Consider the following 72,089-nt stretch of genomic DNA (forward strand, 5'->3'; position numbering starts at 1 on the left):
CTGTCAGGTTTCTACTGAGGAAGACCCTGGTTTTCAGCCTGCCGAAGGCAGCAGAGGCTAAGCCAACACGGACCTGGATGTCATGGTCGATGTTACATGTGGGGGACAGGACGCTTCCGAGGTAAGTGAAGTGTGGAACGATGGTGAGCTGCTGGCCATCAATGTTGAAGACAGGCACTTCTGACTGGTGGGTAGAGTGTTGCATAATGACCTGGGTTTTTGATATGTTGACCTTGAGTCCTAAGGCACTGTATATGGATGAGACCACGTTAAGTGCACGTTGCAGAGAATCTGGCGTGTGGGCAAGGAGAGCACAATCGTCAGCATACTGAAGTTCAAGGATGGTTTGTTTTGTGGTTTTGGTGAAGGCCTGGAGGCGCCGGATGTTGAAGAGACTGCCGTCCAGCCGGAACTGTATGTGAATGCCGTCTGTGGGTCCCAGAGCTTTGTGGGAGAGGAGAGTGACTGCTGAGAGGAAGAGGTTGAAAATGACAGGGGCTAGGACACACCCTTGCCTGACCCCCACTTTCACGTTAAAAGAGGGGGATAGCTGGCCTCCGATGCGAACACAGGCTTGCATTCCTTCGTGCAGTTGTCTCAAGGTGTTGAGGAACTTTGGCGGGACCCCCAGCCTTCCCAGTAAGTCCCAAAGGAGATTCCGGTTGACGGTGTCAAACGCCTTGGACAGATCGATAAAGGCGATGTACAGATCCTGGTGGTGCTCCCGGCACTTTTCTTGTACCTGCCTGGCTACAAAGATCATGTCACTAGTGCTGCGATCTCTTCTGAACCCACACTGGGACTCAGGCAGGATGTTCTCGGAGATGTGAGCAACTAAGCGAGAGAGCATGACCCGGGCAAGTACCTTTCCAGCAACCGCAAGCAGGGAGATTCCTCTGCTGTTTCCAACGTCGGCTCTGTCACCTTTCCTCTTGTAGATGGTAATGATGGTAGCATCCTTCCATTCCTGGGGGATGGTTTCAGAGGACCAGATGATGTTCATCAGTTGGTGGAGCCGACGGGTGAGGAGGTAGCCACCATGCTTCAGGACCTCAGCTGGGATTCCGTCGGGGCCTGGGCTTTTGTTATTTTTCAGGCCCTTGATGGCTTTGTGTACCTCAGTGAAGCTAGGCGGGGAGTCCATATGTTCAACAGGGGGAATTGTTGGGAAATTGGCAAAAATGTCTTGGTCAGAGGGGTTTTCGGAGTTGAGAAGAGTGTTAAAGTGCTCAGCCCATCTATTTAGGATCTGGTGTGTGTCCTTGTAGAGGGTGACTCCGTCTGCCGATCTGACTGGGGTTATGTTTTTCCTCTGTGGACCATATATGGATTTGATGGCATCATAGAATCCATGGGAGTTGTTGGTGTCAGCATAAAGTTGGATCTCGCTGGCTTTCATGATCCACCAGTCATTTTCCATGGCTCTGAGGGTACGCTGGACTTCGGCTCTGATGGAGGAGAGTCGAGTCTTTAGTGTGATGGATTGTGGATTGGCCAGGTAAGCAGCGTGGGCTTTGTGTTTTGCCTGGAGGAGTTTATGGATATCCGGTGCACTGTTGTCAAACCAGTCTTGGTGTTTACGCCTGGTGAACCCTAGGGATTCCTCTGCTGCCTGTTGGATGGCAGTCCTTATGGTGTTCCAGCAGGTGTTGATGTCAGCGTCCAAGTGGGTATCAGGGATTGCAGACAAGTTTGCTGCAAGCTGTGCCCTAAGCTGGTCTACAGAGTGCCTGGATTTGAGTGCTTCACAATTGAGTCTTTTGTTTGGTGGTGTTTTCTTCAGTTGGGGACGGATTTCAATCTGAAATTTGGCTCTGATCATTCGGTGGTCAGTCCAGCAGTCCGCTCCACGCATGGCTCTGGAGATTAGCACCTCTTTCCTGTCTCTGCGACGGGTGATGATGTAGTCAAGGAGGTGCCAATGTTTGGAGCGAGGATGTTGCCAGGAGGTCTTGAATTTATCCTTGAGCTGGAACAGGGTGTTGGTGATGATCAACCGGTGTTCAGAGCAGAGTGAAAGGAGGCGTAGTCCATTATCATTTAGCCTACCAACGCCGTGCTGACCGAGTGTTCCTGTCCAGAGCCCACTGTCAGAGCCCACCCTCGCGTTAAAATCCCCGAGGAGTATGAGCTTGTCGGTGGGAGGTGTTCCATCTATGGCGGAGCTTAGGGAGGCATAGAATGTGTCTTTGCTCTCGGGGTCTGCATCCAGGGTTGGGGCATAGGCGCTGATAAGGGTGACATGGCGGTTGTTGGTGAGTGGTACACGCCACGTCATGAGCCTCTCACTAATACCCACTGGAGACTCTGGGATCTTGTGAAGCAGGTTTGTTCTGACAGCAAAACCCACTCCATGTAGGCGGCGGGAGCCTTCTGGAAGACCCTTCCAGAAGAAGGTGTAGCCTTCTCCCGCCTCCGTGATTGAGTCTTCCCCATGTAACCGGGTTTCGCTCAGGGCGGCTATGTCAATGCCGTATCTGTTCAGTTCATGTGCAACCAGTGCTGTTCTTCGCTGCGGGCGGCAGGAGAGATCACGCATATCCAAGAGTGTGCGGACGTTCCATGTCGCTACTGTGAGGGGTATTTTGGTTTTCTTATATATTTGTTTTCGACCGCAAGAAGGGATGGCCCGGCAGCTGCGGTAGGCTGCCCGGGCGGAGAGGAACAGACCATTTTTAGGCCACCTTTTCTAGGCCCTTCCCATTTCAGGGTGAGCAGAGTGGAGCTGCTCAGTCACGTGCGAAGCTGCCGGGGAGACACGCTGTTCCATCCCGTGCTACAACGACCATCACTCGCACGCCGCCTACGTGCAGGGTTGGGCTAGATACTGCCAGTCACATCCTTGACCTGTACCAGCCGCCCTTCCCCGTCGCCGCAGGACTTGAACAGGGATGGGGGAGAGGAGCGGGGGGGGGGGGGGGGGGGGGGGGTTGGGTGTAGGGGGAGCAAAGGCCTGCGCAGTGAGTTGATTAGAGTGGTGGTAGGGCTGCGCATTCCCTACTCACACTGTCTTGTCTTGGCCCCATGCGACGTCCTCCAGTGGCATGATGAGCTCATGACGACCTTCTGTCGCGTGGGGTTGCAGAGGACTGCCAGAACACCGGTCTGTTGGTGACTGCCTAATGCGGGTCTTCGCCACAGGTTTTTCTTTAGGGGTTTTCTCCCGTAGCCTATAACCAAAAGGTTAGCCAGTAGGCACTGGCCATGAGATCCCATGCTGTTTGGCCTGAGGCTGCAAAGCACACAGTTACCGGGGACTGCCACGAGGAGGCACAGCACAGGTCTTGGTGATGGAGAGGCTATGTACTGGCGAGGAAAGACTTACGCATTCTGCTTTTCCATCGCTTGGTTCTTAGTTAGCTAGCCAGCGGCAGTTCCTGGAAGCGAGAAGCAGCAAGCAGCAGGCATGCAACACAGCAAGCAGCAAACAAGCATGCAACTGTACTATCCGAGGGTGGCTGCACTAGACGCATCACATCACCCTGTGGGTCATACCCACTAGCCCCCACTAGCCCACTAGCCCCCACATCCAGTGTATGCAAGTACACACACACATGTGAAGTCTGCCTATATATACTGTGAGGACAAAGAAACAGTCCCTTCTTCCCTTCCTGCCCTTCTTCCCCTTCCTGCCTTTCTTGCCCCTTGCCTCCTTGCCTTGCCCTTCTTCTTCTTGTCCTTGTTCTGTTCCGGCCACACCATGTAGCAGCAAGGCTGACATGTGCTCCTGTGCTCTGTACTCTGTTTTTGTCCAATAAATCGACTTGAGGAACATTACTGGTCTGGACCTTTCAACTTCTTCTCCTTATTGTAATAAACTACAATTGGCGAACCAGCCTAATTTACAATACTTTGGCGAACCAGCCAGGACTCGTAAATGGTTTGGTCTTTTTCCAGCTAGGACGTGTAAATGGTTTGGTCTTCTTTAGACAACAGTGCTGGACACTGGAGTGTCTGTGACCGTTCCACACGAGAAGAACTTGAGAAGAGGAGTACAAGCTGTGATTTTCTTTTGGGAAGAAGATTTTTTGAAAGAACATCCGGACCAGATGCAGACCATCTTCCTACACAGATGCAGATCCACCAGAGGAGCAGGCTATGGAAAATTGACAAGAACTGATTTTCAACTGATCTACGATGGGACCTCACAGCACTAACCCTGTGATGACACTAGAACTCAGCCTCACAGCATCAAACCCTGTGACGACATGGAAGAAAATAAGTAAAAAGAGGGTTACAGGAAAACTTCAGAGTAGTATGGACAGAGGACAGCAGCATGTTGGCTTGCTAGCTGCACAGACAGCTGTAGCAAGGATGCAACCAGGGAACAGCACTCAGCACTGAGGGGCACAGATTGCCCCCACCCATTCTTTGCCTATGCCACAGGATCCATCTCTCCTCCGTGTGACTGGACTTTGAGTTTGTGGACTGGATGGAAGGTTTAACATGTTTCAATGTTTGTCTGTCTTTTCAACAGGTTGTTTGTTGATGTTATATGTTTGTTGATATTTAGCTGACTAAATTGACATGAGGAGTATTAGAGGAAAGTTGACATGTGGAAAAAAAAGAGTCAACAAGGTATTTGCCACGAATGTGAAGATTATTTGTTTTTATGGCCTAACCTCTGGCATTTTAACATTTCAATTGAGCGGGTCCGACAGAGGTTCGGAAGCTCTTGGCCTTGGAAAACAGAGATTTAAAGTACAAACAGATGTATTATCTTACATATCCTAAATTTGTAGATTGGGGAGAGTTTTTACACACAAACCAGCAGATCTATTATTCTGTAAGTGAGTGACGACGAAGCTGTATCAACTAGTGTTTTGTTGAATGAATGTATGTTGGTTCTATGTTTGTGATAATGGTGATTTAAACTGCGGAGTGTTTGGCTGCCGTTTTATTGCAGTGTTGTAAAGGATTTTGTTTCACTCTCTGGTCTCTTGTATTGAATGTGGAGTTTTTATTTTCGTTGTTGAGCTACTGGGAACTGTTGAGTTGCGGCCGAGGGCTGCTACTTATTCACTGAAAACTGTGGTTTTCCGTGAGATTGTGATGTTGTGAATATGTTTAACATTTTTTCCTAGAGTTTAAGGAACAGAGAGTCCTGCACACTGATTGGAAGGGGAATGCATTTTGATGCGACGTGAGCATCCTATGTATTTTCTGTGAATAAGATTTTCTGAGTGTTTTATATTTTAAGCTTGTTATATTTTTAAATAGGTTCAGTATTTTGCCTTCTGAAATCAGTCCAGCGTCATGTGACCCATGACATAGGCAACAGATGTAAGCCGATATTGTTTCTAAATACTGATATTCTTGCATGATTTGTGGAACAGTTTGTCTATTTTTATTTTGAAATTGAATGTGAATCACCTTATGACAATACTGTGTAATCTTAATGCCTGTTTTTATGTTTGTCTGATTGTGTCACAGTCATTTGTCTATCAAGGGGGGGCTATGAGATGATGTGGTGTGATGAGTTCTGTCTTTTTGAGGAGTATGTTTTTGAAGTATGGTTTTCTTACTTGGGTTTTGATTTTCTTCATTGTACCCTTGTTTACGAAGGACCAATAGGGCCCTCCGTAGGGGGGAATGTGGTAAATTGATACACATTTATGGACTTATAGAGCCCAATCTGAACACACACAGGGACTTAAGGTTGGATACTGAGTGGTCTACAGCACATTCCAGAGAACACTAGATGTCCAGTTCAAAGGATGCTTCCCAGAGGGCATCTGACCTTAGCTGACCTTTAGGGTCTTGGGGTGTTGTTCTTCTGCACAATGGACACACACACACACAAAGAGGAGATGTAGCACACACACCTAGCGACGTGCACATCCAGTGTATGCAAGTACACACACACATGTGAAGTCTGCCTATATATACTGTGAGGACAAAGAAACAGTCCCTTCTTCCCTTCTTGTCTCCCCTTCTTCCCCTCCTTCTTGCCCCTTGTTCTCCCCCTTCTTGCCTTGCCCTTCTTCTTCTTGCTCTGTTCTGTTCCGGCCACACCATGTAGCAGCAAGGCTGACATGTGCTCCTGTGCTCTGTACTCTGTTTTGTCCAATAAATCGACTTGAGGAACATTACTGGTCTGGACCTTTCAACTTCTTCTCCTTATTGTAATAGACTACAATTGGCGAACCAGCAATATACAATAACACTTATACAGACAGGACGGATAGGACACTTATACAGACAGGACGGATAGGACACGGATAGGACACTTATACAGACAGGATGGATAGGACAGTTATACAGACGGATAGGACACTTGTGTCATGTTACTATGACACAGTAACATGTTCTATTTTTTGTAAGAATTAGAACATAAGAATTAGAACATTCCCAACATTCCCAACACAAGTCTGCTGGCGGAGACTTGTGCTCCGAGGAGCACTTTTTCTAGTTTTAATTTAGTTTTAATTGAATTTGAATGTTGGTGACATTGGCACCCAAATACCCAAATATGGACGTCAGCTTAAACGCAAGGTATAATAAGGGCTGCCAAACAGGTTATTGGATTCAAGCTCCTGAGTGGCAATGTAACCATCAGCCTGAGAGTTTCTAGGTACTGATTAATATTGCATTTCTATTTAGCATTTTCTTGCATTCAGAGTGTTTGATTTTCACTAGGTGTTCAGTGAGGAGATCTAGTCTACGGACTGTAAATGACTAGCTCGCCAATCGCTAGCCAGCTAGACACAAAAAATTGTTAAATGAGATAAAAACAGCTAAATCAACTATGAGCTATTTTGAGCTATGTAAAGAACAACGCAAAGCTTCGTTGCAGGCCAAGGAGCAGAGATACAAAGCGCAGCTCAAGAGATCTTTGTCATCTGAGTTGTCTGAGGACTTGAATAGGTTGCTACAGGCGGAGCTGGAAGCTGATGTTTGTGTGTGTGGTGGGACCACTTCAATACGGGCCCACAGAGTGCTACTGTTGGCTAGAGCTCCGCACATCCTCAGAGGGGCTCACAAGGACCCCAATGAAGTCCACCTCCCAAAAAGCACAGATCTTGAAGACTTCCTCAGGCAAGTGTACACAGCAGAGCGGCGCATGATGTGCTCATCTGGTTCAATCCCAGACGCTGAGGAGTTGGAACCACACCGCAAAGTGTTTGTTCATGACCCGGCGGACCCCCTCAGTACCGCTGACTCAGACGGTGGTGTTTTGGAGCCGGCCTCGGGGCTCGGAGCAGACCTTTTGGACCTCTACCAGAGACGACAGCAGTGTGACATCACTATCCAGGTGGGGGATCAGGTCTTCCCCTGCCACAGAGCGATCCTTTGTGCGCGATCTCAGTACTTCCGAGACATGCTGACTGGGAGATGGAGGGAGAGCTCAGAACATTGCATCACACAAGGCTTGGGGCCAGAGGAGATGGACATCCTGCTCCTGTTTATGTATGGGGCCATTGTGGACCTGCCTCCCAGAGCCAACATCAGTCAGGTGGTGTTGGCTGCACACATGCTGGGTCTGGAGGGGTTAAATCGTGTGGTGGAGATGGTTCTGACCCGAGACTATTGCCGCTTTTTCCCCAAGAGGGCTGATGATGGGGTCCAAAAGACAATTCTAAAGTGTCTAACCATCAGCCACGCCTCCCTAGGCATTCAAAGCCTCCGAAGCTTCCACACATTGTGTAAGAGGTGGGTTGTTGAACATTATGTGAAGTGCTGGTCAGAAAGAAACTTCTCCCTCCTGCCACTTGAGCTCCAGAGAGAGTTTCTTACGGCCATAACTGAAACCATGACGGCGAATGACGCGGCAAACGTGCTCTGTGACACTGACCAACTGATTCACTCTCTCCCAGAGGTCCAGTGGGCCAAACAGGTGATCGGCCTGGCCACAGAGCTGCACGAGTATAGCATGAATGTCATCGTCAGCCAGCTCCCCATAGTCATTCACACCGACTCCTTTCAAAAACTACTCGGTAGAGAAAAGATGACCCGGGAGGCTTTCCTGTTGAAGAAGCTGTGCACCGCCATCAGAGAAGCCATGACTGTGGACAACTGCTGTGACCTCTTTTCTGCGGTGGACTTCCTGTACAGGGAGGAAATGAACCAATCTGTGCATCAATCGTTCAGCCAAGAGATTTGCACGCTACACAAGAGGCTGTGGGCCTTCTTGCTCCACTCTTGTTTTGCCATCCGCCGCACACAGGGATGGGAGAGGCTGCCCACAGAACTCACAGAGAAGATACTGGCAGATGCATTTGATAAAGGAGACGACAGAAGACTTTGCAAAAGGCCTGAATTCCCCAACTCACTGTCGAGGGCTGTAAAATGCCAGCCAGCTGCACCTGAGAGCCCCCCTCCGCACAGGATCCAGACGGTCTCCAATTCCACGACTTCTACCTCTCGCTTTTCTGTGGCATCCATGAAGTCTGATGGACTGGCGACATCTAATGAGCTAGGTGATGGTCAGGCATCCAAGACAAAAATTATGGAAAAAGCAACCCCAAAAGCAATGGTGGCATCCACAGCATCAACAGTTGTCAACGGTGCAGGAGCCGCAGGGGCCAGGCAGTACACAACGACTGCTAGCGGCACCAAGAACTCCTCTGGCATTAATGATCCAGAGAAAAGGCCTATCCCAAAACCCCTCCCCCAAGCTTCACATCCCCAAGCCAATAATGAAGCCTCCAAAAAGCACAGCAGCAGGAAAGTCAGATGGCCCCAGCCTCAGCCCGCCGCCTTGTCCACGTCGCCAGAGATCAGCACTGGAAGCCCACGCAACATCTGCCTTATGCCATCCCAGGGCCCAAGCCGAAACAGCAGACTAAGGTTGTGAACAAAGTTCCCGTGACAAAGCCCCAGAACACAGACACAACAGAGACCAACATCCTACCAATAAGCCAAGTATGAGATGTAAAGCGATCCCCTGCAGTGACTGCATCCAGAGAAGGCACGTTTCCTTTCCAGTGCTCAGAAAGGACCAGTGTTTTGTTGAGCTCAATTGTTTTGGTATCTGATCAAGTGATAGTAATAGGTACGTACGTATAAATAAGATATTATATTTATAAATATAATATCTATATTGTTTTGTTTTTTGACTAAAACTCAAAAAGAAAACTTGAGTTTGGCTGTGATTAATCTATTCTATGCAGTCTGCAACATGACTTTGATGAGTTTTAGACTTTCAAACTAGGAAGTGTAGGCTAAATCATAGGGAAATTAATGAATTTGCTAATACTAACATCGAAGGATAAAATAAATATGTATTGTAAATCCTTTGTGACTGACAAAGAGCTGTTTTCACATCAGATTCTGGTTAAATGCAGGCTGCCCACCTTCAGTTGGCAGCACTTCATGGATTTATAACTTAATAAAATGCAGGTTCAAGATTTTATGAATGTTACTTTAACAGGCAATAACAATACTCCTTTTAAAACATTTGGAAAGTCCTTTTTAGTGACATTGCTTTTGTTTTGGAAACATTGGCAGCAGTTTTATGTTAGCTTTTTTATTTTCTATTTTCCAAAGTCAATGGGTTTCTCTTTTCTCTTAAAATCACATGCCAGCCATTCCATTAGTATTAGTTGAATCCAGCATTAAAGTAAGTCATGAAACAGACTAATTGTAGATATTCATTAATAAGACGAACAAACAAACAAAACACAGAAACTGCCATTTATAAAACAACAGCCATTTGCTATAGCTTTACACAAACAGCTGCTGAAATGAGTCATCACAATTTCTGAGTGAAAGAGTGAAGCTGAGACTCTCAAAAGTATACGGCATAATGCTTTTGCTATCAGCATTTTCAACAAGTCCCCCATGGTGTATACAATGTAAACAAAATCATTTCAATTGTGAATGCCATGCAGTGCCAAAAGAAACATTTGGTAGCACTCTCTCTCTCTCACCATATGCTCTCCTTCTTCTCTTGAGTTTTACAGTTTTCCTGCTGGACTGCCGGTGTTTCAGGAGGTGAATGAAGCAGCATGGTGAGTTTTAATTAAGGCTGTGGGTTATGTCTTCGGCTCATTAATAACAGTGCAGCATTGCTTTGCTTCATGACCAGGAGACAGAATATGTTCCCCTTTGCATGGATTCTCATTAGAGACACTCCCGGGCCCTCATCAAAGGCCCCTCTCTCCCTCTCTCATACCCATACTCTCATTCTGTTCCCGCTCCCTCCTTCCATCATTTTGCCTCTTTCCCCAACACGCAGCTCGCTATAGCCGCGGGAAACACTTAACAAACACACCAGCAAAACATTCCCTCTGATTCTAACTTCTCACCGTTTTGCCACCGCCGCAGAAACATCACAGGAACTCTGTTCTTTTCTGAAGTTCCTTGTCCCGACAAATTCAGTTTTCAGTGATGGGATGTTTGATCTGTACTGTACTGCACAAAATGCACGATGTCTACATCCAGGGGTCCCTTTGCTTATGTTATGTCCTTTTTAACACTGTATAAAGATGGCTTAGAGGGACACAGAGACAGAGTTGTATTTATTCTCCATGGGTAATGCAGGCCTTGATGTATATGAAAGGAGAGCTTGCCTTGCATGTTTTGTGAACACTCCCACAGCATAAATGTATTACTGAATCATGGCAAGTTTGGAGACAATCAGAGTTGCAGGGGAAAACCTCATGTGACTTTTGATAACCTTTTAGTGATACAATCACCACTTACAAATGTAATGTAGTTAACGAATGTAGTTAGCCTACACTGTATAGGCTAAGGGAATTTGTTTACACGTCCACCAGCTTGAGACCTGTAGTCTACAGCAGACCCTGTCACTCCAGAGAAACACAATACTTCCTGGATAATGCCTTTTCTTCCCTCAGCGATCAAATGAAGTGTATCGATGCGAAGCGAGGCTACACCCCACACAAGAAATTGATTATTTTGTCCCCCAGAAGTTGAGACTTTCCAGTTCTCCAGTTTCACTGACACCAAAGGGCACGTCCTTAACAGAAATAACGAAAATAGTCGATCTACAACCTGACAACTCTATTATAACATGCCCAAAATAGACGCAAGATTGAAAGTGGTTAAGACATGGAGTAGACTATGAGCTTTTGTCTATTAATTATTAACCAGCTCAGTTGTGCTGGAGGGTTCCTCTACACTTTAGGGTTAAGCGGTTTCACTGACCAGCTCAGTGCTTTAGGGTGACTCTGCACAGCACCAGGGTTAAGCTCTTTTACTGACCAGAGAACAGCTCAGTGCTTTAGTGTGACATGCACAGCACCAGGGTTAAGCTGTTTCACTGACCAGAGAACAGCTCTGCCGGAGGGTTACTCTGTACAGCACATTCAACAAAGCTGTGTAATATACATAAGAAATATATAGACTGCTGCGTGCTGTGTGTGTGTGTGTGTGTGTGTGTGTGTGTGTGTGTGTGTGTGTGTGTGTGTGTGTGTGTGTGTGTGTGTGTGTGTGTATGTGTGTGTGTGTGTATGTATGTGTGTGTGCGTGCGTGCGTGCGTGCGTGCGAGACAGAGAGAGCACACACACTGAAATAAACATGAAGCTACTGCAGGAACTGGTTCCGTCACCTGCAAATTCATTATTTATTTGTGTCCCTCTTGGTTCCCATCTAAGAGAGGGGAGACATTGGAGAGGAGGAGGGATGGCCAACAGATTAATATCACTTGATCAATTTATAGATGAATAAACGGCATCAATGAATGAATGTCAGTGAAGACATCTACGTTCTGATCCAATTAGACTAACTATCACAGCTGAAGACTGCCAGACTGTACTCTCTGAGGTGTGTGTGTGTGTGTGTGTGTGTGTGCGTGTGTGCGTGTGTGCGTGCGTGCGTGTGTGCGTGCGTGCGTGCGTGCGTGCGTGCGTGCGTGCGTGCGTGTGCACGTGCATGCATTGGTTCCAATGCTTGTGTCCTGAGAACAATTGCAAGTGGGCCCCCGAATAATTGGCAAAACACAAAGATTTTAATTATATTATAACATTAATATTGAAAAGTGAGAATTTCGTAGGTTCCATTGATCCAAGGTGGAATTCAATCGATTGATTGATCATTCAAATAAACATGGGCTGAAAATGGTCTGAAATGATCTGCAACACACTTAGCATGGCTGTCGTGTTGAGTGGTCAGATGGGGGGGATGTGAATGCTTTTAATATTAACAAGTGGACCCTGTCCCAGAAAAGGTTGAGAACCACTGCTATAGAGTACATATTACCTGGAATATTATATACATTAAAGTACACTGTACAAAGGTCAATGCTTAACCTTTGTTCTGTCCCTTTGAGCTGGATGTGAGTTCCTGTTGTCCCTGTTAATAATGCATTTCTATATACAGTAGCTCCTTATGCTGGCATATTAATTATTCATGTTTCTCTGAACTAAAGTCACCAAAAGAAACCTTCCACATTCATGGAACTAACGTTATTTTCCTTAGATAACTTAATACCAGTCTAGAGTTTTCAACAGGCCTGAAAATGAAGGCCGGCCCGAACAGGGCCCGGCCCGAACAATTACCATAATTTTAGGCCTGAAAAACAGGAAAACACGAAGCACTGAGCTGATTGGACCTTCCGTTCCAGAGATAATGGCCAAAACATCTTGGAAACGTCCCCTTTTGGCAATTTTCGATGTTTGAGTGCTAGCCATTTTCGCCAGTTTATTTTTGGGGCGGTTGGCCGCCCCCTATAAGTGAGTTTTGGACACCGACCAAAAAATTTGTGTACCCCCTAACTAGGGGTGTCACGATTCACTTACCTCACGATTCGATACAAAATCGATTCCTAGGGTGCCGATTCGATTAAAATTGCGATTACTTGATATTCGATTCGATTCTGCGATTTATTGCGATTTTCTAGGGTGCCGATTCGATTAAAATTGCGATTCTGCGATTAATTGATATTCGATTCTGCGATTTATTGCGATTTTCTACCCCAAATCACTTTGCTTTAATTATACTAGAACATTTTAATATATAATATAAACCATGAAAAGTTGAATCATACACTTCAATGCAGCCAGATCAGGTCAGTCAGTCTTTCTGACATTGATTTCAGACAAAGTGCCAGTGAAAAAGGTACTAACTTATTAAAAAAAAAATATATATATATATATATATTTTTTTTTTTTAATAAAAAAATTTAATATTTTGAATCGATTTTTAAAATCGTGGCATTAAGAATCGCGATTCATTCATGAATCGATTTTTTTTGACAGGCCTACCCCTAACCCTTCCATTGTTAATGCAAATCGATACTTTTTTCATATCAGCCAATCACATTACAGCTAGTGTCATCACCACTAACTGTAATGTGATTGGCTGACTTTGCAAATTCAGGACTGTGATTGGCTAGCGAAACACATGACACATGTGCAGCCCTATGAATAGCAGTATGGACTTTAAAAAAAGTCATTTATTCTTTTTTTAAAGTGAGTCATGTTGTGATGACCACACACCGCCCACTTCACACTGGGTGTGATTTTTTAATAACACGGGCTAGGAAGGTCGGACAGCGACGAACGAAGCTGCATCCAACACATCCACTGCCATTTCTGTCGACCTTAGCGTGAAATTTATTTTTTGGGGGTAATAGATTTATTTTCCTTTTTCTTTTTTTTTCACTGAACCCGCGGCTCGGTAGGGTCAGGTTCGGGCAGAATTTGAGTACTCTAGTCACCTTATTCTCGGCCCTTCTCCGGGCAGCGCCATTGCCCTTTTCTGCTGCTTCATTCAATAGCTGTCCACTTCTTCCCTAGAAGGCTACAAGGTGTAATGCAGGTAATCAGTGTGTTGCCAGATTTAGCAAGAGAAACAAGCATCCAGGTCTATGAAAAAAAAGGGACTAGGCTAAGTTTTACCACTTTACAGCTACTGTAAAATAGCAGATCTACAAGCTAACAACGCTTCACATCATGACATGTTATGAGCTTGTAGATCTGATATTTTCCAAAAATATTGGGGGGAAAAGTGATATTTTTGAAACATTTTAACAACACAAATCTTGTATGGGGGTCCCTCCCTGGCACAAAATATTTTCAGATAGGGTTCTGCGGTTCTACAAATGCATATTAATCTGGGGGTCCTTCCTTGATATGCTTGTGGGGGCCAGCTGGAAACTTCCGTGTGCGTCACAGAAGGGGGCGTTCGGTAGGCCAATCAGAGGAAGGTGGGGGCGCGTCTTTTCCTGGAAAAGACGCACTGTGATTGGCCAATAGTCAACGCGCTGTGATTGGCCAGTAGTCAACGCGCTGTGATTGGCCAGTGCCCGTTCCCCCCGGAAATGGCGGCCACCATATCAAGCACGTCGCTCCAATGAACTGCAGAGGCCAATGAGGTATCTAGGTTTCTATATCTATGCTCCCCACCCCCCTACTCCCCTTCCTACTTCCTGGGCGTGGTCAGGTATGATATAATAATAATACCAGTCCATCCCGGGGAGGTGCACAGCCTTGGGTCTGAAGCATTTAAATCAAAGTCCTTTATAACTTTGCACCTTTGAGACTGATTGATTGATGTACTTTATTTAGTAAGACATGAGAACAGTACATGACAGTTGCAGCCTGCTGAAGGTGTATCTTTAGGGCAGTTTTGTGAGTAGGGTTTTACACTCCTTTACTCCTTTTGGTAGGGCATTCCACATCTTTGATGAATAGCATGAGAACGAGTTCATTCCCTTTGTTGAGCCAAATCTGGGTTGAACATGATTTGTGGAGCTGCCTCTGGTGTTATGATCATGGACTTGATTCACATTTTGGAAGTATTTTGACAAATACAGGGGGATCCTAATGTTGTGGTGTATCTTGAAGAGCAGGCCCATAGCAAGTTGCTGTACTCTGTCCTCAACCCTAAGCCATCCAATCCTAGCAAAATGAGCAGGGGTTAGATGGGTTTTGGGCCTTGAGGTGTTGTGATACCATGAAGTGCATGCATAATCATAATGACCTTGTATGAGGGCCCCTGCAAGAATCTTCAGAGTATTCTTACTGACTAGACGATCAATCCTCCACAAATAGCGTGTTGTTTGGTTGACCTTTTTGATCGTTCTTTCTGCGTTTTTGTTTTTGTGTTTTGGTTTGCCTCCAAGATGGAACCCAGGTAGGTAAGAGACAATTCTGTCTCTCTCCGCCGGCATAGTGTGTGTGTGTGTGTGTGTGTGTGTGTGTGTGTGTGTGTGTGTGTGTGTGTGTGCGTGCGTGCGTGCGTGCGTGCGTGCGTGCGTGCGTGCGTGCGTGCGCGCGCGCGTGTGTGTGTGTGTATAGCTCTGGCCCAACCTTCTGATTGGTCCCATGACCAACCAACCAGCAGGCTCCTTTTGCCTTGTTCCACCCTGGTTCCGCCCTGGTTGTTTATGCTCTGAGTATCCAGTTTTAGGCCACTGAAAAACACATGTTTTCAGTGGTAGTGGGTGGAGAGAGAGGAAAATGCTAATAAACATGCTTATATTTGGGAAAAGTGAAAAATGTACTGTTCAGATCGATTTGAATGACACATTGACAGACAGAGGTTTCCTTATTTTATAGTAGGATAGTATGATGTCCAATACTCCCCCCTCCAACCCACACCCCACCCCCCACATAATTGATTTGCCCACGCACTCATTACTGGTTGTATGTTATGTTGGTGATCAGTTTAAATTGGTATAGAGTAAATCATTTCATTCAGAGTGTCAGCTAAATGTCTAACATAAACGTGTAAATGTGTATAAACTGAGACCAGGAGTGGGACATTATCTTCATGTGCCCATGTGCTTTCATTGTTCCTTCAAGACACTTAACTCAAACCATTAACTGTGTTTTTATTCGTATTCTAAACCGATACTGACATTTTAACAAGGTGTTTTTATTGTGTTCCTTCACCTTGTTTAATCCTTACTCTCTCCTCTTCCTCCGCCAGGCTTTGATTGCTCCTTACCGTGCTTCTAGAATTACAAATGGCCTCTGACAAGATACTGGCAGGCATGTCAATGGCTGTTGAACAGGACCAAACTGAGCTTGATCAGTGGCTGTTTCATGCCTTTGCTGGCAGAATGTATGTGATGTTATCAGAGAGTGTAGCTCTCTCCAACAATCCAACAATGTGCTGAGTGACAGGAGAGGTTCAAGCATTAGTAAAAGCTACTCTACATGGACGCTGTCAGCTCACTTCTTCCACTCACATACGGTGCAAAACATAGCGTATATCTTGTAAAAACCAGAGTGTTGACTTTGACATCTTTATTAATAATCTAAATCTACAATTACACACAGTTATCAAAAGGATAATATGCAACAAAGCCTATTTAGAAGCTTATTTAGAATATGGTCCTTTAATAAGTATGTGTAAATTATGTATGAAAGTGTGTGTGTGTGTGTGTGTGTGTGTGTGTGTGTGTGTGTGTGTGTGTGTGTGTGTGTGTGTGTGTGTGTGTGTGTGTGTGTGTGTGTGTGTACACACACTATATATATATTTTAAACAGGGTATAACAAAAAGTACAGAGCGAACGCAGAATCAACTAGAAAAAGTGCTCCTTAGGCTTGATCACTTTACAAAAGAGCTCATATGCACCGATTTGCGTGAACATTTGTAGGAGTAATATAAAAAAAATGTTAAGCAAAAATCTGCCTCTTGGTGGCGCTATAATAGGGCAATGTTTAAAGGATGGTATTTGATCCTCAACATTGCCCTTTTCTGCTGCTTCATTCAATATCTGTCCACTTCTTCCCTAGAAGGTGTAATCAGTGTGTTGCCAGATTTAGCAAGAGAAACAAGCATCCAGCTCATATGCACCGATTTGCGTGAACATTTGTAGGAGTAATATAAAAAAAATGTTAAGCAAAAATCAGCCTCTTGGTGGCGCTATAATAAGGCAATGTTTAAAGGATGGTATTTGATCCTCAACATTGCCCTTTTCTGCTGCTTCATTCAATATCTGTCCACTTCTTCCCTAGAAGGCTACAAGGTGTAATGCAGGTAATCAGTGTGTTGCCAGATTTAGCAAGAGAAACAAGCATCCAGGTCTATGAAAAAAAAGGGACTAGGCTAAGTTTTACCACTTTACAGCTACTGTAAAATAGCAGATCTACAAGCTAACAACGCTTCACATCATGACACATAGTGCGAATGAGCGTCCAAAGTTTCATCCCAAAGCGGGCCACTCCTGCAAACTTTAAATGTCAATCTTAGCCAATCAGGATGGAATATGAAAAATGTAACAGATCCGGCTTCATCACAAGACTATAGAGATTATTTGTACCGATTTGCGTGAAATTTGGATAAAATCTCAAGTCGTAATATCCAAAAATGTCGGCCTCCTGGTGGCGCTATAAAAGGCAACTGTAAAAAATGCAGGGCAAAAGTGCTTCCTTGGCCTCTAGGGGAGTGCACATACAAAGTTTTACAAAGATCAGGCTCTGCACTCTCCCTGTTTGCATCCTACCTGACGGGTCGCTCCTACCAGGTGATGCTGAGAGGATCTGTGTCAGAACCACATAGGCTCACTACTGGGGTTCCCCAAGGCTCGGTTCTGGGTCCTCTTCTTTTCTCTCTCTACACTACATCTTGGTGCTGTTATCCACTCCCATGACTTTTCCTACCACTGCTATGCCGATGACACCCAGCTGATCCTGTCATTCCCCCCCTCTGACACACAAGTGGAGGCACGCATTGCTGCTTGTCCGGCTGACATCTCGGAGTGGATGTCGACGCACCACCTGAAGCTCAACCTGGACAAGACCGAGTTGATGTTCCTCCCGGGGAAGGGCTGTCCTCACCGAGATACAGTAGGCCATCACCATTGATAATGCTGTGGTGACGTCAACTCGGACTGTGAGAAATCTGGGTGTGACCCTGGACGACCAACTGTCGTTCTCGGCAAACATTGCATCAGTGACACGGTCCTGCAGATTCCTGCTCTACAACATCAGGAGGATTCGCTCCTTCCTCACGGAGAAGGCAGCCCAGGTGCACATCCAGGCTCTTGTCATCTCCCGCCTGGACTACTGCAACTCCCTCCTTGCTGGTGCCCCGGCTTCTGACCTCTGGAGCTTGTTCAGAAAGCTGCGGCTCGTCTGGTTCTCACACACAACTATCCTTCACTACACTGGCTCCCCGTAGCGGCTCGCGTCCAGTTTAAAACCCTGGTGCTAGCCTGTAAGACAGTGAAAGGAACAGCTCCTTCTTACCTCCGGGCTATTGTCGATGCTTACACCCCTGCCCGACCACTTTGGTTTGCCGCCACGGGGCGACTGGTTGCCTCGTCGCTCAGTGGTCCTTCTGGCCGATCTACACGGTCACAGCTTTTTTCTGTTCTGGCCCCACAGTGGTGGAATGAACTCCCCACTGATGTCAGGACAGCTGAGTCACTGCCCATCTTTTGCCACAGGCTGAAAACCCACCTCTTCAGGAAACACTACCCTTCCTCTTCGCCCTGCCTACTTGTTGTTAACTAGTTGTACGAACTCTTGTTGTTTTATTGGATCTTGTTTATTCGATACACTTATTTGTTTTAGCTCTTGCTCATTTGATTTTCCTATTTGTCTCATCTGTTTAAGAAAGTAGGGAGCTGATATATTGCACTTTTACCTTAGCGCTAGGTGTACTCTTAGTTGCTTGTTTTAGAAGAGAATGCACTTAAGACGCGGGGCTTTGTGCTTGTTGGTCCCTCCGTGTCCCTCTCTCTGTATGTATAACTAATAAAAAAATACATGGGGCGCCCCTGGGGGTCCGCGGACCCCCTTGCGGAACCCCTGGGAGTCTTGAGAGCCACGCAAAACATCGCAGACCCCTTCAGACCCCATATAGATTCACCGTCTTGCTCCCTGTGGCTTTTGTTTTTTCATGAACCTGCTTGCTTGTTTCTAGCGCTGGCATCCTGACTGACTGACGAGTCGGTTCGGGTGACTGTTAGAGGCGCGAAGGCGCTGCCGCGGGTAACTAATAATGTATTGTTTGGGATGTACATGCCACGAAAATGAAGGACATACAGTATTAGCGTGAATGTGGTGGGATAGAGACATGAGCAAACAAAAAGGTAAGCAAGAGCGGGGGTTGAAGCGAAGGGCTCGCGTCTGTTGTTGTGGAGCTGGAGAGATTTCAATGGCGGCCGCGTCGTGTTGGCTCGGGGTGCTTCGGTTTTGCTCGGCGGTGCCCATGCTAAAGGGAACGAAAGGGTGTCCCCGTAATGTGGTCAGTTTGTGCTGGGCGCAATTAATTATGCTCCAAGGAGGCACATGTGTGGTGAGCAATGAAAAGTAGCCTACGCCACCCGTAAATGAATCGCGCACGTTGTGGCTTGTGTTGTAGTGACATGTGACAATCAGTGGCGAGGGGAAATTAATGCAGACGGAAGCTGGGACTTTTGTCTTATGTATAATAGGATGTAATCGGTGCAGTTATGGGTAAAACACGAATCGGCCTGTTATAGCGCCACCATGAGGCTGATTTGAACATTTTCAAGTGGCATTTCTTCCTCGGCCTAGTGGGAATGTACATGCAACATGTCATGGTAATTGCACGTGTGTGTTCATGATTTGAGGCATTTTGTTCAAAATTTTATTTTGATTTGAGGCATTTTGTGCAAAATGGAGTACTCCTGCACACTTTGGAAGCCATTCTTAGCCAATCAGGATGGAAAATGAAAAATCTGAAACACACGTTTTGTTTAATGACTATAGAGATACTGTGTACCGATTTGCGTGACGTTTGGCCAAAATCTGTAGGAGTACTGTCAAATTATTTAAAAAAAAAATCAGCCTCCTGGTGGCGCTATAACAGGCCTATGTGAACAATTTTGGGTCAGAGGTTCTGAATTGGCGTCCAGGGAGTGTGTGAGCGCAGTTTTGCTGCGATCAAGCCAACGGTGCCTGAGATTAGCTGCTCACACACACACACACACACACACACACACACACACACACACACACACACACACACACACACACACACACACACACACACACACACACACACACACACGGACGGACGGACCGACAGGGTGCAAAACATACTCTTTTGCCATGCCTTCCGGCCTGGCAGAGACAAATAACAAAAAACGCACTTAAAAAAACAAGCAGACTAAGATCACCATCTATCTTCTCTGAGCCATCTCTTTACGGATTCCTTAAAATACACATAAGAACTAATAATAACCTTAAGGGACCACTTTGGCCATTTTCAACCATGTTCATATAATTGGTCCTACTAATGCTCATTATAAGATGGCACCATTTCTGTCTACTCTGTGAGGAGGGCTCTTGACAAACAGTGACATCATTGATAGGCAGGTTTGGTCATTTAAAACACGATTTATGTGATTACATTTTTCTGTTTTTATGCAAGTAAAATGAAGTGTGAAAATGCATTAGAGTTTGGTCCTTTTTTATGATGTGGCACCTAGTCCCATTTACTATAGAGAGGGTGTCTGTCTGTCTGTCTGTAGTTAATCTCACAAACTGCTGGAATGATCAGTGCCAAATTCTGAACACTGCCAGTAGGCCAAGGAAATAAATCCCAGAATAACTTGTGTGCCGCTTTATCTTTTGTAGCTTCCAGTGTGAACGCAGCATTAGACCCTGGCTTCTTACACTTGCAGTGTCAAGACTATAAGTGTACTCTTTACCTTATAATCAACTCTGAATATGATTAATATTATAATGTACTGTACTGCATGTGCTATATTGACCTATTGAGTTGTGTGCTGTATGCCCATATCAATAGTCCTGCATAAATCACTTCATTTTGGGTTGGTCAATGAATAAAACAAAAACCGGCATCCATGTCAATACAGTTTGTCTGATTCTGACATTCTGAAAGTGTTACTCATATTGAGAATGCTACAGTATATTGACAAGATGGAATAATACTGATTCAAGCACAGAAGTGGAGGTATTACAATATTGAAAAGAACTACTTTCCAACACTGTTCTCATTTTTACTGTGCTCAGACGGTAGCTGAGATCATGGACAGAGAGCACCGCAAAGCACTTAAAAACACTGTTTCATTCATCCTGGTGGATATATTCCCTTCCCTGAAATTCCCTTCCCTGAATTAGTTTGAAGTGTGTCCACCTAAACTAATTCAAATACCATGATGACACAATTTAATCTAATATAACGAAAACTTGGAAGACATCATCCAGCATCTGAAATCCTCCTCCTGTTGCCTTGATATTCTGCCAACAGGCCTTAAAACAAATCTAATTGCAAGGCCTCAGATCCAGTGGTGTGTAAGGGTGCATTTCGCCTTTCCGACGTTAACGAACCCTATACCTAACCCTAACCCTAACCCTAACCCTAACCTTAACCGCACGCGGAAGCCACTAGTCGGAGTGGCGAGATGTCGGAATGGAAGGAGAACCCCGGTGTGTTCTACCGTCAGATGCTGTATACGCCGTACACAGTCCAGATTATTTTGGAAAGAAGCGTATACAGTCTAATAACCATTTCATCCATTGAAAACGCGAGAGCGTATACCCACGACCACGCGCATCGTATCGTAGCGTATACCTTCTGAAAAAAACTAGAACACAACACTGCTCAGATCTTATACAAATTGTCAACACATCTCTTCAATCCGGTTGCTTCCCACAGACCCTGAAAACAGCAGTCATCATCAAGGAGTAAAACAATTGAAAAGGTATTTCAACAACTGAAAAACTTCTTAACACTAAACAATGGCCTGGATATCTTCCAGTCAGATTTTCAACCACACCACAGCACTGAGACTGCTCTTGTTAAAGTTTTCAATGACATCCACTTACAGACAGTGGCAACATTTCTGTCTTAGTATTACTAGATCTCAGACAAATAAAATTGCCTTGCCTTGCTTCCTAAAAAATGGAAACGGCAGAGAGATACTGTACCAACAGCCAAAGTGGATAGTATAATTGTTGTTTGCATTCCTCTGGTTGGCCTGGATGCGTTACCCTCTCTAACACAAGCCTTTTCTTGGTCCATATGTGCTCAAACAAATGTCCATGTCAGTGAGGTTTGGGAATATTCTGCTGTCACTCAGAAACACAGTTTAATGATCAGTTCACATCAGATCTACTCCATAATATTAGACAGCATGACTTTCACATGGCCACTGAAATCAAACAGAGAGGCAAGGAAATATAGGTGGAGAGAAAGAAAGAAAGAAAGAAAGAAAGAAAGAAATATTGAGATGAGGTATCTGGGGGGATTGTGTGTCTCTCACAATGTAACCTAATTAGATTGACTTGCTAGTGTTGCTGTAGGGCGAGAGAGATAGAACAGAAACAGAAAGAGAGAGATGAGCGAGAGGAGCGGAATCGAGAAGAGAGCTAATGGCACAAAGAGTTGAGAGAAGAGAGGAGCGAGGACAAGAAAGGAAAGCAAATGGAAGAGAGGAGATTCCAGAGAACACAGTAAACCATCCTTTATTCCTTATCCCTCTCTCTCTCTCTCTCTCTCTCTCTCTCCATTCACAGGAAATTGCTCTGAGACTCCTAAAGCTCCTCCAGCAGTGTGTTCTCACCTGGGAGCTGGCCCCAGTCTGCCATCTACGCCTCACACACTTACAGCTTTACGTGTGTTGCCATCAGCTCGGCCAATTAAGACCCACCCCACCCACTATACCCCCAACCTCCCCCGCACCCAATCCCCCTTCCTCAGTCTGATGCTTGGTTAGTGGAATGAAAATAAAGTAGAGGGAAAAAAACAGATTCGCTTTACGCCTGCGGTTTCTGACGTGTGATTAAAACACAGGTTAAAGAGTTACGCATCCAAGTGCGTAAAACACACACACACACACACACACACACACACACACACACACACACACACACACACACACACACACACACACACACACACACACACACACACACACACACACACACACACACACATCACACACACATCACACATGCACACAGGACCTGAAAACCACTATCGCTCCTGTAAATATGAACACATCTTATAAACCTTATAAACCATTATCACTCCTCTAATGAAGTACAAACCTTGCATCCTGTGTGCAGAGGAGAAGATAATACCATTTTTGTGTATTAAACCTATTCTAAAACCTTATACATTGCAGAGGCAGTGAGCTTATTAGGCGTGCATTTTTAATGGTACCTCCAGAGACCTGAGAGAGAGCCTCTAATTTTCACCCAGAGTGGGGCTAAAGCTGCCATATAGCTCACTATATATATTATGTACACACAAATATATAGAGTTGTGTAAGGTTAGACTTATTGACTCCATATATAATGCACAGCCTGCGGAACAGCTGAAACAGCAGGAAAAAGCTAATTTAGGATTGTGCCGTTGGAACAACCTAGTCACCAGAGAAAATGTTAACCAATAACCATTGTATGTTTCTGCAAACCACAAGAAAAGTTGAATGTTGTCGTTTTTAACCTCAAAACATGCTAATCAACGTTTACAGATTCGGACCGTGTCGACTCAATCCTAGATTTCCAGCCTGTCTCCAGCTTATACTCTCTATTTATCAGATAGATAATGATGAATTCCCATGGGGGTTAATCTGACCAGTGACATTATGTTGGGTAAGCATGTGCGGATACAGAAACTGACTGACTAAGCTTAAGGCGGCCCTGTGTTTTTTCTAATGGCCAGGTGTTTTCATGCCCCCTTTTAATGTTCAGATATTTTGATTTAAAAACAAAAACAAAAAACATTCATTGTTCAGGCCATACATATACAATACGTACATATACAATATGTTACTAACTACTATAACTACTAACTAACTAATCATGGATAATGTCTGTGCCTCTTATACAAAATGTCATATTCGCTCTATGATTCTGAAGGACAGGAGGGAAATGGGTAAAGGAAAATGCATCTTTGGATCTTTAATTAAAACATTAAAGGGCTCAATAAAAGGAGATTTGTTCTACAACAATATGAGACGACTCGTGCATGACCTGTTTTCCTTGGCTATGGCAAAAGCAGGAAATCTAGTTTTCACTTTATTAGACTTGGTAACATGGTGTTCTGAAGGAATAATGTGTTGAAGGTTTTCTTTTTTTTTCTTGACTCTTTTACCAGCTGTAGAAAATTTGACCCAGAGATTAAGCAGCTTCTTTGAAATCTATCATGATTGTTACAGTAATTGGAAAACCATCCATATTGGATTGTGGTGTCTATATACTGAGCAGTTCTGTAAATGTCATGACTACAGTCGGTTGTGTCTTAGTGATTTGTGTGATGTCATGACTAGTAGTTTGTTTTTGGATTGTGTGGTCTAGACTACTCTACAATCTTAATGTTTGCTATGTGAGTTGTGGATGCAGTTCCATGTAAAAAAATAAAATAATATTAATCCATCCATCCATCTATCTTCAACCGGTTATCCGGAGTCGGGTCGGGTAACAGTTCCAGCAGAGAGCTCCAACCTTCCCTCTCCTGAGCAACATAGCCACTTCCTCCTGGGGGATCCCACAGCGTTCCCAGGCCAGTGTGGAGATATAATACCCCCATCTGTTCCTTGGTCTGCCCCAGGGTCTCTTCCCAGTGGGACATGCAGCGAGGACCACCCTAGGGAGACGCTCAGGAGGCATCCGTACTAGATGCCCGAACCACCTTAGCTGGCTCCTTTCCAAGCGAAGGAGCAGCGGCTCTATACTCCGAGTCTCTCTCGGGTGACTGAACTTCTCACCCTACGTCTAAGGGAGATGCCAGCCAACCGTCTGAGAAAACTAATTTCGGCCGCTTGTATCCGTGACCTTATTCTTTCGGTCATGACCCACACTTCATGACCATACTGTAGGTGAGAGTAGGAACGAAGATTGCTCGGTAGACCGAGAGCTTTGCCTTCTGGCTCAGCTCTCTTTTCGAAAGAAAATAATAAATTGTCATATTTCGCCCTACTGTGGTGACCCACAATAAAGAAACTGAGAGAGATATTCCCTGGATTTGTGCCTTTAATAGTGAGATTTTATGGGAAGATGAGTGAGTGGCGGGAGTTACTTTAGTTCCGGGTTCTGGTGTTTATTTTCTGGTAGTGTGGAGAGTAAACAGACTAAACTCACCTCCATCTCCTGTTTAGTTTTCTACACTTCCACACTACAAACTTTCCCCCTATTTTTCCAGGGTAGTATGAACTAAAAAGAAAATAATTCAAAAAGAAGATAATTCACTTGTAAAATTGTAAAGTCCTGTAAAATTCTGTTGCTCCAATTCCAGCTTAGGCCCACAAACGTTGCCAACGGTGTTTGTTAGAGTGCATGGACAAGTCGGAGACGCCGCAGTGGAATCGATCCCGAGTTTCCACGGAGGTGCATGGGCAGGAACATCACCCCTGTGGCACCTGGACACCCTTCAGCTCCAGGAATATATGAAACGTAGAGTATATGAAAAAAGAAAAAACAGAAACTGTGAAATACGTTTCATGGCACGGCACGGCACGGTTCGCTTTGTTCTCGTAGTCGGAAAGAACCATAAGTGTTTCCACCAATAACATGTTTTGAGACAGGGTAGTTATGAACTGATCTATTATGCGCATAGGCGGCGGGTGAGCCCGACATTTGGGAAGGCTGATACGGGACACATGCACGCGCGCGCAGCGCAAACCCGATTTTTTCGGGTTTGCCGCGGATAAAGTTACTTTTTGGTTACTTTATTTCGGTTTTAGGGTTAGGGTTAGGGTTAGATATTGACCAGCGACAGCACACACAATATATAGTAGCCTAAATAATGCTGCGCACATTTATTATATATAATTTGCTAAATTTCAAAAAAATTCCAGGATAACATTTGGGAAGGCTTAGCCTACCCTAGCCTTCATTACCCGCCGCCTATGATTATGCGCTTCAACGGCTAATACACACTCACATTCCATATACACGTGAGCATTCACATAGGCCTAAATGTAGGCTTAAATACGGTACACATGCACAATGACACACACCCACATGCATCATGTCAGCAAGTTTGTACACACACACATACACTTGCTGGTCAGATATGGAAAGGCCTCACTAAGTGACTCTCATCTGTAATGGTACTCCCACACACTTCATTTGTCATGCTCTGCTTCCCATGCAGATGATACACACACACACACACACACACACACACACACACACACACACACACACACACACACACACACACACACACACACACACACACACACACACCTGAACATCACACACACACACACACACACACACACACACACACACACACACACACACACACACACACACACACACACACACACACACACACACACCTGAACATAGTACATCATCCCTCCCACCAGCCACAGTGAAAGAGCTCATTTATAATCATGAGTCCCAGAATGATTATAATCCAACACTTCACACACTTGCACGCACACACACGCACACACACGCACACACACACACACACACACACACACACACACACACACACACACACACACACACACACACACACACACACACACACACACACACACACACACACACACACACACACAGCCCACGGCTGTAAAGCCTACTATTAGTCTGTCTGACTGATAGGAACATACAATAGGGGAAAATGGTTATGTACTGCATGTAATGGTGTGTAATGGGAGTATTTGTGAAGGTATTACAGTAATCTGATTACCCAAGCGTGGGATTGAACCCCAGCATCCATATTCTGGGGGAACATTAGCCAAAAATAGCACATCTACAACCTCACAGTGTTGCGACGCATTGTGAGCTTGTACATGTAGATCAGTTATTTTGGGTGAAGAAATTTGGTGTAGAGGGGGGGAGAAAAGCGGTCCAAGTACCTTTAGTATCTCAGGTCTGTTTTATAAGTAGGCTATATAGGGTTTAAGTGGTTTAACATGACAAAGTAGGTTGTGTTTATTAATCTGACGTGAATGTAATAATTCAACTATTTCTTTACATATCATTTTACATATCATTTTTACATGGCACATTAACAGTATGTTATGGATGATAATGGCCGAGAAGTAAATGATTAAATAAATAAATCATTAGCAAGTTTCTATCAAAGATTAAAGTTTACTGTCTGCACCTTTGCTTTAACATAGACAATAGACATATCGTTGCTGTCGGGCAGAAACCTTTGTTTCTCCCCATTTCAACTCATGTTTTTCCATACTTTGTCAGACTGCAGTGTCACAAAAGTGGCAACAATAGCTGATCTACACGCTCACAATGCGTTGTGAGCTTGTACATCTGATATGTTTGATATGTGATTTATTCTAAAATCAAAGTTAAAGTGTGTCTGTGGGTTGTACACATTTAACCAATGCAATATTTCATACAGAGGAATGGTCTATAGGCCTTGGGCCTGTCACACCTCCAACGGTGCCCATGGTGTACTATGCATGGCAGGGGCGTCCTTTTCCCTGAGCCAGGCCGAAACCTGGCCGCATACCAAAACAGTTTTGTGGCAGGGTCTTCAGCTGGGGACCACCGTTCATGGATGTTTCGCCCCTTATCCAGAACATCTCCTGGTGGCGAGGCAGTAAACAGGGACGTCTCCCTGACACCCCCTGCAGCTCAACTTATTTTTTAACAATCGTATTAACAATGTGACTAAATAATAACTATATTGGATATTGTAAAACTAAAGCATGGATAGAGAGACATATCAACAGACTGTTATTGTATAGATCATAGAATTGCATGGATGAATAGACAGACATACTGTAGATAAACAGACTGATAGATAGATCATAGAATCATTAATTAGTCAGACAGACATGAGCCTAAATTCCATCCTCCCATCCCTCACTCACATCATTTCCTTGCTCCTTAGCCCCTCCCCCAAGAAAGTAGCCTACGTGAGGATGAGATGTGAGGGCGAAGGAATCGGTCTTCACTCAGTGAAGTGTGATTTTGATGTGACAACAATTAGAATCAGAATCAGCTTTATTTGTAAGATCACAGGTTTACACTGGTAAAGCAGTGGGTAACATTTAGAAGAGAGAGGATAGAGTGAGAGCAGAAGGTAAAGAGATAGAAACAAGGATATATACATACAGATGGCATTTGTGATACAGTACAGTACATGATGTTTAGAACATTAGTATAATTATGCATGTGTGTACATGTTATACATATTACTTATGACATGTTACACAGATCAGGATCACTATAGCTGGTTATTTCTCAGATGTCTTGTTGTCAATGTGTTGCATTGGACGCTGTATTTCTCTCTAACGTTATTGCTACACTAGTGAATCTTTATTCATTTCCGCAGAACATGACAGATATGTGAAAATGAAAGAAAGAAAGTAAGAAGTAAGAAAAGAAAGTGTTTTTCAAACACTCAAATGTTTATGAGGGTGCATTATGTTTTATTCATAGAAATAAAGATATGAGCAGTGTTGAAACAAACACGTAGTCTGTAGGATCTGAAACTTGCCTAATGAATGAACTGCTTGCTCTTACCATTGTTTTTCATTAAACACTCCAGTATCTCTCTCCCAGTTTAATCAAGTGGGACACTTTAACTTTTGGCAGATGACACAGTAAAAGTAGCTTAGGTCTTTGGCCGGAAAAACACATTAGCCTAAATCAATGATTGTTATTATCAAGCACAATCTTCAAGGTTGAGCTTTCTTGTTACACCTTGTGTGTAATAACAGATGAGAGTAAAACTGATTTTTGCTCAGCTTCCTTCAGACAATGCAGCAGCACAGGCAGTGTGCAGTCATTTACTAGACCTTGATTTCAACAGTGACATGAACACAATTACAAAGTCAGCCCACTATCACCTTAATAATTATCAAAGATTAAAGGACTTGTGTCTCAGTAAGATTTGGAAAAAAGTTGTCCATGCTTTCATCTTTAGTATTCTCGTGTCTTTAAAGGTCTCCTAAAGAATCGAGTGCAGCTGATCCAGAACGCTGCTGCTCGAGTCCTTACTAATACCAATAAAGTGGTCCATAGCACTATTTACACTGTCAAAGAACTGATTTCAAAATATACTGTTGGTTTATAAAGTATTGAATGGTTTAGGGCCAAAATAAAATTCCGAATGTGCGCTACATTATGAACCACACAGACCTCTCAGGCTTATATGCGCCACATATATGGAACAAATTCCCACCAAATTGGATGAGATCTTACTTGGAGGGTAGAGAACTAAGCTTCAAACCTCCCAAAACATACTGATTTGAGTACTTCTCGGACTGGGGCCCATGACCCACCTCTGTCCCAATCACTTTGCCAGCCTAGTCTGGCTCAGGGTGGAAGACAGGGTTAAACAACTAAAAATGGGACTGGTCTTCAAAATTGTAAATGCAGATTTGCCCGAAATGCCCCCTATACCCGCAAAGTTAGTGACACCCACAGTCACGAAACTAGAGGGAGCGTAAACAACTATCTGGTACCACCCACCCATAGAACAAACATGGGCAAATTCTCCTTCTACAGCAGAGCCACCAAGGTATGGAATAGTCTAACCCCATCCCTCAAAAAATGCAGTTCACAGGCTCGTTTAAAACAGCCCTAAAAACTCATCTTTCTGGAGGCCAAAAGAGGAGCCAGTACCAGTTTCCCGGTAGACAGACGTCCTCCCTCCCTTTTTTTGTATATCCTACTATAATTCTAGTAACCTCTGTCTGTAGTGGTGAGTAGGTGAGTACGTGAGTACGTGAAGCTACCCGGTTCTCCTCAGTGGCTGGACCAATTGCTCTGATTTTGCACACAGTCATTGACCATTACCATCTGAACTTAACTGTGAAGCCCGTTTTTCAATTTCATCAAATCTCAGCTTCTTATTAGCGTTTTTGTGTCAAACACTGTCGCCATGGTTACGGAGCTGCCCAGCTATGGGACGAACTGCCTCCTGGGTTGCCAGATCATGTGCGCATATCCCCCCACGGATGCGTCCACCGGGTATGGTCTAGTATATATATATTTTCATGCTTCTTTTTTTGAAGTGTTATTTTTTCTCTGTATATTTTTATGTTATTGAACTGTTTGGTTGCTACTATACATGTCTATGAAATGAATACCGAGGACCTCAACGGTATTACAAAGGTAACTGTGATGTTTTACATTCTTTTTGCCTAATAAAAATTGCAATCAATCAATCAATCAATCAAAACTGTACACGGTCTGCTACAACTACTATTTTAAAACAAGCTTGAAGACCTTTCTGGTTGCAGCTGCCTTTTTTTTACAATTTACAAAAAATAATTTCTTCCTCACCATATGTTTTTCCTCTATCCACCTGTTTCTTGGCTGTGTGTTTTCCACTTCCTGTCGGATTTCATTGGATATCATTAGTCATCTGACCGGTTTCATTGGATTTCATTGGATCAAAAGACAGGAAGTGGAACACAGTGAAAAGCCTAGGAAACAGGTGGATAAGGTTTTATTTTTTACCTTTTTCCATTTTTCATTTTTATATTCAAATATAACTATAAGTAAGTAGGTCGGAGAGGCTTATTGTCGGTATCAGCCAAGAATGTGGGAGTGTATCCCCGTTACGATGCGTTAGACCCCTAGGAGATGGATTCCTGAGGTGGAGCGCCACACCTACCATAACGTCCTTTTATGATGTGTTTCTATTGCACTCTCTTAATACTCTCTTCAATGCCTTGGTTCTGACATTCATTTTCACTTTTTAAAATGTTTATGTTTTTTGGGGGGTTTTATTACGTCAATTACACCCCAAAAAAATGAACTTTGAACATTCAGTGGATTTTCTGTGGTCTGAGGTTTTGGAATAATTAGGCTTAAGTAAGAATTAAGTAGATTTAAGTAATCTGGGATTGGCCCCTTGACTTTGATGTCATAGTCACTTAAGGACCATGACAAAGACTTTTAATGTGTTGTAAAACTGAATGTCATGAAACCTTTAATGCTTAAAGTTTTATGTTAATAATTTGAATTGCCTTGTTGAAATGTGCTACACAAACTTGCCTTGCTTTGCCTAGAAAGAGAATGTGACGTCACGCTATTGAAAATAACAGCTGAAAACCTCACAAGATGGCGCCAACTGTCCATTGAACTCAATGGACGGGGCGGGGCGGGCGGTCCCTCGTTCTAAATATGATCAGAACGCTGAGGCACACATGCACTGTATACACACACACGCACACGCACACGCACACACACACACACACACACACACACACACACACACACACACACACACACACACACACACACACACACACACTGCACACACACACACACACACACACACACACACACACACACACACACACACACACATTGCAGCTGTGACATTCTTTCATGGCCTATAATTAACTCAGTATATCGCTTTCATGATGTTGAAATATAACACGATTTAGCACTGAAGGCAATTAAAACAGGGAGTAATGCTAAAACAAATGATAGCGAATTTAATGGGAAGAGAATTAAAAGTGAGATTATTAGACGACACCGATTAGCACAAATTTAGTGAGGCTAGAGGAGAGGAGAGGAGAGGAGGAAGAAAAGGCAGTTTTCATTACATTTCTTTGGCCAGAGAAATATAATTTGTATTGCATAATATACTGTACCAGCATGATGAAGCCGTGATCCCCTACTCCTACTACATAATATTGTGTGAAATTGTTTTGCATTTTAAACTAGGCCTCTGTCCCTCCAACTTCTGATCTGTATTTGTTTTAGAAAGCCTTCTATTCTGTTATACAGCTAGATTGTATTGTGGTCTTGCATAGACTTGTCAAGTTTGTTGATCTCAGAAACTATTTCTGTGAATTGTTACACAGCTCTGCACAGTTTTAGAGAATAAATGTGCAGGGGTGTTTCTAAGTATAGGTGGTGGGGGCAACCTCCCCAAAATAAAAGTCTGACTCACAGAGAGATTGTTTTGAAATGTTCAAGGGACAATTTAGAAAGTGGAAAGATGGTAGAAAGATGACAAAAAGTACAGAAGTGGACTTGGAGATAATAATACTAATTTACAGGGTTACAAGCGGTCCTCCGCATCCCTCTCAGCTTCCCTACCACCTCATTAAAAACGAATTGGGATATTTTCAGACATATTTAAATATTTGAATAATAAATAAATAAATGCCCCCTGCAATGAGGACCCCTTAGGAGTCTCAGACCCCCTGTTGAATACCCATGCTGTACAGTATATGCCATTGAGCCATAACATATCACATTAAGCTTTTTTGTATAGCATGTATGTTAAATACTGTAGACAATAAATTAAACGTAGCTCATGTCAACCAAATACTGCAGTTACTACAGCAGGCAGGTGGACAAGCGGTAGAGATGTTGGTTTGATACCCGGCACTGACAGAAAAATCCAACCCCTGAACCTCCCAAATCCTTCCAAATGAAAGAATAAAGCTGCTCGCCCAGGCTGCAGTCTTTCTAATGCCTTTTTATTGCTACAGTCATAATGTTCTGTCACAGCGTCAACTTAAAGAAATGAAGAAAAGTACAACACACAACGCTGTGAGCTGGAAAGCTGTAATTACAGCTGCTGTATACAGTGCCAAGCAACTTTGCCAAAGTGCCCATAAGCATGGCAATAGAGATGCCATACTTTTTTTTTTTAAATACATTTTTATCCCACGATTTTGTAACCCCATTTGTTATTCCCAGTGCCAATTGTCTATGTAATCCTGGGCACTACCTTCCCTCTGCCAACCTAGGAGGCTCATGCCTCCTTCATTGCATGAGAGCCAACTGACCTGTCACTTGACAGGGAAGAGTTTCCCTGGTTGGAAGTAGCGTGTGTAAGGAACACGTTATTCCAACCAGTTCCTTTCCCCTCCATCAGGCGCCCCGGCTGGCCAGGGAGACTACTGTCTCTGACCAGGATTACTGCATGTTTTTTGTGAGGGTACCTAGCCTAGGGAACACACCTACCCTAGAGCAAAAATACAGCAGTGGTTCAAGAAAAATAAAAAGTGGGATTTCTACAATAGCTCTCCATCTACACAAAACCAACTTTTAAGAGGTCTCACTCTGACTATTGTTGCTCTATTCCATTCATGTCCTTGTGTTCCTGATAAGCTAACCTAATAAGGTTATTTCATTTGTCAAGCTGATTGGAAGTAAACACGCTGTACTCCACGCTACAGGAAGCCCTGATTGAGAACAACTGTTCAACCTGATTCAGCAGGCAGGTACCAGAATGAGAAGTGATGTGTATAAGAACTGAGCAGTGAAACATAAACAATTCCATTAAACCCCTGACTGGACTTGATGGAAAATAAAATGGTGTTTGGGGAAAGAGATTATCCTAGCACCTTTCTTTCTTTGTCTGTCTGTCTGTCTGTCTGTCTGTCTGTCTGTCTGTCTGTCTGTTTGTTTGTGATACCTACTCTGTTCATTCCGACCTCACACTTGAAAGTCACTCTCGATAAGGGCATCTGCTAAATGCCTAAATTGTAAATTGTTTGTTTAAGTGTTTAAGTTAATCATTCTGACTTGCAATACAATGATTGAATCATTCCATAAAATGTAAAGTTTAAATAATACATGTTATACATCAGTAAGAAAGTAAGTAAGTAAGTATTGAAGAGCCTGATGTCACATGAGGTGGTGTAATTTCTATGTCTATTCAACAATAGTGACAGCTGATTGTAAATGTATGTGTAGTGTCGTACTCGTTATATTTGTAGTCATGATTTATGTTTGGACAAATCTACCTAATTGATGAATAAATAACGCACGCATGCACGCACGCACGCACGCACCTCCCCCCCTCTATCTCTCTCTATCTCCCTCTCTCTCTCTCTCTCTCTCTCTCTCTCTCTCTCTCTCTCCTCCTATATAGTTCTATATAGCTGCTGACCTGGCCTACTGCTGACAGAGCATGGTGATACTCTGAGTCTCTCCTCATTTACTGTCATTGGTTGCTTCAGCCTAATAGAAGCTACTGTCCAATTCTCACGTCCACCAGACAGACTGAGAGTGGGAACAAACCAATCCCATCATGCTCTGCTCAGCGGTGGCTCTCTCTCAGGGACTCTTGAATTCTGAATTGTCAGCATGCGCTGTGATGAGCTTTCTGTCACTAGTGGCTGAGCTGTAGAGGCTGAACATTTAAGAAACAGAGATGCAGTGTTTTAAAAGGACTGCAGTTCAAGTGCAGCTCCACAGATCTCTGGAAACCTCATGAGGAAATATGACAATTTTCTACAGCAAAGCTGTTAGCTGTTTTGTTGATGAAAAAGTCTTCAATAATGCTCCCATCTCCCACAGTCTTATTACATCCATAGGGCTGCATTATTGTCAGACCATGTGACCATTTGTGCTCCTTGGATGGGGTCCGTCGTAGTTCTAAAGGAGACTAGAGCCATCATAAAATACAGTAAATGCTTCATATATACTGTAGGATGAAAGTGATCTCTTGGCTTTTACTTCTGTCAGACTTTGGGGGAACAAAATCATTACATTAGTACTAACATGTTTATGTTTTTCCCTCTCTCCCCTCCACTTCTCTTTACCTCTGATCCTTGTGAAAAAGCTCTTAATAGTCACCTTGTTGATGAGCCACAGCAGTAACATTACTGTGTTGTTTGGAACAAGGACAAACACTGATGCATGGCATAGAGTACAACAGTACAACAAAATCTCTTCATTTGCACATTTTCAAGATGCAAAGTTATTCCATCCCTTATCAACTTCATCTGAACACAATCTGCCCCAAAGCCAGTTTGTTTGTTGTGTTTTGTGCGCGTTCAGCCCTCTCTCATTTATTTCGCTGTTATTTGTTGATGGGCTTTCTCTTTTGTATTACTAGAGTAAATTTAATTAGAGCTCGAGGAATACAAATCACTTTACGCTCAGCAAGTGCTATTCAGTTCCCTAAAGGCCTGATTATACTTTGTGTATGTGAAGCTGTGAGGGCCTGGCGACAGTGGGCGTTTACGCAGTTCTGAACATACTGTACTACAATTTGGTGTCTGAAGACGCATGTGCTTTCCACATATGCGCACTACAAATAAAAATCTGTCTCGCTGATACTTCCACTTCTGCCTGCACACATTTTCATCTCTTCCAACTGTAAATTATTATTTTTTGCAATTTTGGCAAATATACATTATTTTCTCACTTAAGATGTGATTTATCTTCTCTTATCAAACTTAGAAGATAGATTAAAAACATCTGCTCTGTGTTTGACCACTGCTTATGGAAGGACTTTCATCTGCTGTCCCTAAAATGTCAGATTCTTGTTGGTCACCACCTTATGCAGTACAGTATGTCCTCAACAAGCCTGGCCTTAATATAATGTACTTTCAGAATCGAATTACGCAGTGGCTCATTAGTTCCCTGGCGTCTTTATTATCCTGGGTGCTTACTGTTTGCAAATCATTCACTAAAGGGTCTGCCAATTATGTTCACAAACATTGATTGTGTTATACAACAATAATTCTAAAAACAAAACAGTCTTGATCCTTCTAAAACTATATATATATATATATATATATATATATATATATATATATATATATATATATATATATATATATATTGTGGAGTATCGCCACAATACCGCCTGTCAGGTAAGCACCACACCAGGGAGAGGCCATGGGACAGAGACAGAGTGAGACCGCGCAGGCAGCGCACCAGCCTGGGCAGCGTCATAGAAGGGCGTTACCTGCCACTCACCATCATGAATCAGCCCCAACTCAGCGCAGCTGCGGCGACAGGTTAGGTGTGGCACCTGGCTACAAGTATGGCTACTCTGTCTCAGTCTGGCATTGGCTCTCCTGGTGACTGGACGGGTGCTACAGGCGGTAAGGCAATATTCTCCACTATTCCCGCACATTGATGAATGCTTGTGAATCGTAGTATTAAAAGGATACTCTTTGTTTACTCCTAGGCAACCTGTGGGAGTTAATCACATTACCCGACACAATGCATGGATAAATGACGATGACGCTGAGGCGCATGGATTCCAAACAGAGACATTGTGATGCATGAAAATACCCCGACGCGGGGCGAACTTTGAGTTTGATCTTTATTATTTGAAGTTATTTGAAAAGTATTACCAAGGACCTGCGGGTCCCATATACGAAAGGTGTTGAATAAATACCCTTAATTGGGCTTGTACCCTGCATTTTGTGTTTGGCTTTGATCAGTTCCCCACATATGGTGGAGAATACGGGTACACTGATCCACGCCAAACCCAAAAAACCATGGAGCATGCCAACGCCCTGACGGCCCTGTTGAGGAGCCAAACCGATTTGCAGACAGCGGTACAAAAGTTAATTGATAGGATTAGCCGTGATGTGGCTAGCACACGCGCACCTAGAGAAGTACTCACCAAATTGACACCAGAAGATGATATTGAAGCGTACCTGGAGGTGTTTGAGCGCACCGCAGCCAGAGAGAGGTGGCCAGTCGGAGACTGGGCCTCGCTCTTGGCCCCGTTCCTCACCGGCGAGGCCCAGCGGGTGTGCCGGGATTTAACCCTCGCCGACGCCAGAGATTACAGGAAGTTGAAGGACGCCATCCTCGCCACCCAGGGATACAGCCTCCCAGCTCGAGCGCAGCGCTACCACAGCTGGGCCTACAACTCGGCCTTTCCACCTCGCCCGCAGGTAGCGGCTCTTCTGCGCAGCGCTCATAGCTGGCTTACCACCGGGGGAGATCCACCTATCATCGACCGCTTAGTGATCGACAGATGTATACGTTCGTTGCCGCCTGACGCCCGGAGATACGCCTCACAAGTGAGTCCAAGCTCACTGGAGGCACTCGTGGCCCTCTTAGAAAACCACCAAGTGAGCGTGGACATGATGAGGACCACGCGCACCGAAGCAGCCAAGAGCCCTGGGGAGGAGAAGCCCAGCCGCGATCGTCGAAGGTCGACGCCACCGAACCCATCCGCCGCCCGGACTGAGACCGCCGTTGCCGAAGGGCCCACCCGAGGCCCACATCAACGCCGCTGTTATGTCTGCGGGCAGGCGGACCATATTTCCTGGTCGTGCCCCGAGAGAGAGCGCGACGTATCCATGGGGACCGCAGCCAGCTCCGACAGCGCGCGGCCCTGCCTGCACACCGGCACCAGCCCGCACCGCCAGACACGCCTGCCCGTGAAGATTGGACGGACCGACACGCACGCCCTGCTGGATTCCGGCAGCGCGGTGACTCTCGTACGAGCGGACCTGGCCGGGAAGCTCAGCGCCGTCACCGTGCCTGTAACCTGTGTCCATGGCGATGTGCGCCACTATCCGGTGACCCAGCTCCGCGTCCAGACGCCCCGGGGAGACGCCGTGGTACCAGCCGGGGTCGTGCCCAACCTGCCCGTGCCGTTGCTGATCGGCGCTGATTGTGTCCTGTTCGCCCGGTACTGGGACCCCGGCCTACTGCGCGGCACCGCCCGCCACCGTCGCCGACGCGTCCCGCGCCCGGCGCCTCCAGGCGCGCTCCACGCCTGCCCTGCGTTCCGCGCCATCACACCAGCTGGCCTGAGTGACAGCTCCCCGGCAGGAGATGGGGGAGACAAAGAAAAGGAGAGGAGAGGAAAAGACCAGAGACGGGAGGCGGAGGACATGCAGGCCACGTCAAGCCAGGGGGCCGCGGGCCCCGCTGATGTTGCGGACCCCTTCGCCGAATTCCCCGGCGCCGAAGCTCTCGAACCACCCCGGGCTGGGGGGTTCGCCACGGCGCAGTGGACCGACCCGAACCTGGACATGGCGCGCCGGAACGTGGCCGCCATCGACGGGAAGAAATGTGAGGGGGTGAGTGCATTGAGTCACCCATACTTCCTTGTAAAAAAAGACTTGTTATATCGGGGTGTGTTGGACAAGGGGGGGGACCTAGTCGAGCAGCTACTTGTGCCAAAAGAATATGTGTCACGGGTGTTATATTTAGGACATACGCACCAACTAGGAGCGCACTTGGGAAGCCAAAAGACATACGAGCGCATATTGGCCCGCTTCTACTGGCCCGGGGTTAAACGGGCAGTAGAGGACTTTTGCAAAGGCTGCTCTGAATGTCAAAAGACCGCTCCGCGGCCCACGTTTCATAACCCTCTTGTACCAATGCCGATAATTGAAGTGCCGTTTTCACGCCTTGCCATGGACATTGTGGGTCCGTTGCCAAAATCCAGTCGCGGTCACCGCTATATCTTAGTGATACTAGACTATGCCACTCGATATCCCGAGGCCATTCCCCTGCGGGCGGCCTCGGCGAAAGCGGTGGCCCACGAACTATTGATGCTGTTTAGCCGGGTGGGCATAGCTGAAGAAGTACTAACGGATCAAGGCACCTGTTTCATGTCCCGAGTGATGTCACAATTGTATAAATGGCTGAAAGTGAAGCGCATTCGCACCTCCGTCTACCACCCACAGACGGATGGTTTAGTCGAGAGGTTTAACCAGACTTTAAAAAAAATGTTGAAGAAACTAACTGATGTGGACGGGAAAGACTGGGACCAGTTGATTCCGTATGTGCTCTTTGCCATCAGGGAAGTACCGCAATCGTCCACGGGGTTCTCGCCATTTGAGCTTGTGTATGGCCGGAGGCCCCGTGGTTTGTTGGACATCGCCAAAGAGACCTGGGAGCGCCAGCCTTCTCCCCACCGCAGTGTGGTGGAACACGTGGAGCGTCTCCAGGCCCGGGCGAAGACCATCTGGCCCCTGGTACGAGAACATATGGAGAAAGCCCAGCGAGACCAGGCCCGGACCTACAACCGAGGCGCCACGCTCCGCGAGTTCCAGGTGGGAGAGAAGGTCCTGGTGTTGGTCCCCAGCTCGGAATGCAAGTTCCTCGCAAAATGGCAAGGACCATACGAGGTCGTGGAGAAGGTGGGCCCCGTGGACTATCGGGTGAGCCAGCCCGGCAGACGGAAAGGCCATCAGATCTACCATGTGAACATACTGAAAAAGTGGATCTCGGCCCCCCGACTACCGCTGCCAGCGCTGATGACCGCCGTGCCCGCGCAGACGCTGCCCCCGGTGCCCATCGGAGAAGACCTCGTCCCAGCCCAGACCCAGGACATCAAGGACCTGCTGGGGCGGAACCGGGACATATTCTCCGAACTCCCCGGCCGAACCACGCTGATCCGGCACGACATCCGCACGGACCCGGGGAAGGTAGTGCGCCAACGGCCATATCGCATCCCAGAAGCCAGACGAATCGCCATCAAAGAAGAGGTGGCCAAGATGATCGAGTTAGGAGTAATCGAGGAGTCGTACAGTCCATGGTCCAGCCCGATCGTGATTGTACCGAAGCCAGACGGGACGCTGCGCTTCTGCAACGATTTCCGAAAATTGAATGACGTCTCCGCCTTTGACGCATACCCGATGCCCCGAGTGGATGAACTGATCGAGCGCCTGGGTCCTGCCCGGTTCGTCAGCACGCTGGACCTGACCAAGGGCTACTGGCAGGTGCCGCTGACGGACCGGGCCAAGGCGAAGACGGCCTTCTCCACGCCCGACGGGCTATTCCAATACACGGTGCTGCCGTTTGGAGTCCATGGCGCGCCCGCCACATTCCAACGGCTGATGGACCGTGTACTCCGCCCCCACCGAGACTACGCTGCCGCGTACCTAGACGACATCGTGATCCACAGCCCGAGCTGGAGCCTCCATCTGCAGCACCTCCACGCCATCCTTGGGGCGCTCAGACGAGCCGGGCTGACAGCGAATGCAAAAAAGTGCCGCATCGGCCTGACGGAGACCGACTACTTGGGGTTTACGATCGGACGAGGATGCGTGCGGCCCCAGACGCGTAAAGTGGAGCGGATTCGGGAATGGCCCCATCCTGTCACGAAAAAGCAAGTAAAATCGTTCCTTGGCCTTATGGCTTATTATCAAAAATTTGTGAAAAACTATTCTACCATTGCAGCCCCACTGTATGAGCTGACGTGTCAAAAACGCCCCAACCGGAGGCCGCGTTCCAGACCTTGAAGAGCGCGCTCTGTGAGGAGCCAGTATTGAAAGCCCCCGACTTCAGCCGGCCCTTCGTCCTCCACACAGACGCGTCGGGCACCGGGTTGGGGGCGGTCCTCGCACAGGTATTTGATGGAGAGGAACATCCAATTACCTACGTGAGCAGAAAATTACTAGACCATGAGAAAAATTACGCAACAGTAGAAAAAGAGTGTTTAGCGGTGAAATGGGCAATTCACCACCTGCGCTATTACCTGTGGGGCCGTACCTTTACCCTCTTTACAGATCATGCACCCCTAAAATGGATGGCCACCAATAAAGACCTGAACGCCAGAGTGACGCGGTGGTTCCTGGAGCTGCAGGACTACTGTTTTAAGGTGGAGCACCGGCCCGGGAAGGAGATTCCACACGCAGACGCACTGTCCCGAATGTATGAAGTAGAGGAGCTGGAAGCCCCCGGACCAAGCGGCGGGCTTAGGGGGGGGATATGTGGAGTATCGCCACAATACCGCCTGTCAGGTAAGCACCACACCAGGGAGAGGCCATGGGACAGAGACAGAGTGAGACCGCGCAGGCAGCGCACCAGCCTGGGCAGCGTCATAGAAGGGCGTTACCTGCCACTCACCATCATGAATCAGCCCCAACTCAGCGCAGCTGCGGCGACAGGTTAGGTGTGGCACCTGGCTACAAGTATGGCTACTCTGTCTCAGTCTGGCATTGGCTCTCCTGGTGACTGGACGGGTGCTACAGGCGGTAAGGCAATATTCTCCACTATTCCCGCACATGATGAATGCTTGTGAATCGTAGTATTAAAAGGATACTCTTTGTTTACTCCTAGGCAACCTGTGGGAGTTAATCACATTACCCGACACAATGCATGGATAAATGACGATGACGCTGAGGCGCATGGATTCCAAACAGAGACATTGTGATGCATGAAAATACCCCGACGCGGGGCGAACTTTGAGTTTGATCTTTATTATTTGAAGTTATTTGAAAAGTATTACCAAGGACCTGCGGGTCCCATATACGAAAGGTGTTGAATAAATACCCTTAATTGGGCTTGTACCCTGCATTTTGTGTTTGGCTTTGATCAGTTCCCCACAATATATATATATATATATATGGAATAGAAGCCAATCACTAAGAAATCGAAAATGTGGCTGGCCACACATAGACATGCATACATCTGCGTAAATTCCTTTATTTTATTTGAGCTATAAGAAAAATAGGACCTGGCCAGGGAACAGTCTGTCCTTTGGGTCTTACATTTCCCAGCCCTTTATAACTGGGACTAAATCTCTCTTCAATCTGTGCAGCTGACATTTCCAGATGAAGGAGTTCAACAGGTTAGCAGCCCACACCCACAGACCGTTGAGTCTCTCTTCTCTGCAGTCCATCACTCAGTCTACCCTTCACTTTTCTCCACGAGAGAGAGAGAGAGAGAGAGAGAGAGAGAGAGAGAGAGAGAGAGAGAGAGAGAGAGAGAGAGAGAGAGAGAGAGAGAGAGAGAGAGAGAGAGAGAGAGAGAGAGAGAGAGAGAGAGAGAGAGAGAGAGAGAGAGAGAGAGAGAGAGAGAGAGAGAGAGAGAGAGAGAGACAGACAGACATGGAAACGGAATAGATTGATGAGAGAGAGAGAGAGAGAGAGAGAGAGAGAGAGAGAGAGAGAGAGAGAGAGAGAGAGAGAGAGAGAGAGAGAGAGAGAGAGAGAGAGAGAGAGAGAGAGAGAGAGAGGAGATGGAAACGGAATAGATTGAAGAGAGACATGGAAACGGAATAGATTGATGAGAGAGAGAGATGAAAACAGAATGGATTGATTGGACATCTCAACCTGCTCTTTTGCCCCTGATGTCCAAAGTACCCTTTGTAAAGTAATTCACAAAATATAGCTGCAAGCAGCGATAATACAGGGCCAGACATGGAAACTAGAGAGAGAGAGAGAGAGAGAGAGAGAGAGAGAGAGAGAGAGAGAGAGAGAGAGAGAGAGAGAGAGAGAGAGAGAGAGAGAGAGAGAGAGAGAGAGAGAGAGAGAGAGAGAGAGAGAGAGAGACGCACACATGGAAACTGGAGAGAGAGAGAGATAGAAACGGAATAGATATGAGAGAGAGAGAGAGAGAGAGAGAGAGAGAGAGAGAGAGAGAGAGAGAGAGAGAGAGAGCCATGGAAACGGAATAGATTGAAGAGAGACATGGAAACGGAATAGATTGATTAGAGAGAGAGAGATGAAAACAGAATGGATTGATTGGACATCAACCTATTGCCATTAACAGGAATCAAACTCTCAACCTTCGGACTAATAGGCTGCAACACTACCTATAGTGCTATAGTTTTGTCCAGGCTGATGTTGTCTGTTGAAGATCATAAACTCTTGCCTTCTGTCATGAACCAAGCCAACACTAAGATCACTCGTTCACAAACCATTTACCAATAGAGAAATTGTATGTCTCCTCGCAACCGAAAACAGTGAAAGCAGCCGATCTACAAGCTCAGAAACACGTTGCTATCTGAAAGGTTTTGAGATTGTAGATCGGCTATTTTCAGAATGAAGTATGTCATACGTTGAAAAACGTACTCTCAAATATGCATTTCAGGTTATCTTTACCATTTGCACATGTATTCATTGATACAGTCATGTTGTTTGCAATTCAACTTAAATGAAGTCTGCAAGTGAGGCTTGAACTGACGACCTTGAGATTGTGAGGCACTCATTTAAGGGAGACGCCATTGGACCAACAGACAAGGAACTGTGAAAAAGGAGATCACACAGATGATACAGTTTCACGCAAATAGCTGAAAAATCCTGGGTTTAAGTGTTTTTCAAACTGCTCAAAATTGCGGACAATCTAAGGGCGGAGCTTACTGGTCAAAGCGATAGATGTGTTCCTCATGAGTCCTCATGAGTCAATTTTGGAGCAATCTGCACGAAACGTTTAGCACTTGAACTTTGGACCTCTGCCGACATAATGATGGGAGCGGATTTTCCATAAGTGAAAAAATGCAGAAGTTAGGAGCCAATGGCTGTTTTTCATATAATTCAAAATGGAGTGGGCGATCTAAAGGTCAGAGGTCAAAAGTCAGACCACAAAAGTTGTCGGGCATGAAGAGACGCATGTGTGTATCAAAGTTTCATGGTTGTAGGTCAAACAGGGCATGAGTTGTACCTGTTCAAAGTTGGCACTTTCAATTGAGTGCTATAGCGCCACCCTTTGACGAATGAGTGTGAGAATTATTTCTTGGTAGTTTTTCATGAGCATCTACCATATGGCCGAGTTTCGTAAAAAGCGTATGCACGGTTAAGCCAGAACTGGCAAAAACAAGTATTTTTCAAACTGCTCAAAATTGCGGAAGATCTAAGGGCGGAGCTTAATGGTCAAATCGATACGTGTGTTCCTCATGAGTCAAGGCACATGTGTAAGCAAGTTTCACGACTTTTGGCCAAACGAGGCATGACTTATGCCTGTTTAAAGTCTGCATTTTCAAAAAATTGCTATAGCGCCCCCCTTTGGCCAATTGGAGTAAGATTGGTTTCAGTGATATTTGGAATGACCCTGTACATTTCTGCAAAGTTTCAAAGAAATGTGAGTCTGCATGTATGTTTTAGGCGCAGATGAATAATTTTCATAAAACTGCAATAGTTAAAATCTAGGAATCCTAGGATTTTGGAGTAATCTGCACGAAACGTTTAACACTTGAACTTTGGACCTCTGCCGATGGGAGCGGATTTTCCATAAGTGAAAAAATGCAGAAGTTAGGAGCCAATGACTGTTTTTCATATAATTCAAAATGGTGGGAGATCTAAAGGTCAGAGGTCAAAAGTCAGAGGGTCAAAGTTGTTCAGCATGAGGAGACGCATACTGTATGTGTATCCAAGTTTCATGGCTGTAGGTCAAACAGGGCATGAGTCAGTACCTGTTCAAAGTTGGCATTTTCAATTGAGTGCTATAGCGCCATCTTTGGACGAAAGATTGTGAGAATTATTTTTTGATCGTTTTTCATGACCATCTACCATATGGCCGAGTTTCGTAAAAAGCGACAGCACGGTTCAGCCAGAACTGCGAAAAGTGGCAGAAGCGACAGAATACTGCCAATATCAAAACAGGTACAGAGCTGAGAGCTCTGTCCCTGTAATAAATGCCCAACACCCATGTCCCTTATAAAGAACATTTGTCAAATAACAACAATAACAACAACAACAATAATAATAATAATAATATCAACAACAACAACAATATCAACAACAACAATGATAGTAATAGTAGTAATTTTGCTATGAATAAAATGAGTTGGCTTCCATCAGTTGGTTTCGCTTTCAATTTGACCTGATGAAGTGACCTCCATTATGCTTTGCAGCTATAACCACTGGGTCACAGGCAGGTGCTCAGCATTTACAGTATGGTGAGGTCTGAGTTTCATTTGTGTGATTGATTCTCCCTCCTCCAACCACCAAACATCTTATTGTTGCTTTTACACTTTACTTTTTGTTCTGGTCAAACAAGTGTAAATGTGTATATAATATATAATAATATATAATATTTCTGCTTTGTCTAGTAAGTGTTAAGTGTTTTAATTCAACTATGCTATGTGCTTGCACATATGCACTTACCTCATTCTACAGCATTACTGTTTTATTTGTTCACTAATGTTTCTCTGTCCAGGCTGCCTACATTGCCTTTCTGGTTGGCTGTTGGCTCTGCTGCTCTGGTCCATGTGTAGACAAACCTGAGCCACTGCCTGCCACTGACAGCCACAGACTGCCACTGCCTGCCACTGCCTGCCACTGCCAGCCACTGCCTGCCACTGACAGCCACTGACAGCCACTGACTGCCACTGCCAGCCACTAGGACTACGTTTCAGGCAATTTAAAGTTTATTGGTAGTGACTTTTTTTTTGGCCCCTAACATTCATCGAGCTCTGGACTTAGTAATTTTTTTTCCGTTTTGGTAGTGACACAATGGTGTCACTACCGAAACGGAAAAAAAAATGTTCCCCAAAAAAACTGTTAGGAGTACGTTTCAGGCAATTTAAAGTTGATTGGTAGTGACTTTTCTTTTGGTCCCTAACATTCATCGAGCTCTGGACTTAGTAATTTTTTTTCCGTTTCGGTAGTGACACAATGGTGTCACTACCGAAACGGAAAAAAAAATGTTCCCCAAAAAAACTGTTAGGAGTATGTTTCAGGCAATTTAAAGTTGATTGGTAGTGACTTTTCTTTTGGTCCCTAACATTCATCGAGCTCTGGACTTAGTAATTTTTTTTCCGTTTCGGTAGTGACACAATGGTGTCACTACCGAAACGGAAAAAAAAATGTTCCCCCAAAAACCTGTTAGGAGTACGTTTCAGGCAATTTAAAGTTGATTGGTAGTGACTTTTTTTTTGGCCCCTAACATTCATCGAGCTCTGGACTTAGTACATTTTTTCCGTTTCGGTAGTGACACAATGGTGTCACTACCGAAACGAAAAAAAAAAAATGTTCCCCCAAAAACCTGTTAGGAGTACGTTTCAGGCAATTTAAAGTTGATTGGTAGTGACTTTTTTTTTGGTCCCTAACATTCATCGAGCTCTGGACTTAGTCAATTTTTTTTCCGTTTCGGTAGTGAACTACCGAAACGAAAAAAAATTGTTCCCCCAAAAACCTGTTAGGAGTACGTTTCAGGCAATTTAAAGTTGATTGGTAGTGACTTTTTTTTTGGTCCCTAACATTCATCAAGCTCTGGACTTAGTATTTTTTTTTCCGTTTCAGTAGTGACACTACCGAAACGAAAAAAAATTGTTCCTCCAAAAACCTGTTAGGAGTACGTTTCAGGCAATTTAAAGTTGATTGGTAGTGACTTTTTTTTTGGTCCCTAACATTCATCGAGCTCTGGACTTAGTCAATTTTTTTTCCGTTTCGGTAGTGACACTACCGAAACGAAAAAAAATTGTTCCCCCAAAAACCTGTTAGGAGTACGTTTCAGGCAATTTAAAGTTGATTGGTAGTGACTTTTTTTTTGGTCCCTAACATTCATCGAGCTCTGGACTTAGTAATTTGGTAGCACTTTACAATAATGACCCGTTATAAAGCATTTATAAACGTTTATAAGTAGTTTGTAAACTATTAACAAATCATTAACAACCTGTTTGTTGACATTCGTAAATGATTACTAAAACCTTTATAACTACAGTTACAAATCATTTGTAAAGTATTAGTAAGTAGTGAACTATTCATGAATAAGCCATTTATATACATCTGTAAAAGATTATTAAATCATTTGTAACGACCCATTCTAAAGCATTTATAAACGTTTATAAGCAGTTTGTAGACTGTTAACAAATCATTAACAACCTGTTTATTGACATTCGTAAATGATTACTAAAACCTTTATAACTACGGTTACAAATCATCTATAAAGGTATTAGTAACTATTCATGAATAAGCCATGTATAATACATCTGTAAATGATTATTAAATCATTTGTAACTGATGTTACATAATATATACAAGCTATTGGTAGCTTGTTCATGTTTAACATATGCTTTGTTAAACATTCCTAAAGTATCTATAAATCCTTAGTACATGTTATTATGTGCCCTATAGTAAAGTGAAGACAGTTCATCATTTACAACTGTCTGTTAATGTGTTTGTTCATGTTTAACATGCTTTGTAAAACATTCCTAAAATATCTATAAATCCTTTGTACATGTTATTATGTGCCCTACAGTAAAGTGAAGACAGTTCATCATTTATGACTGTCTGTTAATGTGGACTTTCTCCTTACCTGTTGCAAACTACCTGGCTTTCATGAATGCAGACACCAAACAATTACTAGAATTATCATTCATGTTAAGCAAATGATGCGTAAGACATTCGTAAAGAGTATGTAAACCATTTGTGGTGTTAGGGACCAATCAACTCTAAATTGCCTGAAACGTACTCCTAACAGGTTTTTGGGGGGACGATTTTGGCCTCCACACTTAGTGATTATTTTGGATTTAACTTTCGTTTTGGTGGTGACCAACTTTCGTTTCGGTAGTTTGATTACAAAATGTAAGTTGTGTAAAAAATAATCTGACTATACTAAGTTGTTATTTGTTTGTTTAAGTCAGGCTATACTCTACTCAGAGTCATAAGTTTACAAAATGTACTAAAGTACAGTGAACGTCTGTGCGGTTTGTCTTCATCACTGAAAATAACGTACATGTAAACTGATGTCATGTGCAGTTGGGGTGAAGAAACACAACCATTTCACTCCTAATAATACCTATTTGATTTGACATCCTGACTTGCTGCTGTAGCTGAGGCTTGAACCTGTTACCTGCGGCTCACTAGTCAGTGACTCTATCCATTCACCTACAGCTGTTTCCTTGGAATCTGTGGTTCTGAAACGTTTTGTTGTCAACCCCCCAAATTGACATGTATTTGGGCAGTGGACGCCAATGTGAAAAGATGTAGTGTCAGGGCCCCCCATGAAAAAGATTTATATTTATGCTGTAACACATTTTTTTAAAGTTATTTGTCTTGTTTGTTGTTCAAGTCAAAGCACCAGGAAGGCTGTACTTGTCAGCCATCTGTTAGCTCAATGGGTTGAGACGCATTATTCATGATCCAGAGGCCATGAGTTCAAATCCCATTGATGTCTTTCCTATGATTCTTTCCTTTGCAGACTGGCTTCCAGAAGATCAACTGAAAACTACCAGGAAGGCTATATTTGTCATCCATCTGTTAGCTCAATGGGTTGAGACGCAGTGTTCATGATCCAGAGGCCATGAGTTCAAATCCCATTGATGTCTTTCCTATGATTCTTTCCTTTGCAGACTGGCTTCCAGAAGATCAAAACTACCAGGAAGGCTGTACTTGTCAGCCATCTGTTAGCTCAATGGGTTGAGACGCAGTATTCATGATCCAGAGGCCATGAGTTCAAATCCCATTGATGTCTTTCCTATGATTCTTTCCTTTGCAGACTGGCTTCCAGAAGATCAACTGAAAACTACCAGGAAGGCTGTACTTGTCAGCCATCTGTTAACTCAATGGGTTGAGACGCAGTATACATGATCCAGAGGCCATGAGTTCAAATCGCACTGGTGTCTATACTGTGATGCTTCCCTTTGCAGACTAACTTCTAGAAAAACAAGTTAAAACCACCAGAAAACCTGTAACTCTCAGCCAACAGCATAGCTCAACTGGTAGAGTGTCTGTCCAATAACATGACTTGACTTGAGTGGGTTCGATTCCCACTCGAGTCAAGTGTCCCCGGTAACTTGGGGTAACGGATAAATTGACTGATATCCTTAGTGATGCTTCCATTTGCAGACTAACTTCTAGAAAAACAAGTTAAAACCACCAGGAAACCTGTAACTCTCAGCCTACAGCATAGCTCAACTGGTAGAGCGTCTGTCCAATAACATGACTTGACTTGACTTGAGTTGAGTGGGTTCGATTCCCACTTGAGTCAAGTGTCCCCGGTATCTTGGGGCAACGGATAAATTGACTGATATCCTTAGTGATGCTTCCCTTTGCAGACTAACTTCTAGAAAACAAGTTAAAACCACCAGGAAACCTGTAACTCTCAGCCAACAGCATAGCTGGACTGGTAGAGCGTCTGTCCAATAACATGACTTGACTTGACTTGACTTGAGTGGGTTCGATTCCCACTCGAGTCAAGTGTCCCAGTTAACTTGGGGCAACGGATAAATTCCCACTCAAGTCAAGTCAAGTCATGTTATTGGACAGACGCTCTACCAGTCGAGCTATGCTGTTGGCTGAGAGTTACAGGTTTCCTGGTGGTTTTAACTTGTTTTCTAGAAGTTAGTCTGCAAAGGGAAGCATCACTAAGGATATCAGTCAATTTATCCGTTGCCCCAAGATACCGGGGACACTTGACTCAAGTGGGAATCGAACCCACTCAAGTCAAGTCAAGTCATGTTATTGGACAGACGCTCTACCAGTTGAGCTATGCTGTAGGCTGAGAGTTACAGGTTTCCTGGTGGTTTTAACTTGTTTTTCTAGAAGTTAGTCTGCAAATGGAAGCATCACTAAGGATATCAGTCAATTTATCCGTTACCCCAAGTTACCGGGGACACTTGACTCGAGTGGGAATCGAACCCACTCAAGTCAAGTCAAGTCATGTTATTGGACAGACACTCTACCAGTTGAGCTATGCTGTTGGCTGAGAGTTACAGGTTTTCTGGTGGTTTTAACTTGTTTTTCTAGAAGTTAGTCTGCAAAGGGAAGCATCACAGTAAAGACACCAGTGCGATTTGAACTCATGGCCTCTGGATCATGAATACTGCGTCTCAACCCATTGAGTTAACAGATGGCTGATAAGTACAGCCTTCCTGGTAGTTTTCAGTTGATCTTCTGGAAGCCAGTCTGCAAAGGAAAGAATCATAGGAAAGACATCAATGGGATTTGAACTCATGGCCTCTGGATCATGTATACTGCGTCTCAACCCATTGAGCTAACAGTTGGATGACAAATATAGCCTTCCTGGTAGTTTTCAGTTGATCTTCTGGAAGCCAGTCTGCAAAGGAAAGAATCATAGGAAAGACATCAATGGGATTTGAACTCATGGCCTCTGGATCATGAATACTGCGTCTCAACCCATTGAGCTAACAGATGGCTGACACGTACAGCCTTCCTGGTGCTTTGACTTGAACAACAAACAAGACAAATAACGGTAGCACTTTACAATAATGACCCGTTATAAAGCATTTATAAACGTTTATAAGTAGTTTGTAGACTATTAACAAATCATTAACAACCTGTTTGTTGACATTCGTAAATGATTACTAAAACCTTTATAACTACAGTTACAAATCATTTGTAAAGTATTAGAAAGTAGTGAACTATTCATGAATAAGCCATTTTTATACATCTGTAAAAGATTATTAAATCATTTGTAACGACCCATTCTAAAGCATTTATAAACGTTTATAAGCAGTTTGTAGACTATTAACAAATCATTAACAACCTGTTTATTGACATTCGTAAATGATTACTAAAACCTTTATAACTACGGTTACAAATCATCTATAAAGGTATTAGTAACTATTCATGAATAAGCCATGTATAATACATCTGTAAATGATTATTAAATCATTTGTAACTGATGTTACATAATATATACAAGCTATTGGTAGCTTGTTCATGTTCAACATATGCTTTGTTAAACATTCCTAAAGTATCTATAAATCCTTAGTACATGTTATTATGTGCCCTATAGTAAAGTGAAGACAGTTCATCATTTACAACTGTCTGTTAATGTGTTTGTTCATGTTTAACATGCTTTGTAAAACATTCCTAAAATATCTATAAATCCTTTGTACATGTTATTATGTGCCCTACAGTAAAGTGAAGACAGTTCATCATTTATGACTGTCTGTTAATATGGACTTTCTCCTTACCTGTTGCAAACTACCTGGCTTTCATAAATGCAGACACCAAAAAATTACTAGAATTATCATTCATGTTAAGCAAATGATGCGTAAGACATTCATAAAGAGTATGTAAACCATTCGTGGTGTTAGGGACCAAAAAAGTCACTACAAAGTACTACCAATCAACTCTAAATTGCCTGAAACGTACTCCTAACAGGTTTTTGGGGGGACGATTTTGGCCTCCACACTTAGTGATTATTTCGGATTTAACTTTCGTTTCGGTGGTGACCAACTTTCGTTTCGGTAGTTTGATTACAAAATGTAAGTTGTGTAAAAAATAATCTGACTATACTAAGTTGTTATTTGTTTGTTTAAGTCAGGCTATACTCTACTCAGAGTCATAAGTTTACAAAATGTACTAAAGTACAGTGAACGCCTGTGCGGTTTGTCTTCACTTCACTGAAAATAACGTACATGTAAACTGATGTCATGTGCAGTTGGGGTGAAGAAACACAACCATTTCACTCCTAATAATACCTATTTGATTTGACATCCTGACTTGCTGCTGTAGCTGAGGCTTGGACCTGTTACCTGCGGCTCACTAGTCAGTGACTCTATCCATTCACCTACAGCTGTTTCCTTGGAATCTGTGGTTCTGAAACGTTTTGTTGTCAACCCCCCAAATTGACATGTATTTGGGCAGTGGACCCCAATGTGAAAAGATGTAGTGTCAGGGCCCCCCATGAAAAAGATTTATATTTATGCTGTAACACATTTTTTTTAAAGTTATTTGTCTTGTTTGTTGTTCAAGTCAAAGCACCAGGAAGGCTGTACTTGTCAGCCATCTGTTAGCTCAATGGGTTGAGACGCAGTATTCATGATCCAGAGGCCATGAGTTCAAATCCCATTGATGTCTTTCCTATGATTCTTTCCTTTGCAGACTGGCTTCCAGAAGATCAACTGAAAACTACCAGGAAGGCTATATTTGTCATCCAACTGTTAGCTCAATGGGTTGAGACGCAGTATACATGATCCAGAGGCCATGAGTTCAAATCCCATTGATGTCTTTCCTATGATTCTTTCCTTTGCAGACTGGCTTCCAGAAGATCAACTGAAAATTACCAGGAAGGCTGTACTTGTCAGCCATCTGTTAGCTCAATGGGTTGAGACGCAGTATTCATGATCCAGAGGCCATGAGTTCAAATCCCATTGATGTCTTTCCTATGATTCTCTCCTTTGCAGACTGGCTTCCAGAAGATCAAGTGAAAACTACCAGGAAGGCTGTACTTGTCAGCCATCTGTTAGCTCAATGGGTTGAGACGCAGTATTCATGATCCAGAGGCCATGAGTTCAAATCCCATTGATGTCTTTCCTATGATTCTTTCCTTTGCAGACTGGCTTCCAGAAGATCAACTGAAAACTACCAGGAAGGCTGTACTTGTCAGCCATCTGTTAGCTCAATGGGTTGAGACGCAGTATACATGATCCAGAGGCCATGAGTTCAAATCCCACTGGTGTCTTTACTGTGATGCTTTCCTTTGCAGACTAACTTCTAGAAAAACAAGTTAAAACCACCAGGAAACCTGTAACTCTCAGCCAACAGCTTAGCTCAACTGGTAGAGCGTCTGTCCAATAACATGACTTGACTTGAGTGGGTTCGATTCCCACTCGAGTCAAGTGTCCCCGGTAACTTGAGGCAACGGATAAATTGACTGATATCCTTAGTGATGCTTCCCTTTGCAGACTAACTTCTAGAAAAACAAGTTAAAACCACCAGGAAACCTGTAACTCTCAGCCAACAGCTTAGCTCAACTGGTAGAGCGTCTGTCCAATAACATGACTTGACCTGACTTGAGTGGGTTCGATTCCCACTCCGAGTCATGTGTCCCCGGTAACTTGGGGCAACGGATAAATTGACTGATATTCTTCGTGATGCTTCCCTTTGCAGAATAACTTCTAGAAAAACAAGTTAAAACCACCAGGAAACCTGTAACTCTCAGCCAACAGCATAGCTCAACTGGTAGAGCCTCTGTCCAATAACAAGACTTGACTTGACTTGAGTGGGTTCGAAAAGGAAGCATCACTAAGGATATCAGTCAATTTATCCGTTGCCCCAAGATACCGGGGACACTTGACTCGAGTGGGAATCGAACCCACTCAAGTCAAGTCAAGTCATGTTATTGGACAGACGCTCTACCAGTTGAGCTATGCTGTTGGCTGAGAGTTACAGGTTTCCTGGTGGTTTTAACTTGTTTTTCTAGAAGTTATTCTGCAAAGGGAAGCATCACGAAGGATATCAGTCAATTTATCCGTTGCCCCAAGTTACCGGGGACACATGACTCGGAGTGGGAATCGAACCCACTCAAGTCAGGTCAAGTCATGTTATTGGACAGACGCTCTACCAGTTGAGCTAAGCTGTTGGCTGAGAGTTACAGGTTTCCTGGTGGTTTTAACTTGTTTTTCTAGAAGTTAGTCTGCAAAGGAAAGCATCACAGTAAAGACACCAGTGGGATTTGAACTCATGGCCTCTGGATCATGTATACTGCGTCTCAACCCATTGAGCTAACAGATGGCTGACAAGTACAGCCTTCCTGGTAGTTTTCAGTTGATCTTCTGGAAGCCAGTCTGCAAAGGAAAGACATCAATGGGATTTGAACTCATGGCCTCTGGATCATGAATACTGCGTCTCAACCCATTGAGCTAACAGATGGCTGACAAGTACAGCCTTCCTGGTAGTTTTCACTTGATCTTCTGGAAGCCAGTCTGCAAAGGAAAGAATCATAGGAAAGACATCAATGGGATTTGAACTCATGGCCTCTGGATCATGAATACTGCGTCTCAACCCATTGAGCTAACAGATGGCTGACAAGTACAGCCTTCCTGGTACTTTTAAGTTGATCTTCTGGAAGCCAGTCTGCAAAGGAAAGACATCAATGGGATTTGAACTCATGGCCTCTGGATCATGAATACTGCGTCTCAACCCATTGAGCTAACAGATGGCTGACAAGTACAGCCTTCCTGGTAGTTTTCACTTGATCTTCTAGAAGCCAGTCTGCAAAGGAAAGAATCATAGGAAAGACATCAATGGGATTTGAACTCATGGCCTCTGGATCATGAATACTGCGTCTCAACCCATTGAGCTAACAGATGGCTGACAAGTACAGCCTTCCTGGTGCTTTGACTTGAACAACAAACAAGACAAATAACTTTAAAAAAATGTGTTACAGCATAAATATAAATCTTTTTCATGGGGGGCCCTGACACTACATCTTTTCACATTGGGGTCCACTGCCCAAATACATGTCAATTTGAGGAGTTGACAACAAAACGTTTCAGAACCACAGATTCCAAGGAAACAGCTGTAGGTGAATGGATAGAGTCACTGACTAGTGAGCCGCAGGTAACAGGTTCAAGCCTCAGCTACAGCAGCAAGTCAGGATGTCAAATCAAATAGGTATTATTAGGAGTGAAATGGTTGTGTTTCTTCACCCCAACTGCACATGACATCAGTTTACATGTACGTTATTTTCAGTGATGAAGACAAACCGCACAGACGTTCACTGTACTTTAGTACATTTTGTAAACTTATGACTCTGAGTAGAGTATAGCCTGACTGACTTAAACAAACAAATAACAACTTAGTATAGTCAGATTATTTTTTACACAACTTACATTTTGTAATCAAACTACCGAAACGAAAGTTGGTCACCACCGAAACGAAAGTTAAATCCGAAATAATCACTAAGTGTGGAGGCCAAAATCGTTTGTTAGTTTGCAACAGGTAAGGAGAAAGTCCACATTAACAGACAGTCATAATTTGATGAACTGTCTTCACTTTACTGTAGGGCACATAATAACATGTACAAAGGATTTATAGATATTTTAGGAATGTTTTACAAAGCATGTTAAACATGAACAAACACATTAACAGACAGTTGTAAATGATGAACTGTCTTCACTTTACTATAGGGCACATAATAACATGTACTAAGGATTTATAGATACTTTAGGAATGTTTAACAAAGCATATGTTAAACATGAACAAGCTACCAATAGCTTGTATATATTATGTAACATCAGTTACAAATGATTTAATAATCATTTACAGATGTATTATACATCGCTTATTCATGAATAGTTACTAATACCTTTATAGATGATTTGTAACCGTAGTTATAAAGGTTTTAGTAATCATTTACGAATGTCAATAAACAGGTTGTTAATGATTTGTTAATAGTTTACAAACTGCTTATAAACGTTTATAAATGCTTTAGAATGGGTCGTTAAAAATGATTTAATAATCTTTTACAGATGTATATAAATGGCTCATTCATGAATAGTTCACTACTTACTAATACTTTACAAATGATTTGTAACTGTAGTTATAAAGGTTTTAGTAATCATTTACGAATGTCAACAAACAGGTTGTTAATGATTTGCTAATAGTCTACAAACTACTTATAAACGTTTATAAATGCTTTATAACGGGTCATTATTGTAAAGTGCTACCCAAATAACTTTAAAAAAATGTGTTACATCATAAATATAAATCTTTTTCATGGGGGGCCCTGACACTACATCTTTTCACATTGGGGTCCACTGCCCAAATACATGTCAATTTGGGGGGTTGACAACAAAACGTTTCAGAACCACAGATTCCAAGGAAACAGCTGTAGGTGAATGGATAGAGTCACTGACTAGTGAGCCGCAGGTAACAAGTTCAAGCCTCAGCTACAGCAGCAAGTCAGGATGTCAAATCAAATAGGTATTCTTAGGAGTGAAAAGGTTGTGTTTCTTCACCCCAACTGCACATGACAGCAATTTTATATCAGTTTACATGTACGTTATTTTCAGTGATGAAGACAAACCGCACAGACGTTCACTGTACTTTAGTACATTTTGTAAACTTATGACTCTGAGTAGAGTAAAATATCTATAAATCCTTAGTACATGTTATTATGTGCCCTATAGTAAAGTGAAGGGTGTTCACTCTCCATTCCGACATCTCACCACTCTGACTAGTGGCTTCCGCGTGCGGTTAGGGTTAGGGTTAGGGTTAGGTATAGGGTTCGTCAACGTCGGAAAGGCGACATGTCGGAAAGGAGAAATGCACCCAAAGTGAAGACAGTTCATCATTTACAACTGTCTGTTAATGTGACTTTCTCCTTACCTGTTGCAAACTACCTGGCTTTCATGAATGCAGATGCCAAACAATTACTAGAATTATCTTTCATGTTTAATATATGATTCATAAGACATTCGTAAAGAGTGTGTTGACCATTTGCTAACGTTATCATGGGCCTTGTTGTAAAGTGAAGACTATGCATTATTATTTCAACAGTGATTAGTAAAACATGTGACATCAAAAAGTGGCAAAAGTAACGTTATATAGTATACAAGTATACAACAATTTATTAAGATATAAAATGTAGCAACTCTTGGCCACAGCACACACACTGACATTTAAACAAAGAAATTAATCACAACAGAATCACAGAGTAGCAGCTTGGATTCTCTGCAGTCACCACCTCCCAGTGCAAGTTAGCTTAAGCTGCTAAGCTAAACTGCTAAGCATGGAGGACATTACTAGCCTACACATCAAAACAAACATTGTGGATACAAACAGCCACCATCAAAATACCCCCTAGTCATAATGCTACTTCATGTGTGTAAGATTAGCCATTTTATGTTACCTCGATCACCTGCAACAAGACAGTTAAAACACATAAAACATGAATTAGACATATTTCTGTCCAGTCTGCAACTGCATCACTGTTCACTTCCTCCCTAGTAGGCTACTGCAGGTGTAATGCAGGTAATCAGTGTGTTGCCAGATTTTGCAAAAGAAACAAGCGGACAGGTCTATGAAAACAAGCCCAAAAGAAGCAACTAGGCTCAGGCTCATGATAACGTCTGCAAATGGTTTACATACTCCTTACGAATGTCTTACGCATCATTTGCTTAACATGAATGATAATTCTAGTAATTGTTTGGTGTCTGCATTCATGAAAGCCAGGTAGTTTGCAACAGGTAAGGAGAAAATCCACATTAACAGACAGTCATAAATGATGAACTGTCTTAACATTACTGTAGGGCACATAATAACATGTACAAAGGATTTATAGATATTTTAGGAATGTTTTACAAAGCATGTTAAACATGAACAAACACATTAACAGACAGTTGTAAATGATGAACTGTCTTCACTTTACTATAGGGCACATAATAACATGTACTAAGGATTTATAGATACTTTAGGAATGTTTAACAAAGCATATGTTAAACATGAACAAGCTACCAATAGCTTGTATATATTATGTAACATCAGTTACAAATGATTTAATAATCATTTACAGATGTATTATACATGGCTTATTCATGAATAGTTACTAATACCTTTATAGATGATTTGTAACCGTAGTTATAAAGGTTTTAGTAATCATTTACGAATGTCAATAAACAGGTTGTTAATGATTTGTTAATAGTCTACAAACTGCTTATAAACGTTTATAAATGCTTTAGAATGGGTCGTTACAAATGATTTAATAATCTTTTACAGATGTATATAAATGGCTTATTCATGAATAGTTCACTACTTACTAATACTTTACAAATGATTTGTAACTGTAGTTATAAAGGTTTTAGTAATCATTTACAAATGTCAACAAACAGGTTGTTAATGATTTGTTAATAGTCTACAAACTACTTATAAACGTTTATAAATGCTTTATAACGGGTCATTATTGTAAAGTGCTACCAAAGTCTAAAGTGATCAAAGGGGTGATCTCGTCACCTACAGGGTGACCCCACACCCCACCCGTTTGTTTGTCATGTGAACCCACAGTTTAAAAGGTGAACTAAGATGTAGCTCAGGACGAGGACAGTCCCGCACAGCCGGCAAGCCATGGAGACGTCAGAGCGACCTACGATGGTGAACCTCGCAGCAGCTGCTGTGATGACTGCGACGGCCTCGGGACCAGATCTTCTCTACTCTTCTCTGCTCTTCCCAGTGGTTGCTAGCGGAGCGCGCGGCTGTGAAGGCGGCTGTGCGGGGAACTTGCTGTGTAGAAGTCCCCCGTAGGGGGAGGAGAGGTGAGAATGGACACCGGCTTCGAATGCTATCAATGCATTGAATGGGAGATTATCACGTTTTATCAGACCATTGAATGGGCGAAGTAGGCGAGCTACCGTCTACCCCGCGATTTGTCAGACCATTCATTGGGCGTAATCAGGAGCTACTGACCTACCGACGGAGGCGGAGCAGTCCCCACAACAATATTTACGATTCTGTCCATATCGGTACATAACTCGAACGGCGCTGAGTAGGCACAGGCGAGGGTCGCACCGCTCCGGACGGCAACTCAGTCGCCTTAGCTCCTTCGGTGGCCCGTCGCGGGGCTCCACCTCGCCTGAGACTGCGCGCCTCCGTCATGGTCCGAAACCGAAACAACCAAAACCAAAACCGAAACTAAAGTATTTAAGTCATCTCCGTCGGTAGGTCAGTAGCTCCTGATTACGCCCACTGAATGGTCTGATAAATCGCGGGGTAGACGGTAGGTCGCCTACTTCGCCCATTCAATGGTCTGATAGAACGTGATAATCTCCCATTCTATGCATTGATAGCATCCGAATCAGGTGGAATGGAGAGGCTATCTTTTTGTCTGGAAGACAAATACCACCTGGAACAGCGCTCAGCTTTTCTGCTGAGGTGCGTGGACATTGAGAAAGAGACTACAGAAGCAGCATTTTCGGATGGGAACTCTTTGCAATACAGGACGAGAGGTTATATTTGAATGTGATAAAGTGAGTTAAACCGCGGAGCGTCTATTTTTGTTGCCGTGAGTGACAGTGTAAAGGATTTGTTGTGACACTTTCTGGTCACTGGTATTTTATGTGAGTTTACTTTCTGAGTTGTTATTTCATTGAAGATACACTGTCCTTTTGTATCTGTATGTGGGCATCTCCGTTGGAGTTATCATGTGTAATTAATTGATACAATGTTAGCTTAGTGAAAAGCTTTAATGTTGTCTTTTGGTTACTAATTGGTGCTTGGCGTGAGGGGACATCGGTCTGAGGGAAGTTTTATCGTTTGATGAGGTGTATAATTCAACTGTAGACTGTCAGCATCCAAAGTTTGTTTGCTGTGTAATATTTTATTCCAGAGTTTAAGGTTAACAGAGAGACCTGCACACTGATTTGGGAAGGGGAAATATATTTTGTTGCGAAAGTGAGCATCCTATGTATTTTCTCTGAATAAGATTTTCTGAGTGTTTTATATTTTTTAAGTTTGTTTTATTGGGAAATAAGTTCCAGTGTTGCCGTTATCGTCAGACGAGCGTCATGTGATCCATGACTACGCAGTGATTTAAGCCGACACGTTTCTAAATACTGATATTCTTTCTTGATTTTGTGAAACAGTTTGTCTATTTTTATTTTGAAATTGAATGTAAATCACTGTATGAGTTTATTGTATAATTTTGATGCCTGTATCTAAGTTGTTCTGTTCTGAAGTGTTGTGTTTGTGTTGAATCTTACTGAATGTCTTTGTTCTGTTTGGAGTCCAGCCATGGTCTTGGGGGGTCGTATAAGTGGGAGTTGAGGATGTTATTTGTTGATGTTTTTCCTTTCATACTGTTCTATTTAATATACTTGTTGCGAAAGACGTTAGAGTCTTTCGTGGGGGGAAATGTCGTATATTAGCCTGTATGGCTTTTATTTTATACAACAGTATGCAAGTAAAAACAGATTATTATTATAACAAATATACATTCTACTAAAGTAAGCAGAATCATGAGTGACACAAGCTGGTGTTTACATGGGTAATCAAGGGCCCCAGATAGCTGTGAAGTCTAATTTACATTCCCTTTTGTTAACCTGGAGACACAAAGTCTAAAGTGATCAAAGGGGTGATCTCGTCACCTACAGGGTGACCCCACACCCCACCCGTTTGTTTGTCATGTGAACCCACAGTTTAAAAGGTGAACTAAGATGTAGCTCAGGACGAGGACAGTCTCACACACCGTTAGGCTGTGCGGGAGACCAGGGCTCTGCCCTGGCTCTCTGCTGCTGTTATGATGCTGTTGAGCTGAATAAAAGTTAAGAACGTGGAAACCTGGTCAAGACGTCTCTTCTCCTCTACTTTTATAACATCTACCAGCCTACTAACCGCAGTTTATGCCTCATCTGACACGACAGGAGTTTGGTCGTTGGTGAAGAACACCAAACAGTGAAAACCTTCGACATGGCCTTATGCGAGAAGCAGCAAGTTGCCTCCTACAGTTGGTGCCCTTGAGGAGCACATTGAACGTGTCCGTGTTCAAAGTAGGGTGTGGTGCCAAGCCACTGTGATGTGGCAGCAACCTTTCGACCCACTCAAACATGGCTATTATCAAAATAGCCATGGTGACATACTACCAACAAAGGTTCCACCTGCACGACAGGCCATTGTAGAGTTGGTCAGATGTCAGTGCAAAACCCACTGCACATCCCAGAAATGTTCATGCAGGACACACAACTTGGCTTGCACAGACTTTGTTTGTGTGGAAGTGACTGCAAAAAACGACACAGACAGTAATGCTGAAAATGACTCTCTGGACAGTGATGAAGAGCTGAAAGAATATTCCTGGATGATACAGATCTAGTAGATCCTGTGTATAGTTAAATCTGGTAACTCAATCTGATATACCCATAACTTCAGTTGAATGTATTTTATGTGATACAGTTACTGTATGTCACCAATATAAAGACTATGGTTTTCATTTACCTTTGTTTGTTGATTTTATTTAATCCAGAGCACAATGTTGAGGTCTTTATTGGATTCATTGACCCAAAACACATAGGATTAGCATGTTTAATTAAGTTTCTAGGTTGTCTAGAAGCCAAGATAGCACAAATTGTGTATTTTATGTCGGCCATTTTGAATGTCCGGAATGGCGGCTTTGCAGGTGTCTGTGCAAATGGCAACATAGATTTTTGGATTCCCCATGCTCTGAAGATTCCAAAAATGTATAGTTTTCCAAATCTCCAAAAATTTTGAACGAAATAACATTTTTTTAACATAGTGAACTCTCTTCTTTGGTACTTAGGGCACCCAGGCGTCCCTTAAATAAGGGGATATGTGCCTGCACTCAAAGATAGTCAATACAAATCCAGGGGAACGTATCAAGGTTACTTTATTTTGTCTTTATTTTTAATTGTCTTGGAGACAAGGACCAGCTGCATACATACAGTACACAATACATTACAATACAGTACAGCTATCAATAAGACATACACCTGGTGACACCCCTAACAGTCATTTAGGCCTATACATCACCCTCTAGCATAATATATCACCCCAGCCAACATACCTAGTGCATCATGTGCAACACCTTTAGTGCCACCTCAAAACCTTCTACCCCCCCTGTCTGCCCTCCATAAGGAGTCTATTGAGGAGTGTGATTGACAGAGGGACAAATGAGTGCTTTCTATTATAGCTCCACGCAGGGATGCAGTAACTCATACTCAGGGTATATACATGGGAGGGGCCAGACACAATTTTCTTAGCTTGCCCAATGGTGGACTGTTAAAAAATGACTTGGGGGTTGATGGGAGGTGTGGACATGTACCATACTCTTCTCTGCCATTTTGACCAATCTAAGGATCCACGTTTATACTGTACCGTCAGGTTTCCAAACCAACTGGTGATACTATGATGGACTCTATACTAGCTCTATAAAAGATCAACATATTTCTACATACACCAAAGAGTCTAAGCCTACGGAGAAAATGAAGGCGCTGGTGTATTTTTGCACACACTTTTCACATGAGTGTGCCAGCTTACTTCACAATCAATTTGCACTCCTTAATATGTATACAGTAGGAGGTGACCTGTTTGACGTCATGGCCATGTTTGGTCCACCACAATCTCCTCGGGTTTCCGTACATTAAATCTGTGATGTTCATCACATCATCCTACAAACCTGTCCACTCTAGTTGTATGGCTATACATTCACTTGTGACTGTGAGTAGACTAAGGATAACAGTGTCATCAGAAAACTTTACAAACGGATTGGGTTGTGAGCTGACACAATCATTTGTGTATAAAGTGAACAAAAGGGACGAGCTAAACGTCCCCTGGGGGGCCCCTGTACTGTTCACCGCCTTATATTTGTCAAAAAATGTGAGCATAATTCTGTGAATTATTTTGGTGTTTTAAAATAATATTGTTCCATGTGCAACCTTTTAAACTTTGAACACTTGCCCCTCTAATGGTCTCTGTCAGAGCCTTCTCTTCTCTTCTCTTCTCTTCTGTCATCTTTCCTTCTCATTTCTCCCTATGCCATTTTAATTCTCTCTCTCTCTCTCTCTCGAAACTTGATAGATTCATCAAATTATGAATTTAATCTGGTAGAGGGGAATTGTTTTGGAGTAGCACATTCTTGGTTTCCGCCATGGTTTCTGGCCCCAAGTTATATCTGCTCTAGACCGGATCAGAAAACTGCAAAAGGAGTTGATCCCAGTCTATGCTCCCCTCTTTCTTTTCATGTTCTATCCTATCTCCTCCTCCCTCTCCTCCCATCTCCTTTCATCCTACCTCCCTCCTCTCCCCTTCATCTTGACCTACCACCCCTTCATTACCTCCTTCATCCTCTATTTTCTTCATCCCATCCACCCCCCCTCACTCTGTGCCCTGTTCTGTTTGAAAGCATTAATTAGTCACTTCCACTTCCGTCTCCACGGCTCCATTAATAAATGATTATCTGATGGCAGAGAGGTTACGCACGCACGCACACACACACACACTCTAAAATAGTGCCATGTCATGATGCATCCATAAAACACTCATATCACACAAAAACACATTGAAGGACCACTTCACCTATTTCCAATCTATTTTTATATAATTGCTTCTCACGAATGCTCATTATGAGATGGCACCATTTCTGTTTTCTCACTCTGTGTCTCAGAGGAGGGCTTTGGACAGTTAATTATGTCCAAACCATGTGGGGTGGCAGGCTTGTTGAGGTAGCAGCCGCTTGGGAATCGGAAGGTTCCCGGTTCGATCCCGAGCTGTGGGTTAGTGTCAAAGTGTCCTTGAGCAAGACACTGAACCCCTAACTGCTCCTGATGAGCAGGTTGGTGCCTTGCACGGTTTCCTCCGCCGTCGGTGTGTGAATGGGTGAATGTAATGCACATTGTAAAGCCTTTTGGATAAATTAATTAAAGTACGATTGAAGTACAGTCCTCAAGTAAATATACCAATTACTGTCCACCACTGTTCAACACTATATGAAGCCAAAAAAAAAGAACACTCCAGTCTTAATGAACAATATATGCATTGCATCAGGAGCATCATTAACATATACGATAAGATAAGATGTTTATTGGCAATGTATGGAACAGTGTATGGTTGTTAGCAGCATCAACAAAACAAGACATGACACACAGTCATGTATACCAGCTTGCTTTCTTTTTTCTGTGTGTGTGTGTGTGTGTGTGTGTGTGTGTGTGTGTGTGTGTGTGTGTGTGTGTGTGTGTGTGTGTGTGTGTGTGTGTGTGTGTGTGTGTGTGTGTGTGTGTTCCATATTTGTCTCGCAGAATCTGGCAACACTGCTAGTGACTCCCTATTGGCTTAGACCTGGTTGCTTATTTCTCTCACAGAATGTGGCAACACTGCTAGGCCAGAACGCACGCTACGCAGCTCGTATGCAGAGGTGTAAAGTAACTAAGTACATTTACTCAAGTACTTCACTTAAATTTTGAGGGACTTTTCCACTTCAGTCCTATATATATATATTACTCTGTGTCACGGTGATTTGAACCGATGGCAGGCTTGTATAGTAGCCATAGAGGCGAGAGGCGTGTCTAGTAGACATAGTACCCATAGCTTGGGAGGACGAGACCGCCCGTTCACCGTATGGGAAAGTATCCCCATTGGCATAAAGGACAGCCAATGATCGAAAACATGTCGAGAATATGTCGAACACTTGACACTGGTTGACACTGGTTAGACCAGCGTGCTTTGCAAGCTGGTAAAAATACAGATAGAGCAACATTATGCCATAAACTTAGTTAGTCCGTCATAGTCAAGTCATCATAGTCTGTTGTCAAATAATTTAGTGTCTGTTAAAAATAATCATATTTAAAGGGATTGTAGGCAAGTTCAGAGATAAACAAAGAAACTCCAGCAGTTCGTTTCCCCGACCACCAGGGGGTGACGCAGGGAGGACTTCCATAGAGTTAAGCGGACTTCTAAACGGGCCATGCCGAATATAGGTTGCTGTATTCGGATACAATTCGCGGAACTGCCCACCCCTGCCGGTTCTCTGAATTTTTACTTTTAAATAGGCTCTTTCATGATAAATTGACCACATATATGAAGTTAAACAACTAAATTCTATCCAAACGCTATCTTAAAAGTAAATTCTGTGCCTCAAAAAAGAAGTTTGAGAGCGTTTTAAAACCAAAAGTAAAAAGTTCACACGGACGCGCACGGATGCGCACATGCGTGCGTTAATTTACGTCCCGGACAAACATAAACAGTAGGGAAAATACGGATTTCAGAAAGAGGATGTGTTTCAATGCAGGAAAACACCCCAGCATCATTATATAGTGGCTGATAGAGGGGAAAAAATGCAATATATATATATATATAAATATTTTTCAAATTTAGGCTTAATGTTATACAATCCCTTTAATGTCTGCATCTAAAAACCTGTAAAATATCTCCTGATGGCATTGGACAGTAAATGTAATTAAAGTTGCACCGTTGCATCCACATACACTGGCTGCCACACAATAAGTGAAAAATATTATGAATTATTTATGAGTTAGATTTTAGGAGCAGTATAGAAACAACAGCGGTTGAAATTCAAGTTTTTGAATTAGATACTCATTCAATGGCGTATATAACAAAGTTATTGTTTCCAGCTCTGTGGGGTTTGCTCCAGCCTTCACTCATATTGCATTTTATATTAAAATTCATGTTGCACACACTTGGGAGTGAAATAAGAGCAGATAATAAACCACAGAACTCATCATCATCAGGCATAATGTACCATGCTGAAAAGAGCAGCTTCTTAATGAGAGCATTGTTGAGGAGAAACAATCTTTATGGTAATTTAAAACTACTGAGCATGAGTATCAATAACATTTGCTCAAGATTAAAACAATGTTCATCAGTACCTTTATGTAAGACTTTAAGAGGCTTTTATTGAAGCCTACATTTTATTGTGCATGAATTCAACACACAACACACAAAATTCTTAATTTGGGGGTACTTAACATGAAAAAGTTTGGAAACCGCTCATCCAGAGAAGTAATGTTAAATCTTTAGACACATGAAAAACTGAAAAAGTACCAAAATCATGGCACTGTGCCTGTCTTTAAGGATTTAAAAGAGGGTCACAGTGTCAATGAAGGACATATTTAATAGGGCTTGTAGACCTCTGTACCGTATGGATTCTAGACTGTGGGGACAATGAAATAAAAAGACGTTGACACAGCATTTCTCAGACAGTTGAGCTGCCTGAAAAGCAGTGAGAGGTTTATTCTGCAGACCGTGACTCTCTGCACTGAGAGACATTCTCTTTATCCACCGAGTCTTTGATACCAGACAAACCTATTGATCTGCTGTCTGAACCTTTTCTCTGAAAAGACTGACAAAAGCAATAAGTCCACAGAATGATCTAGTGGCACAGGGCGCCTGTAAGTATGCGGTGGGAGCTGCTAGGGTTGCCAACCGTCCCATGAAATAAGGAATTGTCTCTTATTTGGAAACTAAAAGACGTGTCCCCTATTTTTCAGATATAACATGGGGGCAGCAATCAACAATGTTGTTCCCAATCTATAACCCCCCACCAAGGCACAGTACAGGAACAAGCACATACTTAAACAGAACGGAACAACAAAAAAGAAAACATGAAAGACAAAGGGGCGAAGAAAAACTAAAAACATAAAAGAGGCCCAATAAAAGTTATATACTACATACAGTAGTAACAGTAATAGTCACCACAACATTGACCATAATCATGCGAATACAGTAAAGTACATTAGGAGGACAGTCCCAACCAGGAGACGTGTCCCTTATTGATCTGATAAGGGACACACTTTGTTCCTTATTTTTTGGGAATCAATCAATGCCACACATCTTACAATACAATCTTTACATGTGCATATGTACGCTATACAGGTTGTTAACATAATACACACAAACTGTACATAATAATACAACTTTTTGGGGTCATATCCCCTTATTTAAGGGACGCCTGGGTGCCCTTATTTAGATAGTTAGTTGGCAACCTTAGCTGAGACGGGCCATCACAGACCCAGTTCTGACCGGTACCAATATTTTTCAATGAGCCTCCATACAAGCGAGAGAATGTTTGAGGCTGATGATACACGATTAAAAGCAGAAATAGTCACTGAAAGAAAGCCTCAGGCTGTCTGGCCTGATGCTGCCCGGTCCTTTGTCGGCAGGTGGTCTACTGCAGGAAATAATCAGTACCAGATTAGGGTATTGTGTTATTGCCTCCGAGAGCTCAAGTATTCGCTTATGTCCATGGACCTGTCCAATCCAGTCATGTCCTTCTGTAGCCAACGTCTCGTTCTCCAATCTGCCTGTTCGCCCTCCGCAAGGTGGGCTTGCATTGTTCTTTGAACCTGGGTAAGAGATGTCGCCTGAGTTCCCATGATTGAACCGAACTCCTGAACCTGGTAACGGGTCTTATGTTCTCTCTTCGAGAGATGCTGCATCATACTACTGATGTCACCCTGTCCTCGCTTGGCCGTATATGGAGCTTACATATATCCTCACTCTGAACTTCGGTGGTCAATGGAATTAAGGGTATCGCTGCTCTTCCGTTCGGTGCCATCCAACTCTGCCTTCATCCGGTCTAGTCGCGTCCCTTTATATCCCTGCCGATGGGTATCGTGTCATACTCCTGACCACACCAGACCCTATATGGAGCGTGCATATCTCCTTGCGTTCTGTCCGTGACATCAGCTGTGGTGATATCGGTCTTTTCTACAACGTCAGTCTCGGGTGACCTAAGGCAAGCCAGGTCTGCTCCTTGTATGGGGATCTCCGACGGCCCCTTGTTCCATGGTCAGGTCAGATCCTCTCCAACAGTCACCAATCTAGTGTAACTATGGAAACACATATCTGCATTCTATTCTGCTCTATACCAATTATTAGGTAATAATATATATATATATATATATATATATATATATATATATATATATATACTAGGTATACAGGTAGCTGACGTTATCTTAGACTTTATATTTCTATGTTATTGTTGAGCATTTCAAACAATTCTTGTTTACCATCTCATTTGCACTGTAACACTGACACAATGTCCCTGGCTGTGCTGCATGAGAACTCATTTCCATGTAGTGCTCATCAACAGCCTCTGTTGTATTTACATCCGTGACTCCTGTGGATGAGTGCATTTCACATTCATTGGCTTGAGATGATCTGTGTGTCCTTCTCTGCCATTCCACAGTAGACTAAACTGCAACTGGTTTCGCCTGCCTGAACCATTTTCTGCTTTATTTGACAGAGGGCATTACCCATAATCATAATCTAGTTTGCTTCTATACTACAGTTGTTGTTGTTGTTGTTGTTTTCAGTTTATAGTACACATGCATTGATTCCAAATGCATGTGTACTATCCTTAGATGCTGAATTGATAAACTGAAAACATATATTTATTTATTTTTAATTTGGTGGGCTTTTTTGCCCTTATTGATAGTTCACAGTGTAGAGACAGGAAACAGAGAGAGTCCGGGGGTGACATGCAGAAAAGGTCCCCCATGCAGGCCCAGAAATCAAACCCCGGACTCGCTGTCAGACATCAGAGCATCTATGGTACGCACCTTAACCACTCAGCTATCGGCATCCCCAAACTGAAAATATGTCTATGACATGATTCTTTATATTTTAGGGATCGTTAAAGTACTACCGTTGGTACATCACAGTTAATCAAATAATCATAAAACAACAATCCTTTATCACTGACTGTTATTATTCTGACAATGCAGGCTAGATGCTCAGAAGAGGCTGTGCACGATGTTAGCTTGCAAGAGACAATGTTATCGTTCCATCTCCCTTTGATAGTGTAAGTATTCCAACACATACTGTAAATCTCTTCCAGGGGGATTGGATTATTCTAATTCTTGCTGAGATCTTGAAAGCTCCTTCTGGGTATAGATCCACAGTCAGAGGAACATTTCATTTCTTTATGTCACTTCTCTTGCTGTATGTTTTAATATCTTGTCTCTTTGTCTCTACTTTTAACAACTAACCTTGAAATAAAAACCTTGTCCACATGTGCTACATATGCATATGTACGCGTGTGCACACATATAAATGGGGGTCGTTCTGGACAAAAGCCAAGCCAAATCACATGAGGAAAGAGAATGCAGCATCCATGAGGGTAGATTGAAATGAGATGAGAGTAAATGAGAGCCTCTGCTGTTTCCTATATGCATGACCTGTAAAACAAGTTTTCAGTATTATGTCAGGTGTTTTTACATGGTATAGACCTCAATTTGTATAATATTTTATAAAACTATGTTTGTATTTTAAATGATGGTGAATCTTGTTTTATTGTCAAACACAAATTAACCCTTTAAGGCCGGGAAGGAAACACATGTGTGTCATTTTAAGGTTTCTTTGGCTATTCAAAAAGAGCAGATATACAAGCTCATAGCGCGGGTGCCGCGCTATGAGCTTGTAGATCTGCTATTTTTAGAAAAATCGTGTCCCTGGAACAAAATATTTTTTGATGGGAGGCGGTCCGCGGATATACATATTATTTTGGGGGTCCTTGACACAAAAAGTTTGAAAACCATTGATAATAATAATGAGCAACATAAGTAAAATAATTATGAAAAAAAACTTTAGGAAAAAAAAACTTTTTGTAAGTTTGTAAAATGTTGGGTTTTTTTTTTGAGTGAATTTGTAAAAAGATTTGAGTTAAAAACTTTCGCTTTAAAAAGGTATATATATATTCAACCTAAAGATTTGCACACATTTTCACAATAAAAAAAAAAAAAGCAGATCTACCAGCTCATAGCTCATAGCTCATGAACTTGTATATCTGCTATTTTTGAATAGCCAAAGAAATCTTAAAATGACACAGATGCGTTCCCTTCCCGGCCTTAAAGGATTAAATGGAATTTAGTGTGCACCACAACACTTTATGGACAATCTGCCACCTAGAGCTCTGCATTGAGATAGTGGTTCTCAACCTGTGGGTCAGGATCTCCAGGTCCCCACATAATTTGGGGGGTCCCCAGATGACAGTGAAGTGACAATATAAGGACTTTAAAGACCTTTTTATTACCCAAAGAAAAAAGACCATTACTACATCTAACAAACTATACTATAAAAACTGGTCAAACATTGGCCAAATCGTTAAATAATAGAAGAAAGAGACAACAATTTGGAAAACTTGTTTATTTCTGGAACCGAGTCAAACTAAATTTAATGGCTCAACTTTTACATTCCAAGTGCTTGTCAGGGTGGGGGGGTCCCCTGTTCAAATATGATTATTTTGGGGGGTCGTGCCCTGAAAAGGTTGAGAACCACTGTCCCACAGGACCCTAAACAATTCACCCAGGAACAGGGGAGATTTTTTGACTTGCTGTGGGCAGGAGCGGGTGGTCATGAATAAATTGCGGTTCTCGGGATTTAGTGCTAACCACAAGAATGCAGTCAATAAATCTTTGTTAAAACTTTGTTGCAAAGCAGTCAATTATCATATTTGTTTTCAGTTGATACGGTTAATCCAGCAGGAACAGGATTAAGAAAACAGTCCGTGCTGGGCTCTAGTCTGAGCTGTATTGAGGACATTGGATCTAAAAATGGCAATGTCGGTCGGAAAACCATTTGTGTAATATGGGGTGTAATGAGTAGCATGATCTCTAGGTGTTGTTAGTAGGGCTTTTAGAGTATTAGTCTTGTTGACAACATGTGTTTTTTTTTAAAGACATGCCATATTTTGGATGACATGGTATGGTGTGTTGGAGGGTAGGTCAGTGGAAAGATCGTTACAGGTACAGCTTAACTCTTTGTTTTTCTTATTCTCTCCCTGCCTCCTTGGGCTCTTCAACTTCATCTGTAAATGAGAGTTTTTCAAAGTAAAAAAAACATCTTACTTCCCGCCTAGTGTGTAACTCACAAAGCAGTTTAATCTCTTATGTAGCCTCTCCTGTGCTTGTTAAGCGCCTTCTTCTTAGAAAACCCAATTCCTCTTCAATTTAAGGCCTTCAACAGGTTACCGCTAAATCTTGTCTAATAAAGATCTAAGAGAGGAGGAACTGAGAGGACAGAGAGAGAGAGAGAGAGAGAGAGAGAGAGAGAGAGAGAGAGAGAGAGAGAGAGAGAGAGAGAGAGAGAGAGAGAGAGAGAGAGGAAAAGAAGGCTGACAACTTAGAACTCAACGGAGCAATTAGAGACACCCACATTGGCACTTTTTTTGTTCCTTACTTTATTTCTTGTAATCTCCCCAACAAGCACCAAGGTAAGCCTGCAGTATAACTGCTTTGTTCTTCAATGTTACATCCAACTTTTCCAGAAACGTTCCAATGACAGGACAAAAAGATAAGCCATTCTCCATGGTGACTATATTAACTGTTATCTACCAACAAAAAACGAGCAAACATACTTAGTGCCAGGTTCCCTATCTGCACATCCTATCTGTCTCCCTTTACACAGAGTTCATACTGATTGTCAGTGGGACAGTAACTAAGTACATTTACTTGAGTACTGTACACAAGTAATTTTTTTTGTGTATCTGTACTTACTTGAGCATTTGTGTTTTTTGATACTTATGACTTTCACTCCACTATTTCAAAGACACATATTGCACTTTTTGACTCCAATACATATATAGGAAGGGAAAAAGTACATTATGAATTTACCACTTAAGTCATATTTCAAATCTCACACTTGTAAATCGTATATTTTCACTATTATTTGTTGAAAATTATTTGGGAACATTACAAAATTTCAATCCTTTGACATTTTTTTTAATTTTTACTATGATCACTTTTGAATACTTAAGTATGTTTTAAAGACAAGTAATACTTCAGTAACTCAAGTACCAATATGACTGAGCAGCTTTCACTTGAGTAATATTTGACCAGGACCCAGGAGTATCTACTTTGACAGCATTGATTCTAATTCTGATATGGTCATTCAGAGAAACAAGCTTCTCATACTAAATCAGTGGTCTGGGAGTGAACAAATAATTGCTCCCTCGTAGACTACACTGTTGATGTGACCTTGAAGAAGGCACTGAGCTTCCTCATGTTTACCCACAGTTCAACACCATAACAGCTGAAATAGTGCTTACGGGTGCACACAGGTAACAATAGAAATACAAATCAGGAGGAGAACATGGTATTGGATTGGTCACACACTTCGAAGACAGAATAGTTGGAAGTGGATCGTCTCCGAGTAGATGAAATGGACCGAGGGGTGTCCGACTGACTATGAATTAATAAATGACTAGAAAAAGTGCTCCTCGGAGCACAGGTCTCCGCCAGGTCAGGTACGTTATTCTGGCCTCCTGGTGGCGCTATAATAGGCCAATGTGAAAAGGGTGCCATTTATTCTTAGGTCTTTCACGGCAATCAGACACAGCATTCATGATTTGAGGCATTTTGTTCCAAAAATGTGTTTTGCTAAATTAGACCTGCTGGTGGTGCTATAACAGGCCAATGTGAATGGTGTCATTTCTTCCTCGGCCTAGTGGGAATGTGCGTGTGAAATTTCACGGAAATTGAAAGCTGCGTTCATGATTTGAGGCAGTTTGTTCAAAACGGAACAATCCTGCAAACTTTGGATAGCAACCTTAACCAATGAGGATGGAATATGGGATATCGGACAGATCAGGGTTGATCACATGACTATAGAGATACTGTGTATCGATTTGCATGACGTTTGGTTAAAAACTGTAGGAGTAATGTAACAAAAATGGGTTTTACACAAATCGGCCTCCTGGTGGCGCTATAACAGGCCCATGTGAAACATTTGAGGCAGAGGTTCTGAATTGGCATCCAGGGAGTGTGTGTGCACAGTTTCGCAGCGACCGGGCCAACGGTGCCGGAGATTTGGTGGTAACACACGGACAGGACGGACACACACACACGGACGGTAAAACATCTCTCTCGCCATGCCTTCGGCCTGGCGGAGACAATAATGGGTGGGTCGTGGGGCTGCTTAAGCCCCCCTAAGCTCAATGGATAGGCTAATCAGGGCCTGCTTACCTGTCATATATGGTGCTTACTGTGGTAATTATCTGTGTTCTATGGTGCTGACAACTTTTCAGATGAAATATGGGCAATAACAGAAAATGTCTCTGTTCATACAGTAGCTATCTCTGTCAGCATCACATTCGAGTAGGAGTACTTGAGAAGATTAAACTGGCACGCTGACTGGCTTAGCCTTCATTAGAAGGACATTCAGGTTTCCAGCACACTGAGTGCACCGTTGTGTAGTAAATGAGTCCTCCAATAAAGCAGAGTGAAATTACAGTAGAATACATTTTTTGTCCTTTGAAATGAATTATTAACATCCAATACTCTTACTTGTCTGGAGAAGCAACAGGCAGGAGCGAGAGAGAGAGAGAGAGAGAGAGAGAGAGAGAGAGAGAGAGAGAGAGAGAGAGAGAGAGAGAGAGAGAGAGAGAGAGAGAGAGAGAGAGAGAGAGAGAGAGAGAGAGAGAGAGAGAGAGAGAGAGAGAGAGAGAGAGAGAGAGAGAGAGAGAGAGAGAGAGAGAGAGAGAGAGAGTTAACGAGTTACAGTGAAAGAAAATGTCCTACAGAAAGCATTTGGACTGATAAGAATGAGTTTCCGGATGAATGTCCTATTCAATTCTAACCTGTTTTTTCTATCCCTTTGTTTAAAAGTGCAAATGGGGTTTTGTCAGAGAGGGAGACATGTTATTTTCACCTCAGGGGATGGGTGGGTGGGTGTCTCTCCCGAACCTCCCAACCATCTTCTCATTCTGCCTTCTCATTCTTG

The 72,089-nt window shown here is 43.2% G+C and overlaps 1 protein-coding gene across 1 annotated transcript; it reads left to right on the plus strand.

Annotated features, from left to right (window-relative positions):
• Positions 1-6,748: 6,748 nt before the first annotated feature.
• On the plus strand, positions 6,749-24,483 carry LOC311043097 (BTB/POZ domain-containing protein 8-like; the record flags this gene model as incomplete). Its single annotated transcript, XM_084054267.1, is given in 4 exon segments — positions 6,749-8,532; positions 8,646-8,845; positions 8,848-8,865; positions 24,416-24,483. Coding segments are annotated over 4 exon segments (2,070 nt in total).
• Positions 24,484-72,089: the final 47,606 nt, after the last annotated feature.

Source organism: Gymnoscopelus microlampas, assembly GCF_963454915.1.
Source record: "Gymnoscopelus microlampas genome assembly, chromosome: 1".
NCBI lineage: Eukaryota > Metazoa > Chordata > Actinopteri > Myctophiformes > Myctophidae > Gymnoscopelus > Gymnoscopelus microlampas.